This window comes from Mesoplodon bidens (genome assembly GCF_964165515.1).
Source record: "Mesoplodon bidens genome assembly, chromosome: 15".
Taxonomy (NCBI): Eukaryota; Metazoa; Chordata; class Mammalia; order Artiodactyla; family Ziphiidae; genus Mesoplodon; species Mesoplodon bidens.
Window position 1 is genome coordinate 87,148,067 of NC_138171.1, and position 60,948 is coordinate 87,209,014.

At 61.0% G+C, this 60,948-nt stretch overlaps 4 protein-coding genes and 1 long non-coding RNA gene across 12 annotated transcripts; 2 read left to right on the forward strand and 3 right to left on the reverse strand.

Moving 5' to 3' along the window:
- Positions 1–4,023: 4,023 nt before the first annotated feature.
- LOC308629242 (uncharacterized protein) lies at positions 4,024–42,251 on the reverse strand. Of its 3 annotated transcripts, XM_081256849.1 has the most exons (5): positions 42,120–42,251; positions 41,644–41,826; positions 25,158–25,233; positions 22,483–22,548; positions 10,938–11,973 (listed from the first exon to the last, which is right to left on the reverse strand). In XM_081256849.1, exons 2-5 carry the CDS (start codon positions 41,769–41,771, stop codon positions 11,800–11,802), a joined length of 444 nt encoding a protein of 147 aa, XP_081112975.1. In that variant the 5' UTR covers positions 41,772–41,826; positions 42,120–42,251; the 3' UTR covers positions 10,938–11,799. The 3 variants fall into 3 exon arrangements, 1 of the variants encoding a protein (XP_081112975.1); XR_014017640.1 differs by lacking the exons at positions 10,938–11,973; positions 25,158–25,233; positions 41,644–41,826; positions 42,120–42,251 and adding an exon at positions 4,024–4,208 and having other exon boundaries at positions 22,483–22,552; XR_014017641.1 differs by lacking the exons at positions 10,938–11,973; positions 22,483–22,548; positions 41,644–41,826; positions 42,120–42,251 and adding an exon at positions 28,375–28,870 and having other exon boundaries at positions 25,156–25,233.
- Positions 29,059–31,327, forward strand: PSMG3 (proteasome assembly chaperone 3). Of its 3 annotated transcripts, none has more exons than XM_081256847.1 (3): positions 29,059–29,077; positions 29,693–29,930; positions 30,718–31,327. In XM_081256847.1, the coding sequence occupies exons 2-3, from the start codon at positions 29,715–29,717 to the stop codon at positions 30,868–30,870; spliced, it is 369 nt and encodes a 122-aa protein (XP_081112973.1). In that variant the 5' UTR covers positions 29,059–29,077; positions 29,693–29,714; the 3' UTR covers positions 30,871–31,327. The 3 variants fall into 3 exon arrangements, with proteins under 3 accessions (XP_081112973.1, XP_081112974.1, XP_081112972.1); XM_081256848.1 differs by lacking the exon at positions 29,059–29,077 and adding an exon at positions 29,093–29,184; XM_081256846.1 differs by lacking the exon at positions 29,059–29,077 and adding an exon at positions 29,213–29,386.
- Positions 33,545–38,066, reverse strand: LOC308629243. The gene is made up of 3 exons (XR_014017642.1): positions 36,815–38,066; positions 35,991–36,062; positions 33,545–34,702 (listed from the first exon to the last, which is right to left on the reverse strand). It is a non-coding gene; the product is annotated as an uncharacterized lncRNA (long non-coding RNA).
- TMEM184A (transmembrane protein 184A) lies at positions 38,204–46,722 on the forward strand. 3 transcript variants are annotated; one of them, XM_081256843.1, is made up of 10 exons: positions 38,204–38,750; positions 39,053–39,213; positions 39,380–39,553; positions 42,114–42,279; positions 42,782–42,872; positions 42,983–43,058; positions 43,165–43,256; positions 44,015–44,184; positions 44,657–44,854; positions 45,669–46,722. In XM_081256843.1, the coding sequence occupies exons 1-10, from the start codon at positions 38,684–38,686 to the stop codon at positions 45,926–45,928; spliced, it is 1,455 nt and encodes a 484-aa protein (XP_081112969.1). In that variant the 5' UTR covers positions 38,204–38,683; the 3' UTR covers positions 45,929–46,722. The 3 variants fall into 3 exon arrangements, with proteins under 3 accessions (XP_081112969.1, XP_081112970.1, XP_081112971.1); XM_081256844.1 differs by having other exon boundaries at positions 39,132–39,213; XM_081256845.1 differs by lacking the exon at positions 39,053–39,213.
- A 2,280-nt stretch (positions 46,723–49,002) lies between these two features.
- Positions 49,003–60,454, reverse strand: MAFK (MAF bZIP transcription factor K). Of its 2 annotated transcripts, XM_081257722.1 has the most exons (5): positions 60,323–60,454; positions 55,285–56,331; positions 53,114–54,920; positions 52,390–52,469; positions 49,003–51,611 (listed from the first exon to the last, which is right to left on the reverse strand). In XM_081257722.1, exons 4-5 carry the CDS (start codon positions 52,423–52,425, stop codon positions 51,177–51,179), a joined length of 471 nt encoding a protein of 156 aa, XP_081113848.1. In that variant the 5' UTR covers positions 52,426–52,469; positions 53,114–54,920; positions 55,285–56,331; positions 60,323–60,454; the 3' UTR covers positions 49,003–51,176. The 2 variants fall into 2 exon arrangements, with proteins under 2 accessions (XP_081113848.1, XP_081113847.1); XM_081257721.1 differs by lacking the exons at positions 53,114–54,920; positions 55,285–56,331.
- Positions 60,455–60,948: the final 494 nt, after the last annotated feature.

Genomic DNA, 60,948 nt, shown 5'->3' on the forward strand with positions numbered 1-60,948 from the left:
TGACCAGCACCGTCAGGGAGGCTCCAGCCTGGGGCCACCTGAGCTGCCTGGCGACCCTGCTCAGAACCCATGAGGTTCAACTGGCCTGCTGCCCACTCAGGCCAGGCCCCTCTCTTCTCCCAGGGGCCCTCCTCCTCACCCTCATCCTCAGACAGGGGCGTGAGTGGGCAGGGGTCCCCACTGTCCGGAAGATACAACCCGAACTCCCTGGCACGGCTTCCAAGCCACATCTCTCCCCACCCCCGCCCCAGCCACACTTGTCCCCGCTGTCCCTTCATGCCAGAGGCTCAGTTGGGAAGGAATGACTTGCAGCTCTCCAAGGACACCTGGCTTTGAACCTGCTGTTTCATCGGCTTGGAGCATTTCCGCCATATCGCACACCCCTGGCTCGGCTAAAGCTCCGGCCATTCTTCTTGATCACCCAGGACAGGGTGGGTTTCAAGGACCTTCCATGCACCCCTGTAGCCCCTGGGTTCACCCCAGCAGAGGACTCATCACATGCAGCATCACTACCTGTTGGCTCATTCTTCTCGGCCTCTGGGCCGCACCACCTGGGGGCAGGAACCGTGCCCGCCCCGCACCCTCGGTTCCGGTTCCATGCATAGCAGGCATTCCACACCGTTGCTGAACAGCCGGGAGAACTGTGGGATCCAGACTCCAGCAGCTCTGGGCCCTGGCTCTGCCACATCCTGGCTGTGTGACCTCGGGCAAGTTGCTGACCTTCTCCGAGCCTGGCTACTCACCCACAAACTAGGAGTGAGCACCCACAAACCTGACTTACACAGTCATCACAGCACTTCCTGAATACGGCACACAGTGAGTGCTCAACAAATGTACTTTAAAGTGTTCCAGCCCCTGCCTGGCACACAGTAGGTGCTCAGTACATGTAAAGATGCTGCTGGGGCTTCAAGGGCCACTCATCTGGCTGGGTCTCTGGTCTCTCCTGGGAACTGGAGCTCTGTGACAGGCCCCAGCCCCTGGCCAGTGCCACCAGCTGCCAGAGCAGACCAAGAGGCTGCCCTCTTGCCTCGCAGAGCCGGGCAGGATGGCTCAGCCGAAGCCCCTGGGCTGCTCTGGGCTCCCCGGGGCGATGGGGAGAGGGGGTCATTACCATGATTAACATGTCATTTCTCATCAGACACCATCTCCCAGTACTTCTCCGTGGTTATTAACACTGTTCCAAACTCCTGCCTTTTCTATTTCTGACTCTTTCTCTTGTTGGATTGCTCTGGATTTGCCCTTAATAAATCTCATTTTACCCTCCTAATTAACTCAGACAAAGTTGGATGGTTTTAATATCATGTAAATTATTAGCCATTCTGTCAGTTTACTGGTATTTGCAAAAGTTCACACATGGATTTGCCAGCCTGTCCTCTGGGTCAGAAATCCACGAGCTTCGTGGAGGCGGCCCCCAGCCCGGGTCCCGGGAGCCAAACCCAGCGCCAGCCTCGAGGGCACCTGTCTGTCCAAATTACCTCTCCGGGAGCAAGCAAAGCATGTGGGTGAGCCTGCGAGCGTGTGAGCGCATGTGTGGCAGGCTGCTGGCCTCGAAGGAAGGGGCGCTGGGGTCTGGGACGAGTGAGTGGGGGAGCACAGGGAGGGGGCCACCCCCAAAGAGGTCACATAACCCGAGAGTCTGGGTCCTGTGGGGCGGCGGGGAAGGTGGGGAGGGGGGAGGCCATGCCAGGGTCCCTCAAAGGCGATACTACAACCACGGACAGGGGCTTCCCTGGTGGCGCAGTGGTTAAGAATCCGCCTGCCAATGCAGGGGACACGGGCTCGAGCCCTGGTCCGGGAAGATCCCACGTGCCGCGGAGCAACAAAGCACGTACGCCACAGCTGCTGAGCCTGCACTCTAGAGCCTGTGCTCCGCAACACGAGAAGCCACCGCAATGAGAAGCCCGCACACTGCAGCAAAGAGCAGCCCCCGCTCACGGCAACTAGACAAAGCCCACGTGCAGCAACAAAGACCCAAGGCAGCCAAAAATAAAATAAATAATTTTTTTAAAAAAATAGAACTTCATTAAAAAAAAACACGGGCAGAGGAGCCAGTTATGAAACCCAGATGTTCAAAGAAATCACAGGGGAGAGTGTCTCTGATGGACAGCAGGAGGCAAGGCACGGCACCAGCGCCCGGGGTTTCGAGTGCTTAAAAGGAATTTACTATTTTTAAATAGCTAACATTTACTGAGCATTTAGTACGTGCCAGGCACTATTTTAAATACTTTACAGAGAATAATTAATACCCTTAACACCCCTGTGAAGGTAGGCATGGTGATTTTCCAACAGCCTTACTGAGATATAACTCACGCACAAATCACCCACTCGGAGCGCATAATTCGAAGGTTTTTAGTACCTGCCTAGAGGTGTGCACCCACCACCAACAATCAATTTTAGAACATTTTCATCACCCCAGAAAGCACTCCTGCACTCCTCGGCCATCACCCCATTCCCCCACCCCTCCCAGCCCTGCTCACCACGTTTCACATAAATGGAATCACACACTCTGGGGCCTTGTGTGGAGGGCTTTTTTCACTGAGCACCACGTTTTCAGATTCATCCAGGCTGAAGCACGTATCAGGACCTCAGTCCCTTTTTAGTTGCTGAATAATATTCCTCTGTGTGAACAGACCACATTTTATCATCTGTTCATTGGCTGATGGACATTGGGGTTCTTTCCACCTTTTGGCTGTTGTGAATATGCTGCTGTGAACATGTGTTTCCCTTTCTTGTGGGCAAATATCAAGGAGTGGAATTGCTGGGTTGTAGGGTAATTCTGTGTTTAACCACTTGAACTGCTGGACTGCTTGAAAAGGAATCGATTTTGAAGATAAGAGAAAGGAAACAAGAGTGGTGCTTTAGGGCACGCGTCTGTGCTGTGTCTGGTCGGTGCCAGGAGACTGGGATTTTTTTGTCTCATTCATTTCTGCGTCCTCTGGCACCAAAGGGCTCTGTCATGGATGAGTGAGTGAATGAATGAATGAGGTGACCCAAGGGACCTGGGAGAAGAGGAAACAGACAAAAAAGGGGAGAAGTCTTGGTTTTCCAGTCCTCAAGGCGAGCTCGGTTTGGGCGTTGCCCGAGCCCATGTGCACTCAGGTGGGGCCTGAAGGAGACCCCGCCGAGGGGCTCTCAGCAGCTGTTTCCTGTCGCCCGCCCACCCCGGGGCCTCGGCTTTGCTCCGGGAAATCGCAGCCCAGAAGCCCCTCCTTCGCCTAAGTCACTGTCTTCCAGCCTCTCCCTTTGACAACACCTCCCCACGCTGTCTGAGAGGCTGTAACAGCCTGTTAAACAGCATAATGAGAGGAATAAAACCCACTGAGACGTGACCCAGCACGGCACACAAAACCTGAGGCTGCCACGGGCGGCCTAGAGGGGTTTCGTGGGGTCGGAAGTGCGTGGCAAAGACAGCACAGCCGGGGCGCGGGGCGGGGCGTGGCGGCAGCGGAGACGGCAGAGCCGGGGCGTGGTGGGGCCGGGCCGGGCCGGGGCCGGGGCCGGGGCCTGGGGGCGGGCCGGGCCGGGCAGTCCTCGGAGGGACCTCTCCGTCCTCCGCCTCGCTGAGTATGGGAAGCGCCGGCTCTCCAGCTGCACCTCCTGCCTCCGGGGCCGCGGGACTGTGCTGTCGGGTGTTACACGCTGGGCCCCGGGCCCCGCCGCCTCTTGTCAACCACCCTCGCAGCCGGCAGTTTAGGCGGCTTGGGGAGGCCCCGCTCGGCGCTGCGCCCCCTCGGCCCGCGTCTATGATGCAGCAGGCCTCCTCGCGGCTGCCCGCCCCTCCGCACTACCTGCCTGAGTCCTGCTCCTGGGCAATCCGTGTGCGTCAGTGTAGCACACGGTCTTTCCCACCATCGATATTCCCGGACCACCTGCCCTTCCAGAACCTTCCCATGAAGGGGTGGGGTCACCTGTGGCCCCTCTTTCAGCCTGGGCAGGCCTCCGATCGCCTTATGGATAGAGTGCAGCTGAGAGGTGCTCTTGGTCAGCGTGGCAGCTGTAACAAATACCACAGACCCGGCGGCGTAAACAGCAGACATTTATGTCCTCTCAGCTCTGGAGGCTGAAGATCCAGGTGTAGGCAGGGTGATTCCTCCTAAGGCCTCTCTCCTTGGCTTGCAGATGGCCGTCTTCTCCCGTGTCCTCACGTGGTCGTCCCTCCGTGTGTGTCTGTGTCCTAATCTCCCCTTCTTATTAGGACACCTGTCAGACTGGATTAGGACCCACACACATGACCTCATTTTACCTTAATTCTCTCTTTAAAGACCCCGTCTCCACCACAACTGCATCCTGAGCTACTAGGGGTTAGGACGCCGGCGCACGAATTTGGAGGGGGCACAATTCTGCTCATAACAGATGCTGTCTGATGTCTGAGGCTGGTATCATAAAAAGCAATGCGCCTGCCGCCGGAGCACAGGGGTGGTGCAGTGGGGGCCGGGCGGAGGCCCACGTGGAGGGGAAACCAAGGCCTCTGGCCCTCTGCCAGCACCCCTGCCAGCCACGTGAGTGCACCATCTTGCAAGGCATCCTCCTATCGTGGACCTGCCTTCCACGGGACTGGTTCTATGCCAGGCTCTCTACCTACACTGGCTCCTAGAGCTCCTAGAGCAGCCACAGCAGGCCTGTGAGGTGGGAGACATAACTGTCCCCGTTCTGCAGGGGACAGACTGGAGGCTCAGAGAGGGCAGGCCCCTTGCTCATGCCAGAGCAGGGCCCAGGAAAGGCTGAGCCCACGCTGGTCTTAACCACTCTTGGCCAAGCATTGAATCGTGCTGCCTCAGCCTGGACAATCCTCCCCTGGCCCCAACTGGCGGGTTCCACACCTGGGCAGGTACGGGGCCAGTAGCCAGTAAACATCCCCAAGGAGTGGTGGGAAAAAATTACAAAAGTTACAAGATGACACAGCCTCCAGGAGCCCCAGGCAATGGGCTGTCAGCCCCTCATTGGCTGTTGGCCTGTGTTACCCTGGGCAGCAAGGAGGGTGGGACCCTGAGAGGTGAGGCCTTTGGGTTGCCTTGGATCTTTCCGCAAGGTTGAGGTGGGTCCCAAGGACGCCGGAGAATCCTGGCACCAAGAAGGGCTCAGGGCCAGACCCCCAGCACCCCTCTCCCTCCCCGTGGGACCTTGTGGGTCTACGTGGCTGGGAGGGCGGGTGTCACAGGGGGGGTCTGGGGGTGCTCACCCACCCCCACCTCTCTGCATTTGCCTCACGTTTTACTCCTCTCTCCGCATGGCTTCCCCCACCCCATCTCTCTTCTTTCTCTGCACATGGACATCCGATTTCCCAGACCCCATGGGAATAAAGCTGCCCCGCAGCCACCTGCAGGGACGACCCCAACTGCTGATGTGATTGGTCTAGCTTAAGTCAGGTGACCGGCCCTGGTCCAATCATCAGGGCCCAGATGGGTCTGGGGCAGGATGGCAGGGAAGACATGACAGCTGGGTTCACCCTAAAGCCACAGCCCGCATCAGTGTCAGCTCGGTGCCTGGACTAGACCTACCGCTCCTGCAGCCACGTCCCCTGCCCAACCTCCCACCGCCATTGGCACAGAACCGGTCACACGTGGCTTCTCCCTGGATGTCAACCAGGTGGGCCAGGAGCGCACCTCGAAGGTCACGCTGAATATGATCTCTGGCCATCTGGCTGGAGGTGCGGTGTCCAGAAGCAGGAAAGCGATAGGACTCTTGGCCGGTTGGTCAGAAAAAGGAACATTCTGATTGGTTCTGAGTGCCTGACTTTAGGGACACTGGCAGATCAGAACACCCCCAGGGACAAGACGGGAGGCCCCGGACACCAGCTTAGGACACACGGTTAAGGAACTGGAGGTGGTCAGCAGAAGGGGAGGATGAGCTGGCCACCTTCAGACACCAGACAGGAGGGGGTGTGATTTGTACATCTTCAGAGGGCAGAGCACAATCAACGGAACAGATTGGACCCCACACTGGAGAGACTTTCCCACAGCCAACCCGACCAGCATTAGATGTGGCTGCCCTCAAGGTGGTGAGCTCTCCATCACTGGTAGTATTCAAGCAGCAAGAGGACAGCCGTGGGTCAGGGACACCGTACAGGGTGAGCAGTGGGCCCCCCACGCTCCCGCAGCTCTTCTCATCTGATGGCCGCCATCCAGGGCTGGCTCTGGGGAGAGAGCATCTCTTTCTCTCTAAAAATGAATCCTCACTTCTCATCATTTCTGTCATGTTGAGTCCTTCAGGAACAGCTGTTAAAAAATCACATTTGTACCTTCTCAGGAGCTCTCTTGAACTTGGAGTGCAAATTAACTTCATGTGATCTGAAATATAAAAGGTCGCTTCTCCCACAGATTAAACGCTGGGGGCTGCTTGCCAAGCTGGTGAGCGTATCAGGTCCTGCAGGGACGTCTGCGGGGACGGCTGGGCATCCACGCTGCTGCCACGTTCACGAGGACGGCTCCGCATCGTCCTCTCTCAAGGCCGTCTGCCCCGGTCACAACGTCCGCCCAGGCTGTGGCCTCTCCATCCCTGATGGCCCTTCCCTGCTGATCTGCAGCCTCCGGGACTTCCAAGTGTACTGAACACCCACACAGGGCACGCGGAGCCAGGACCCTGTCCTGCCCATCTTCCTGGCTTCTTCCTGCCTATGTTGTGTCAGAAGTGGGCAGGGCACAGCCGAGGGGCCTTCAGTCTCCCCACGCTGCACGAGGGCGGAAGCCCCCAAGTTCTCGTGTGTCCCCACACCCAAAGCCCCTTGGATGCCAGAGATCCTGGCTACTCCCCCCGACCCCATCCCCACCTCCCTGCCTCTCCACCGTCACCAGGACCGGAACTCCCCTTTACTGCACCCCATCCAGGATTCTCTCGCCCTCACTCATCAGCAAGACTCAAGGACATCACTGCCAGCCCTGGCCATTGAAATGCTAAATTGGAGTCCAGGGAACCGAGAGGATGTTCTCACTCACAGAGCCTGGCTGTCCCAACCATTCCCCTCGCTGTGAGCTGGCTCTGCACCCTGGGCTGACCTTTCTTTCACCTGTCTGTCCTGGATGGGATCCTCCCTCCTCCCCACCCAGGGGCCTTGAGGCAGCTCAGGGCTCAGCCTCAGAGATGGGAGGCATCAGGGAACACGAAAGGATGATTGTTTTGCTAGTGTCAGAATGTTGTGCCACTACACAAGAGCAGGACTGAGGGGGGGCTCATGTGGCTGGAACACAGTGGGAGGCGGGGGTGAGCTGGGCCCGTGGCCTCGTGGCTAAGCGTTCGGGCTCAGAGGTTGGAGAGGTCTGCCTCGTGGGCCTAAGGTGAGCATAGCCCCATGCCTGGCACCCACTGAGTGCCTGATGCAGGGTGTGGTGTGAGGGGGGAGGCCAGGGCGGGGCATGGACGCCTTTGGAGGGTCTGGAGGAGACTAGAAAGCATGGGGAGAACAACCAGGCCACAGCTCTGGAAGGGCCTGCGTCCTGTGCAGCTCCTTGTCCCAGGTGGAAGGGGAGCATGGGCTCCCCAACCAGTACCCACGTGGGCTGGGGGCCAGTTAGGGGCAGAAGCTCACAGACTGGTTCGTTTCCAATAGAAACGGCACCATGGCCACATGGGGTCCCTACAGGATTTCTAGAACCTCCAAATTGATCTCCATTTCAAATCCCAATTACGTGCTCTTAAGGAAGAAGTTGGGAAGATGCTGCTGGGTCCAGGAGGATGGGTCTAGGGGAGAGTCAGAGGGCTCAGTCCTGCCTGACTGCAGCCAGCCTTGGAAACAGCGGCCCAGCAGCCGCCAGCTATCGCCTGATTGTAGGGGCTGCTCTGGTGAGGGGACGAGGGAGAGGTGGCCTGCCCTTCCAAGATGGAAACTCACCCCCCCCAACTGACCAACTGGGAGTGGCCATCCGTGGAGGACTTGGGATACAGCTGAGGGACATTGAAGCCTGGGTGGTCCTCATCCCTGGGATGGGACATAGCATAAACCAAAGCCCTGTCTAAGGACAGACAGGAGGAGCCCAGGGGGTATAGTCTGCACGGGACCATGGAAAAGGCGGAGGGATCAGAGAGCAAAGGAGCATGGGAAAAGTCAGCCAAGTCCCTAACTAGCCAGCACTCTTGTCCTGGTCCCCTCAGCTGACCTGGACCCCTGACCAGGGGTGGAGGAGGCTGCGGCCACTGCTGTCTCAGCATCACTGCCGTCATCACCATCGTCACCATCGTCATCACGGTCACCATTACCTCCATCATCACCGTCATCACCATCATCACCACAAACATCATCATTATCATCTCCACCACCATCACTATTACCTCTATCATCACCATCACCATCACTATTATCATCACCATCATCATCTCCACAATCAACATCACCATTATCCCCATCCCCATCATCATCATCACCGTCACAGTCACCACCATTATCAGCTCCTGGTCTGCGCGTACTCTTTCTCCCTAGGCCTATGCACACGCCGCCTCCTCCTTCCATAACTCTCTACACAGCTTCACCTGGAGAAGAGCTACTCACTCATTAGGTCTGAGCTGAGAGAGCTCTTCGTGGCACTTTCCCCTGAGAACCCCACCCCCGTTCTGGGCACCCACGGCCCCTCTTTCCCCATCACAGCACTGAGCGCACTAGATTGGAGCTGTTTGTCGAACGTCTGTCCGTTCAGCGCGGAGGTAAGTCCTTGGAGGCAGCCGTGCGCATTCACGCTCCCCAGCCCTGGAGAAGGCCCGCTCCATAAACAGGTCAACGATCAGCCACTAAGTACCCCGATGGGCTGTGTTCCTCCTCGGACCAGGCGGGCCCTGGGCTAGTGTTTTACATGCACGATTTCTACCTCTTAGAGCACCTCAGAGTTCAGGCCTTGCCTACAAGGACGCTGCCATTCAGAGACAGGGACTGACTCACCGGGGGTGCGCAGCGCCTCAGAGGCCACGCCAGGATGGGAGGCCAGGCGACCCTCACCCCAGACGCAGCACTGCGGCTCCTTCTGCAAGGCTCTGGTTCCCAGTTCCTGACTGGGGTCTGGTTCGCGTGGCCTTGCCAGCGTCACTCCAGAGCCTCCCCTGCTGATCGCTACTCCGCAGAATCCCACCCCGCACACCCACAAGCTTGACACAAGCAGCTGTCAGTCACTGCCAGCGTGGTGGCACCATCATCAGAGCCCTTCTCTGGAGTCCTGAATCAGCACGCCCCACCCTGGTCTCCGATGGGAGACCCTCAGCCATGGCCGCCTGCTCACCAGATGTCCACTCCAGTCCTGCCACCAGCCCAGGTGTGGGACCAACCTGAGGCCTGGTTGAGAGTTCCCTGACCCCCTGCACTCTGCTAACTCAGGACTAACCAGGACTGTCCCCTGCCCCCCTGGGGCCTGCAAAACCGTGCTTCATCAGCATCCTCCCAATAGTCCCAAGACTAGGCCTAACCCCTTCTCCATGTGTTTGGGGCACGTGGCTGGGCATGCCCATCCCCAAGCACGCATCAGGCCCTGAAGGCCTGGACAGCCCTGGCTTTCTGAATCTTGGGTGGTAGGGGCCACACACACCATGCACACACACGTCCACACGCCAGGCACACAGCACCCAGGCAGAAGGCCCCCGGGCCTTTGCATCCGACACCTACTGAGCCTGCCCTGGTCCACCCTGAGGACGGCCCGCCGCCTGGCCACTCTGCTTCCCCAAATCTGCTCATCTGACATCAAGGGCTCCCAAGGGGAGAGAAACCCGGGGAACATAATGAATCCGGAGAACCTGCATTATTAGTTCAACCTTCTGGCTGAATTGGAGTTTACACCAGAGAGTCAGCCTGGCAAGGCAGCAGGGTGCCAGAAGCTTCTCTCAGATTTGGGGGAATCAGGACGGGAAGGGGTCCCAGAGACCAAGTGACTGATGAGAAATGGGGGTCTGGGGTGGGAGGTCGTCCAGCATCACGCAGCCTCTCCTCCTCAAATCCACCCGGGGATGTAGCAGAAGCAGAGGGACACAGCCCCTCAAGGCTGGCAAACGGCTTCCCTGCGGGGGGGCACGAGACCTCAGCATAGAACTGGGCTCCACCCCCAGTACAGCATGGCCGGAGGGACGGGCCGGAGGGACAGGGGCCGGAGGGACGGGCTGGAGGGACAGGGCCGCTCACCCCTTCTCCCCCCGTCTGACTTCTGCCCCACTGCCTTGTGAACGATGCCCCCACCAGGAGCTTCCCGTAACCAGGGCTGTGTTTCCAGGGCTGTGTTTCTCTCAGCCGACACAGGAAGGGGATATTGCAGCCTAGAGGCATTTGGAGATTAGAATGCTTTAATTAATTTTTAGTGATCAATGTTCGCAAGGCCTTTTGGAGATGAAAGTCCCGCGGCCCCCACTGTGTGACTCCACTAATGGAATAATAATCTGTATAATGGGTTAAAAACACACAGCCCAACCCCTCAGGGTCTGTGGGAAGCGCAGAGCCGCTTCCTGTCAGTGACGCGCGATACTGTCATCTGAGGAGAGAGGCTTGTCTGTGTCCTCACAGCCCTCCCCCAGGACTCAGGCCTGTTCCAGCCGGGCGGGCAGGCATCGTGGATGAGGAGCTGCCTGTGGGGGCCGGGGGAGGGGACAGTGCAGTGCGGGGCCCTGCCCCTGCCCCACCCCACCTGCTGGCCCAGGACACAGCTGCTCAGTGAATGGCAGCCTCCCATCTCACCTGTGTCCCCACCCCCCATCGTCAGGCCCTCACACAGCTGATTCCTCGTCTCCGTCCCCATGGCCTGCTCGCCTCCCCGCTGGCCCAGCCCAAATGTCCCTTCATCTCCCTTCATCAGAGACTCCCCAGGCCTGCAGCCCAGGCCGGCGGCCCCGTTACCCCTCCCACAGGCTCAGCCCCGGAGCACACATTACGGACCTGTTGTTCCCGGTTTGTTCCCTCTCCTGCTAAACGGTGGCCTTTGTGATCGTGTCACCACCATATCCCCACGCCCAGCAGAGCTCCCTCCCTGTCCTGATGGGCGCTGGCTGCTTGGGTGGGAGGGAGGGAGGGAGGAAACAGCACCCTTGGCCTGGGGCTCCGGCCCTCTTGCTGTGGGGCGGGAGGGGGGCCCTGGACCATCTCAGAAAGGCAGGAACTGGGGGAATAGCAGCGGGGGTGCCTCTGGGCTTGGGGTCTGCAGTCAATCAGGCCTCTTCTCCTGTGCGGCTCCCTGCCAGCCCTGCTAGGTGACAGCTTCCCCAGGCCCCGAGGTGCCCAGTCCGCCTGGGCTCTGGCCTTGTTCCCAGTCTCTGGAGGGCTCCTGCCTCCGCCCCGCCAGCACTCGGCCTGACCGACAGGCCCTGCCGCCCCCCTGACAACCTCCCCGGGCGCCGCTGCAGGTGAGCAGAGTCCCCCGAGGCCGAGGGCTCTGACGGGCTGCAGGGAGGACGGGACCCAGCCCCAGCCTTGGCTTCTGCTCCTTCACGGGACATCGAGCTTCCCTACCGCCTGCTCTGCCTGTGCTGGGCCCCTGCCGGGGGTGCCACCCCAAGGCCACGAGCCCTCTGTGCCATAGCTTCCTAGCCACTGGTCTCCTCTTCCCAACCAAGCTGGAATCCCACTCTGTTTGTCACCGTCCAGTTGACCTGGGGCCAGTCACACGCCTTCCTGAGCCTGGTTCTCTGGGGACAAAATGGGGACCGCAGGGGGTGTGGTCTTCAGTGTTCAACAATATCACCAGGGCACGAAGAGAGCTCCTGGCACGTGGAAGGTGCTGGAAAATGTTGGTCAGGCCTGACTAATCTTTCTAGTCCACGGTGCCTGGAAAGGGTGGACAGACAGACCGGGCTGCCTTCTCTCCAGCTGGGAGCGTGGCTTTAGCCCCACCGTTTCCAGGCAAAGTCCTACAGGTGGCACCGGCAGCTGCCACCCTCCCCACGCAGCCCCCACACCGCCGCCGTGGCCAGGTTCCTCCTCCAGAAGAAGAAGGAAGGAGGCAGAGGAGGACGAGACATTGGAGAAGTTGGCAAGTTGCAAGGGAGTGAGTGGATTTCTGAGAACCCCAGGTGCAGCTTAACCTACAAATGAAGAATTATGGTGATGAGAAAGAAGGAATATTTGGTGAGGCAGCCTTGGGGGAATCGGAACTGGCTGACGTGCAAGGAAAGGCAGGTTCGGGGAGACGGTGCGGGCGGGATTCTGCTCGGGGAGCGGGTGGGAGGGAGCGACCCGAGGAAGGTGCTTCCCCCACCCAGCCTCAGCCCTCCAGGTGCCAGGGCAGGACACCCACTCCTGGCCGGCGGGTCCAGCCTGGCTGACTTGGTCACCCCTCGTACATCACGGGCTGAGCGCCGCGGCCGCTCCAGTGCTGTTTTCTCAGGCCCCAGCGTCCCCACCCCCGCCAGAGTCAGGGGCTCCCGGCCCCAGCCCATGGTGGGGGGGCATCACGCCCAGCACTCTCGTGGCCGGGACTCTGGGGGAACTGCCTGCAGGTACGGCCACAGTGGTTCTCTCCACCAAGATGCAGTCTGTTTCCCCTCCCTTTGCCACTGGCATGGCGTGGGATGGATGTTACCCATTCCCAAGTTTGACGCGAGAAGGCCCTGGAAGGCTCCCCCGATCGGCCCTGTCCCAGTAAGGAAGCTGGTCCAGCCTTCCGAGGGCAGGGGCCCCGGGAAGGGAGCCGGCCCAGCACCACGGCCTTGAGAAGGAGGCTCCCAGGACGCTGCCACAGGTGGGTGAGCCCTGCTACACCAGAGGGAACCACCAGCCCTTCTCTGCCTGGTCCTCTGGGAAGCCGCCTGCCCCCAGCCCCCAGCCCTGCCGACTTTGATCCGTGTGGGCATAACCTCGGGCCCTTGGAGGTGAGTCTACGGCCCCTCTCGTCACCCGGCTGACTGACAGCCAGGCGAGAGGCCTGCAGGAGTTCCCGCTGAATCCTCTCTACATCCTGGGGGGGCAGCTGTGCTAGTTCCCCCCACCTCCCAAGGGAGGGCATTTGAGAGCTCAGGTCACAGAGCTCCTGGACGGCAGAGCCCAGACTCACACCCAGGCCGCCTGTGTCCTCTGAAACCACACCCCCCTTGGCCAGACCTGAGGACCACAGCCCCGCCCTCTCCAGAGGCTTCCAGCCCCTGCTTTCACTTCTCAGGCCCCTTTTGCTTCCCACCCGTCCTCCCAGACCCCAGACCCCGGGCCCCCAGCTCCCCTCTCCTCCACCACCTGCCATCTCTTCTGCTGGCTCCCCATTTGCTACGCGACCCAAGGTGTCCAGGCAACCTCTCTCTGCACAGCACGGCGGGGCGGACCAAAGATGCTGCGAGTCCTTGCCCTCCTCCTGTTGATGTGGAGCCTGCACCCCCTCCCCTTAATCTGTGGGCTCAAGAGTGTATGGCGGGGGACCTTCCCTGGTGGTCCAGTGGTTAGGACTCCACATTTCCACTTCAGGGGGCATGGATTGGCTCCTTGACCAGGGAACTAAGATCCCACATGCCATGTGGCACGGCCAAAAAAAAAAAAAAGAGCGTACGGGGACTCAGACTCAGATACGTGTACACCCATGGTCACAGCGCCATTATTCACCGTAGCCAAAAAGTGAAACAACCCCAAGTGACCATCAGTGGATGAATGGATAATAAAATGTGGTCCATCCACACCAGCCTTAAAAAGGAAGGAACTTCTGACACCTGCTACAGCATGGATGAACCTGGAAGACATGAGGCTCAGTGAAATAAGCCAGTCACAGAAGGACAAACACTGCCCCAGGTGGCCTCTCATCAATGCCACGTGGAGCAGAACCGCCCACCTGAGCCCAGCCCGGATTCCTGACCCACAAAGTCATGAGCTATAGTAAAATCGTTGTTGTATGGTTTGTCATATAGCAAACTGGAACACACAGCGACAGACCATCCAGATACCAACCCACGACACGACTGACCCTTTCCTGGGGCCCAGAGCATGCGGGCAGCTGGGGGCATTCAGGTGAGTTAGAAACAAACCCTTCCCTGGGGGGCTCACGGCCTGGTGGGACAGGAGCCTAATGAAGGGTGGGACCCAGCTGGAGAAAAGGATGGAAGGCTTCTTGGTGTGGCTGCTTTGGGCTCTGACCCAGTCAAGACTCTCTGAGCCTCAGTTTTTCCATCTGGTGTCTCCTCCTGGTGACATGAGGACCATGAGACATCCCAGGAGGAGATGGTCCAGGACACAGATACTCACCAGCGCCTGATGGAGCTGGTGTAGAAATACCTCCAGTACCTGGAGGGGGATGGCTTTGAGGGATGCTCCACAGTGTCGCCCCGGGCCCTGAGCAGGGGGGGGCCGCAGCCGTCCACTTACTGCCCCCTGCCCTGAGAGCAGCTTCCAGTGACAGCACTCCTTCTCAGACCCTCCTCTCAGGGCTGGCTTCCAGGGAGACCCCCAAGTCTCTCCCAGGACAGCCCTGCTGCCTGTCTTGCTCAGGGAGGTACAGGGTTGGGTGCAGAAGCAGACAGGTCTGCAGTCAGTCCTTCAGCGGAGCAGCTGTGCAGCCCCGGACAACCGCTCTAGAAAGGTCACCTAACCTCTCTGAGCCTTAACAAATCGATGTCTATAGACGGAGGGCTTGGCTCCTGGGTCACTACCAGTGTCTTCCTCGTGTGGCCCTCAACGGTGGTCCCTGCTCTGCCCCTGGTGCGCTGTGTGACCTTGGGGGCACTCCTTCCCCTCTCTGGGCCTCAGATTCCCCCAGGTTCAGGTAAGGGATCAGCCTAAGCTGCTGAGACCCACTGAGCTCTTAGAGCACAGGGTATTCGCTTAGGAAATACCACCCAGGGGGACGCTTGTCTATGGCTCTGGTTCCTCTCCTGGAAGAGATGGAAGGACAAGCCCGCTGGTTCTGGGGTGCCCCTGGGTGGGGAGCATGGAGAGGATCTTTGCCCCGGGACCCTTTGCCCACCCTCCCCTGCTCTGGGCTCCTACATCAGCGATGGGGAAGGACGGCCAGCACTCCAGCCCTCTTGGCAATCTCGGGGCACGGCGGGTACTCCTTGGCGGGCACCCCCACCCCTTGCTCGCCTCCGCTGACCTCGGTCGCTCTAGCCTGTGGCCCGGGCCCTCCAGCTCCACCCAGAACTCTCTTATCCTCGGTGCCTGCTCTGTGCCAGAGAGCCTGCTGGCTGGGAGGGGGGCACCCGGGGAGCAGCCCTGTGCCCGCCCACGGCCCCAGGCACAAGCCCCAGAGTCGATGCCCAGGACGGGCTAGGAGGACACAGGACGGGGGAGAGGAACCAGCCGGGCGTCTGACCCCAGGGCAGGAGAGCGGCAAACTGCCAGGTCTGCTCATCCAGGGCGGCCCCGCAGCACCATCCATCATTCCCAGCTGCCTGGAGAGAGAGCCTAGCTCTGGGCAGTGCGCTCTGCCAGCCCGCGGACCCCACCTGCCCTCCCTGTGACCTTGGCGCCCAAGTGCACAAGTCACAGGGCCTCGCAGACTATGCAGCCCACCCCGGAGGCGGCAAGAGGGAAGGTGGGTGTTCCCAGTTTGTGGATGGGAAAACTGAGGCATGGGGAGGTGGATGCCTTTAGGGTCCTTCCAGGGGGATGACTGCAGGAGAGCAGGTCACCCAAACTCATTTAGGAGTGACCATTTCCTGAGCAGAACCACAGGTGGTCAACATAGAGCATGGATCAGAACCTGGGTCTCTGGACCCTCAACGCAGTGCTCACCCCCCAAGCCACGCTGCACCAGGGAACCAGCCCCCCAAGGCTGCCATGCCCTCCCTAGGCGGGAGGGGGCCTGGGTGCTCGGAGAAGGGCGGGGGGGTGGAGGGCAGGAGTGGCCGTCACCCTAATGAAGCCATCTCGCCACCGTAATGAAGACCTCATGTACCTCCAATGACACTTAGCAAATCCGGGCACAAATAAATAACCCTAGTCCAATTGAATCAACCTTCAACTGATCGGCACAGCTAAACAAATTATCCCGAGGCCCGGACGAGATTAAAAGACCAGGCAGGCGCAGGCTGGGATCATTCGGCAGGCGGGTTCATGGGGTTTAATGAGTTTACGCCAAATCCCCCGGTGTTCATGTCTCTGGTTTCAGGCCACTCCGCTCCCAGAGTGCAGGCTTTCGGGGGCCTCGGCCCTGGGGGCTGCGGAGGGAAACCAGACACACGGCGGCGGGAGAGAAGCGGGTAGAGGACTGGCCGGGAGCAGGGACGCCCTTCCGGTACAGGAGAGAAGGTGCAGGAGGCTGTTGCTGGACTGCCCCCTGGTGATGGAGCCAAGTCTGACGTGCAGGGGGGTGGGCAGGAGCTGGCGGCAGACCCACCCCTCTCCTCACCCTGCAGTGCCACGGCCCACACACCCACATCCAGACCCGGGCCCCCCAGGAGGGGCCTGCCCTGCAGGGCCTCGTCCCAGAGGGAGTCCCCCTGCCCCCAGCCCTGTGCAGGGGCGCTGGAGCCTCCCCGGACACGTGGTGGATGGAGAAGCCCCTCTAAGGCCCCAAGGCGACGCGAGGCCCAGTGTGTGGACAACCTTAACAGTCTGGGGCGGACCACTGCCAGCATCCTCGCCAGCGTCCCAGCTGCGCGCTGCAAAGCCTGCTGTCCTCCCAGGACCAGGACACAGCCAGCCTGACACTCGCTGTGGGGAGGGAAAGGCTTGGGCCTCAGCTCCGCCAGCGGCGGCAGCGGGGCTCAGGGCTCCTGGCCAGCCGTGGCGGCGGGAGCGGGGAAGGTGAGCTGAGCAGGAACGCAGAGAGCTTGCCTCCCAGGGCGGGTGCCCGGGACGTCGTCGGGGGATCGCTGGTGGCAGCTGACTGGCCGCCCAGGAGGGTGCAGCAGAACCGCAGCCTGGATGAATTAAAAAGCCCCCACTGTCCGCCAGGACAGCCGGATGCCAAGAGCCGGGACAGAGGTACCTGCATGGCCCCACTCGCCCCCAGCGTCCAGAGGGGAGGACGGACGTGAGGCGCAGCAGAACAAGGGTCCCTCCAGGGGCTGTGCCCACGGGGTCCCCGCGCCACAGCCTCACTTTCCGATGTCACTCGTGTGTCTTTACGAAAGAGCCAGCAGTGCCCAGGAGGTGGAGTGGGGGCCGTGCCCTTCGTGGGGGGCTGGCGGTTAGGAACCACTTGAAAACAAGGGGGCAGGACTGTCAGCTGACGAGTGATGGCGGTTCATTCCCAAGGGAGCTCATCCCTAGCGGAGGTGGCAAGTCAGGCAGAGAGGGTGGTGGGCGGACGGGGCCACCGGCGCACGAGGAGGGACCGGAAACACACACGCGCACAGGTACACGCACATGCAAACACTTACACACGCATGCCTGCGCAGCTCACCCCCTCAGCAGCCCTGCCAGCACATACCACAGGGTTCTGTTCAGATGACATTTTGGAAAAGGCAAAACTACGGGGACAGAGAAGAGACCAGGGGTCACAGGGGCTGGGGGACAGGAGGGAACTGGGCAGGTGGGGCACCGCGGTCATGGCTATACGATCACACGCGTTTGTCGAAACTCAGGACGGCACACCAAGTGCATCTACTGCATGTACTTCAGGCCTCAAGTTTTTTAAGTTATAAAAATATAAACCTAACCTGGCCTAGAGCCCTGCTATTTATTCAGAGAATGTCAAGGCCCTCAATTCCTCAAGGACCCGGGGGAGGCTGGGTCCTTGCTTTCCATCCCCCCAACCCTCCTGTCCTGTCTGAGTGATGCTTTGGGGTTACATCCCAGCAAGGGGCAGTGAGAGTGCCCAGGTGTCGCCCTGACACCTCAGTGGCCCCTTCAGAAAGCCTGGGAGAGGACAGTCCTCCCGGTGGAGTCTGGACAGCCTAGCGCTTCTGACCATGAGCAGGGAGGTAGGTACCTGGGTGCCTGATCTTGTTTCCCTTTTCTCTGTGGCTACCAGGAAGCTCAAAGCTAAACCTGAGGCCCAATCATAGCGACGGTGGAGGACCCAGTGGCCAGCATGCACCCACTTTGTGTTTCATTATGGCCTTGACAGTCTAGTCCAGCTTATATTGCCTAGTCCTGATCTGTAACGCTCATGCTGTGGTCTGATTTATAATCCTGTTAACTGTGAGTGTCCTACGGCCTCCCCAGGGGTTGGGGTTGGACTTGGACTTCCTGCTAGCCCTACAGTGCATAGCTCAGGGTCCGGCCCTCAGGACAAGCTCTGCAAGTGCCTGTGACATAAACGACAGATGTCAACACCTTTGAAGGACAAAGAGGTTTGTCATTAGATGACTCTTTGGATGGGGAGAGGGAGACACCCAGAGAAGCAGGTGGGAGTGGGGGTGAGGAGAGAGACAGAGACAGAGGGGTGGGCAGGGGAGAGAGAGACAGAGAGGGAGAGAGACCGAGAATAGAACTGGCTCCGGGCCTCTGGGAAAGAGGCAGGGGGCCAGTCCTGCCCTAGTGTGGATGGGGGTGGGAAGGCTCGAGGGAAGGAGGACGCCCGCCTCCCCGGCACAGAGGAGGACAGGGCTCCTCCGTTCCTCCGCCCACACTGGGTTCAGCCCTGTCCCTGCTCCGCACGCTGAGAGTGTTCTGTGGCCTCTGCTGCCCCCCAGAGGTGTTCTCTGGTAACGCAGGCACTCCCCACCCAGCTCTCCCTGGGGCCGGGGGCCACCCTGCAGCTCATTCCTGCCAGACCCAACTCAGATCCAGGCCTGGGTTCGCCTGGGGGCTCTGGGTGCGTCTACACAGTGCAAAATCCCCTGCTACAACGGCCAGGAGTACATTTCCTTCTTTCCCCTTTTTATTTCTTTTCTGAAATATGCTAAAAGTTCAAATAGTACAGAAATGTGTGACCATGGAAACTGATAAAAGTCCCAACTAATTCTTCACCCTCACCATGCCAAAATGTCACGTCTGTGACAAAGTGTCATGACTGACCTTTTCACCAGGCAGTAGATCCTGTGTTTCTAGGACCTCTTTGCTTATAGGTCCATCTTATTTTTCAAAGTTGTCTTCCTAGGGGAGTATTTCCACCGTGCTTTCAACCTCCTTTGAAATTCTTGCCTGTCCCGTTTGTTGGGGTGGAGTTATTCCTGTTTCTACCTGACTCTGCCTTGACCTTCAGCTGTTTGCTCATCATTGGTCTCTTCTCTGCAGTGAGGTGGTGGGCATCTGGGGGTCCCGTCAGACCAGCTCCTAACAGAAAATGTTCATTGACTGAGTGACCAAGCAAACATTTCACCCCTGGAAGGATAGAAGAATGGATGGACGGATGGATGGATGGATGAGCGACCTCAGCACTTTCAGAGAAAGCCCCCAGCAATGCAGTGCAGGCCCAGGCAGTGGAAAGCAGACCTGTGAGCACTGAGGAGCAGAGGTGACAGTGCCTGGGCAGGACACCGGCCACACCTGCTGTGCACAGAGGCTGGCTTCACTCTGGATCCCTCTGTGCACTGGGATATTGTAGGGTATGAACATGTTAGCTATTCTAACAACAACAACAGCGCTATCAGTAAATTTCAGGAAAGACGAAAAGAGGTAAGACTCCATCTACTGGGACTTAGGTGTGAAAAAGTGAATCCAAAACCTCCGAGCGCCAGACACTTGCCCACCTGTTCCATCACTCAGCTGCCCACTCCCCAGACCTCACTTGGGGCCCGGCTGAGCTGCAGCTTCCTGAGGACGGCTTGGCAGCACCCAGCTGCGAAGAGCCCTGCCCCACACTGCTCCCCTGGTGCTCACCACACCTGTAAGTCCTGGTTCCATGTCTGCCCCCCGCCCCACCATGGGCTACAGGACAGGGCCCTTGGAACCCTCAGCACCTACACAGGCTTAGGTCACTGAGCACAATGTTCTAAAGGCTCATCCAGGCTTCTCTGGTGGCGCAGTGGTTAGGAATCTGCCTGCCGATGCAGGGGACACGGGTTCGAGCCCTGGTCCAGGAAGATCCCACATGCCGCGGAGCAACTAAGCCCGTGCGCCACAACTACTGAGCCTGCGCTCTAGAGCCCGTGCGCCACAACTGCTGAGCCCACATGCCACAACTACTGAAGCCCGTGCGCCTAGAGCCCGTGCTCCGCAACAAGAGAAGCCATTGCAATGAGAAGCCCGCACACTGCGAGAGTAGCCCCTGCTCTCAGCAACTAGAGAAAGCCCGCCTGCAGCAACGAAGACCCAACACAGCCAAAAATAAATAAATAAAATTTTAAAAATTGCCACCTCTCAAACCACTAAAAAAAAAGTTTAAAATAAAAAGGCTCATCCACGTTGTAGCAGGTGTCAAGATTTCCTTCCTTTTTTTTTTTTTTTTTGTGGTACGCGGGCCTCTCACTGTTGTGGCCTCTCCCGTTGTGGAGCACAGGCTCCGGACGCGCAGGCTCAGCGGCCATGGCTCACGGGCCCAGCCGCTCCGCGGCATGTGGGATCTTCCCAGACCGGGGCACGAACCCGCGTCCCCTGCATCGGCAGGCGGACTCTCAACCACTGCGCCACCAGGGAAGCCCAAGATTTCCTTCCTTTTTAAGGCTGAATGATTTCCCACTGTGGGGACAGACCACACTGTTTGTCCATCTGTCTGTGCATGGACACCTGGGTTGCTTCCACTTTCTGGCTACAGTGAATAATGCTGCTGTGAACGTGGGTGTGCATGTTGACATATCGCTTCAAGACCCAGCTTTCAATTCTTTTGGGCAAACCCAGAAGTGGAATTGCTGGATCACATCATGATTCTATGCTCAGTGTTTTGAGGAACTGCCACGCGGCTTTCACGCCACAGCTGCGCCATTTTACAGCCCGTGAACAGTGCCCGAGGGCGCCAATTCCTCCACATCCCAGCCAACACGTGCTTCCTCTCCATCTGTGTGTGCACATTAGCCATCCTAATGGGTATAACAGGCCTGCATTCCAAGGCAGCGCCTGCTTGGGGTTGGGGTGAGAATTTCCTATCGTTTGTCTGCTCTTCGCTTGGATCGTTTACTTGCCCTTCTTCAACTTACGCAGCTTAGGATTCACTCAGGACACACAGTTCCAAGAGCGTAGACAAATACACAGCCCCAAAAACACCATCACAGCCAAGACACAGCCGACCCCTCACCCCCTGGTGCCCCCCATTTGCGTTCAAACCTGCCCCTCACCCCCCGTCTGCAACCCCTGATAGGTAATCTTGCCTCTTCCAGAACATCCCATGAATGGACTCACAGGGCACCCTGCCTTCTGTGCTTGGCTTCCCTCCTTCCTTGTACTGTTTTGGGGTCCATCCACACTGTCACATGCCCAGAGTAATGACCCATCACGTGGATGGACCCCACTTTGTTATCCGTTCACCTGCTGGAAACATTTGGGCTGTGCTCCGTTTCTGGTCACTATGAAGGAAGCCACTAGGAACATAACTGTTGGTGTGGACATAATTTTCATTTCTCCTGGGTAAATACCCAGGAATGGGATTGCTGAGTCATATGGTAGGTGTATATTCCCCTTTATGAGAAGCAGCTACACTGCTTTTCACACTGCCTGCCCTGATTGGCCCTCCCAGCAGCAAGGCAGCGACGCTCCAGTTGCTCCCAGTTCCTGCCAGCACTTGGCGTGGCCGGACCCTGTTGAGTTTAGTTGTGTGTTTTGCTGGGGACACTCTAGTGGGATTTAGCCACATCTCCTGTGGCCATCAGTCCACCTCGACGCACAGAACCACAGACGTTGGGATTTGGAAAGGCCTTCAAAACACTTTGAGTCCAGGGCTTCCCTGGTGGCACAGTGGTTAAGAATCTGCCTGTCAATGCAGGGGACACAGGTTCGAGCCCTGGTCCAGAAAGATCCCACATGCCGCGGAGCAACTAAGCCCGTGCGCCACAACTACTGAGCCTGCGCTCTAGAGCCCGTGAGCCACAACTACTGAGCCCGTGAGCCACAACTACTGAAGCCCATGTGCCTCGAGCCCATGTTCCGCAACAAAGAAAAGCCACTGCAATGAGAAGCCCGCGCACCACAACGAAGAGTAGCCCTGGCTCGGTGCAACCAGAGAAAGGCCATGCGCAGCAATGAAGACCCAATACCAAAAAATAATAAATACATACTTAAATTTAAAAAAAAAAAAAAACACTTTGAGTCCAGTATCTGCAGTGCAGACATCCTGGTACCGTCCTTAGGCCCAATGACCACCTGGTCCCAACGCCTCTACAGAGAGGGCAATCACCGCCTCCTACAGAAGGCCCTGGCATTCCTGGAAAGTTCTGTTGGTCAGAAAGTCCATGTGCTGTGCCCAATCTACCTTCTCAGAACCTCCATGTGGTACAGGCCCTGGGCCCAGCCTACAGACACAGAATGGGCCTTCAGGAAGGTGGGCCCGCCCCGACCTCCCAGCCCACTCCGTTCCCTCCCTGCTCAGACAAAACCAACTCCAGTCCATCCCCCAGGGCCCTGTCCCCATCAGAGGGCAGGAGCACAGAGGAATGGATCAGAGGCACCTGGAGGCCACCCAGCCAATCTGCCCATTTTACAGATGAGGAAACAGAGGCCCGGAGCAGGGAAGGGAATTGTCCAAGGTCATCAGCAAGTTAGTGCCAGGGCCTGGGGGCAGAGCTTGGGTTTCTTTCCACTTCATCCTGCCCCCTCCCTAGCCCCACCCACCACTCTGGACCCACTGCTTTACACACCAACTTGAATGCGATCCAATTGGGCAAACGTTTATCAAAGCCGCACGCTGGCTTTCCGTCCTCTCCCTGTAAAAGAAAAGAGTACGAACGATAACCAGCCTGGCAGGCTTTGTCATTTGGCTGACAGGGGGCAACAAGACGGCCTCTTATCGGGGGAAATAACTTCTTAAAATATTGAAAGAAAGGCTTTCAGAAATTGTACATGGATTAAGGTTTCATTTATTAAAGAACTAAACAAATAGTGCAGGATGTGGGTACAAGGCAGTTTTCAGTATTTCTAAAGAGGGCAGAAAGCCTCACTCTAGGAAAAAAAGATTGTAATATCTGGGCTTGACTAAGTTCGGTGGAAAACACAGTGACAAAAGCTAAACTCTCAATTCCGTGCCCTGCTGGAGTTAGGTCCAAAAATAGAGGCTTTTCTTTGTGTTGACCGTGTGACGTTAAACAAAAATACTCCTGCTGACATGAAACTCCAAAGCTCAGGGCACCCCTAGGCCACACAGCAAGCGCCTGCCCCAGAGGGCACCACCGGCCTCCACGGGAATGAGATGCTTTCACTCCTGACCCTGGGCAGCAGGCATCTCAGAAATGATCTTTAAATGCTCCCTGGGAAGAGGATTTATGCCCTTTCCGGGTGAACCGCTCCCTGGACCTTTATAAACTGGGCTCGGTTTTAATGGTATTCATTCACTTCCCTCGGGAAAAATTCGAATTTCACGTAGTCTCAGGGTTTTGTTTCTGTAATAAAATATATGTGATTTTCAATGGGTTGCCTTTAATCTTTATATCCTATCCCTTCCCTCAACTTGGATAAACCTGGTTTATGAAAAATTAATTGTTCACTATCTCTTTCTAGGTAACTGGGCGCAGTAAAAGGTCGTTTCTGTGTCCCGGAGCCCCCTGGTTAGAACTGTCTTATTTCCGTGCTGCTGCTTATTCAAAGGTTCCTTGCGACCACTGAGCGCACAGACACTGTGCCACACAGGCGACTGCCGGGCATGCAGCCGTGCCACAAGACCAGGTCGCACCTGCTGGGGGCAGAGAAAGGCCAGTGGCGAGGCTGGGGGTAACAACCAGGGTCCACAAGCACCAAGACTCTCTGTCCTTGGCTGCAGGGCTGCCGAGCTGAGGGAGATCTGCAGACAGCCCTGAGGCTGGCCCCGTCGCCGTGCTGGGCCTCGCTGCCTCTGCAGCTCTTGTGCCGCTTAGGAATTTACGTTCTGTTACAGAAAGACCCAGTTCGGTATCATCACAGCCTTTCTCCAGAGACGGGATGGTGGCATTCAGGACCTCATAGCCCTAACGGTTAGGGGACCGGGCAGGTCGGTTTACATCGCCCCTCCTGGTCTTTCTGCTCCTTGCAAAAGCCTGGGTGTGGAGAGGCTGGAGCCACCGATCACACGAGGGCCTGTGCGTGGGGCACTGCCAGCGGATTCCAATGACCCATGAACGGAAGGAGACTCTATCAAGCGCCCTGTATGTGCCAGGCCCTAAACGAGGCCCTTTTGCAAATGGGATGTCATTTAATCCTCCCCGTTACTGAACAAGCAAGAATGGGTTTCTCCAAAAGGAACGAAGCACTGACATAGGCTACAACACAGATGAACCCCGAAGGCTGAGGGAGAGAAGCCGACATGAAAGGCCACAGAATGTGAGCCCGTTTATAGGAAATGCCCAGGACAGGCAAAGCCGTAGGAACAGAAAGTAGATGAGTGGTTTCCAGGGGGGAGGCCTAAATATTTTGTACCTTCCACTTACGATTTCTTCTCTGACATACATTATTTAGAATTATTTTTTAAACTCCCAGATGCATGGGAAGTTGCTTTTACATTAACTTTTTTTTTTGGCCGCATTGCATGGCTTGCAGGAGGATCTTAGTTCTCTGACCAGCGACTGAACCCACAGCAGTGAAAGCGTTGAGTCTTAGCCACTGGACGGCCAGGGAATTCCCAACATTAACTTTTTTTTAAAACAGTGATTGGTTCAAGGACAGGCACGTGACCAGGCTGGTCTAAGGAGATTCAATCCTGGGACTTTCACTGGGAATATGGGGAAAGCTCCTGAGGTGTGGAGGCTGTTGATTCTACCACAGCATGGGGGACAGCCCGTCTGAGAGTAGGGCCCACACGCCCGCAGAGCTAAGAGGCGGAGAAAGACATCATGCGACGCTCTGGGTCTTTTCAGCCCAGAGAAAAGCCAGACTGTTCTCCTTTTGGGGCAGAAGATGGTTTCACATCTGTGTCTGTCACCTACACTCGAAAAAGTCCTACGGATACAGCTTCCCTCACTCATTCCAAAATATCTATAATCTAAATGTCATAAAATATCTGATGGCTGTGTCTCAGGCCTGCATCACGAATGTAATCTCCGACACCCGCTACCCAGCGCCTCTTAAAATACCGGCCAGGAGAATTGACAGTGATTATTTAATTTATATAAATAAAGTGGTTCTGGGACTTCCCTGGCAGTCCACTGGTTAGGACTTGGAGCTTTCACTGCCGTGGCCCTGGGTTCAGTCCCTGGTTGGGGAACTAAGATCCCGCAAGCCTCAAGGCGCGGCTAAAAAATTATTTTAAATTTAAAAAATAAAGTGGTTCCACCTATCACCATGTCTCACAAAAACTCAGAAGGATGTTGCCTCTATGAGACCCAGGCAAACCCTGGCAAAGGCTTACCCGTTCCAAGGCTTGTGATACCCAGGAGGTCCTTTTGGTCCAAGTGTTGTCTACCTGGGTACCTGCAGTCAGGAGGCTGCAGGGGAAAATAGATATTCTCATAGCACAGACAGTTTCATGAATGAATTGACCATTTACGTAACTGGGCTCTACTCAAACACCCCTCCCTGTGTAGCTCCAGAATCTCTCTCTCTCTCACACACACACACACACGCACCCAACATTGAAAGGCCTGGGGATCACGTTGTGAGGCTGTGGAAGTACAGTGCAAATCAAATCAAATTGTAAATCTTATGAAAGATGCAAGATTTCAGAAAGTCCATAAATGTAATAATACTGAGGGATGTTCAGATCTAGCCCAAAGCAATTGGCAAGAGTAGGAGGGCCTGGCCGCGCAACTGAGGACCACGAATCTGACAAGGTAATGACAGGCTGGTGCTCCCACAAGAAGGGATTCGAGCATCAGAGAGAGGCTCTTGGGGAAATGGAGGGTGCGCTTGTAATGTTTTAGCGCAACGGATCCTGTTTATAACGGAGCTGAGAAAATCACACATGATGTGAAGGAGAATGCGGAGGGCTATCACACAATTTGTCGGAAAAACTATGAGGCTGCCAAATCAACACTTGATTAATTCTTTGTTGGTTCTACAAATTAACTTATAATTGCATTCAGAACCTAAGTTTCCTTGAATACAAGACAAATTCAAGATATCCCCCCCTTTTTTTCTTTCTCACGATAAATTCTCAAAATCTTTTGCCCCACCATTGACATCATTACTATTTGATTCCCACTTTAAGTGAACTCACTTAAGGGATCTTTCTTTCCAGTTCGATTTCCATCTTGCACTGGAGAATGCTCAGTGGCAGGCAGTGAGCACCTCCTCCACTATTGTAAGTGTGTAAGTTCTGCCCACACATCCACTTAGGCCACCAAGAAGCCTCCTCCCTGACTGCCCCCACCTCACCCGAGGACAGCCTTCGCACCTCGTTTCCTCCAAACTTAGTCTTTATCGAAGATCTAGACCAAAAAACAGCCAGTGTCATCAAAACATCATCCACTTTGTTCTTCCAACATCTCTTTTATAAAAGTGATAAGCTTATTTCAGACTTAGGGGTTTTTTTTTTGGTTTTGGTTTTGGTTTTGGTGTGGGGAGGGTCAGATTTCTTGTACCAGTCTGCCTACAGAGAGAGGATGCATGAATTGGTGAATAAAAGTCAATGAACCTTTTAGAGGTTTCACATGGCTATACATTGGCAATTGGCTTTTGGGGTGTGTGGGGGGTGGATGTGTGTTTAAATTTAGAACCAACAAAAAATTAGACTCTCCTGAGAAATTGATATGATTCTTTCTTTTTGAGTACTGGAACCATGAAACTCATAACCTTTCCCACTGTGAACTGGCTGCAAGAAAGCTCAAAAACAAGTTTCCTCTTGATTTTTAGGTCTATTTTGATAATGTTTTGTAGACTTGCCTTTTTCTTTTAGGCCACCAGAAATCATCGTGGAATGAGCATGCTTCATTTGACTTAACTTGGACTGTACAAGGAGCCATTACATCATGAGAAAAGGCGGTAAGGACATGAGGGGTCCCAAAGCTTCCTAAGGGGTTAAGTGATGTGGACAGACCAGGCTGGGGGTGGGGCAGAATGTGCCCTGACAGGCCTGTCAGGGAGCCGGAGAGGAAGCCTTCTGAGTGTGTGGCTTTGAAGGGTGTTCATCCCCTCAGGAAGAGTCTCAAGGCTCAAATTACTGCAGTACCAGACAAGACTCCCCACCCTGCCAATACCACTTCCAGCGTGGAGAAAGGGAAGATACGCGGGGGGCTGGGGGGCGCTCAGAATCCCTGGGAGGAACCAGAACTCATCCTGCTACAGGGCAGCACTGTCCCTCATCTTCCCCTTTACCCGGGAATGCGAGTTGCGTTGCGAGACCAGTAATTAAGGGTAAAGGTCCGAAGCCCAGATCCAGCCCTTATCAGCTTTGTGACCTTGGGCAAGTTCTTTGAACCTGAACATCTTGTCTATAAAACCGGGATAATAATAACTCTACTTAATGGGGATGTTAAGATTAAATGAGTTACTATAGAGAAAGCACTTAGGGGCTTCCCTGGTGGCGCAGTGGTTAAGAATCCGCCTGCCAGTGCAGGGGACACAGGTTCAAGCCCTGGTCCGGGAAGATCCCACATGCCGCGGAACAACTAAGCCCGTGTGCCACAGCTACTGAGCCTGTACTCTAGAGCCCGCGAGCCACAACTACTGAAGCCCACACGTCTAGAGCCCGGGTTCCGCAACAAGAGGAGGCCACGCACCGCAACGAAGCGTAGCCCCTGCTCGCCGCAACTAGAGAAAGCCCGCGTGCAGCAACGAGAGACCCAACGCAGCCCCAAATAAATAAAATAAATACTTTTTAAAAAGAAAGCACTTAGAACAACGCCTGGCACATACTAAGTGCCAAACAAATGTTAGCTATTCTTATTATGCCCTTGGACATGGGAGGATATCCCAGATGGGCTTCTGAGGGCAGAGGCCCCGGCACTGCCCAGAGTGGTTAAAAAGCCTTTGTTCGACGCTGACAAAGATTCTCTCCTACACCAACCTCTACTCCCTGAACTTTTTCAACCAGGCCTCCACGTTTTGGACTTCTGCATTTTCCAGTTTTAGCAAGAACTGCCCCCGCCATCCTCCATATCTGATACCCTCCCCCCCAGGTCTGATCAGTTCCTCATCCCCCACCGACCCCCAGGTGGTCTGATACCGCCCAGGCCTGCCTTCAGCGAGAATCCTGCTAGGTTTCCTTGGCTAGAAACCCCCAACCCCCTGATGTTTCCTCTTAGTAATTTCCCACCCACTGACCTAACGCCGCTCCTTGGCTGTAAATTCCCACTGGCCCCTGCGGTTTTAAGTGAAAAATGTCACCTGCCATAACAGTAAACAAAGGATGTTGCAATCTACAGGCCATCCCCTTACAGCCCTCGGACGCTGCACCCTGAGGGGACTCCTCAGGATGGAAAGCAAAGGATACTGGCCCCAGAGAGCTGAGGTGCACATCAAAGGAATGATTTCAGTGAGCCCAGACTCTGGCATCTTCCCATACATAGAGAAGCACTAAATTCCTTAACTCGAGGTGCCTGGTTTTCTTTAATGAACAGTATCTTCGGACGTTCCGACTACCCGGTGTTGGTTGTAAAAGCCGCTTTGTATCCTGGATCCTCCCTTACCTCTTCAGAACAGTCCCTGAGTTATCTGAGATGCTGTGTCCGGGCTTAAGTCCTCAGTTTTGTCCACCGAATAAAACATAACGCTCAACTTTTAGGTCGTGCATTGTTTTTTCAGTCCACACGGTATTTGGGGCTGAGCCCGCTGGGTCCCACACTGAGGTCTCTTGTGCCCTATGCCAACGGTCCTGAGTGGAATGTTTTCAGCCCTTTAACTGCCCTCCGGCCCTGCTTTTCTCTCTCAGCTCCCTGGGCTTCTGTGAGGGTACTGGAGCCCACGGCCATGGGGCCCGAGACACCATTCCTGGAGTTCCCCAACCAAAAAGCTGCAGGGTCCCCGGCAGGAAGGCCCGAGGACCCCCTTCTGGAAAAGCCACAGGCCCCTCCACTGAGGGCCTGGAACCGAGGGGCCGAGGCCTGCAGGTTGGGGGCGGGGTGCAGCTCCTTCCCGCTGACACGGCGCCGAGCCCGTCAGCTCGGCAGCAGCGAAGCCCTCAGCCCAGGGCCCGGAAGTCGCTGATGGGACCGGAAGCCGCCGATGGGCCCGGAAGCCGCCGGCGGGACCGGAAGCCCTGGAGGCTGCACTTCCGGGGGGCGGAGCGAGCGCGCAGGCCTGTGGCTCGAAGGGCGGGGTTTGTCGGGAGGCGGGCCCGCATTGCCCACGTGCGTCACTTCCGGGCGCGGCGCGGTGAGCTTGGGCAGCATGGTGGGCGGCGGGGCTGCTGGGGATCCGGCAGGGCCGGACGGGGGCGGAGGGGGTGGGCGTCCCCACGGGCCCCGGGCGGCTCCAGCCGCCCTCTGCCCTCCGCCTTGGTGGGGGTGCTGCTTCTCCCGTGGGACCAATGGTTTCCCCAAACGCAGAAAACGAAACCTCAGTGGGCGGACTAGAGGGGCGACGCGGGCGCCGCCACCCGCTCCGCCGGGTTTCTGCACCTGCGGCGCTTACTTCCCCCCGACCCCCGCGCGATGGCACGACTGAGGCCCCCAAGACTCAAATGAGAGCCGTTGGGATGCGGTGGGGGTCACAGTGATGCAGGACGGCGGGGGCCGACGCGTGGGGGAGGGGAGTTCTCACCTGCCTCTAGAGGCGAAAGTGTATTTTGACATCCCGCCTGTCTGTATATGCCTATGTGTCTAGTCAAGGGATCCAGAAAGTTCCGGGCGAATGAAGCCTGTATGGATGAACAGGCACAGGCTTTTGAATGGGCCTTCTTGTGTTTCTGTTTTAATGCCCAATAATGCTTATTCTTGGAGCCTCAAGGCTACCTGCCATTTATCGATTGACTCTTTTTTTTTTCTATCTTTTTAACGTAAACTGAAGGTGCCATCGAGCAGTCCCAGCTATGGAAGGTAAGCCATTGGTGATATCGAAAGAGAAGACTGCAGTGGTGTGTGGGGTCCCCACCCAGGTGGTCTGTACAGCCTTCAGCACTCACATCCTGGTGGTGGTGACCCAGTTCGGGAAGATGGGTACCCTGGTCTCCCTGGAACCCAGCAATGTGACCAGTGACGTTGGCAAGCCCGTGCTGAACACTAAAGTCCTTCTCGGGCAGGACGAGGTAAAGTGGTTGGGAAGGGCTCCCCGTGCCTGTAACTTGTCTGTACGGATGTGGAGCATCTGGTAGGCGAGACCCGCCTCCAGCCCAAGACAGCATTTTCCGCAGCCTCCGTGCACTTGAGGGCATCCGCCTGCCCTTGGTGGCTGCTGCTCCCGGACGAGTTGATTCTGTAATGTAGGCCTCCCCTCATTTTGACCCTGTCATAGCACGTTATGGTGATGAGCGCCTACTCCACTCAGGAAAGATCACCTGTGACATTTGACAGGGTTTCCCTCTGCAGACCCACATGGGTCCTTCCAGAGTAAAGATGGCTGGAAGAGGCAGGAGCCAGAAAGCACTGAGGAGACAAATCTAATGATGCTCCTTAGCAGTGTGTTTATGACTGGAGTGTCTGGAGAGTCTCATTGAATCTGAATCACTGTCACGCTGGACTTAACGGGTGGTGCTTTAATGGTGGTGTGGGAAGCCCTTCTGGATCCCTCGGGTACTCAGTGAAGGCATTAAGAAAACAGGTTTCTTGGGCCTCCCTGGTGGCGCAGTGGTTGAGAGTCCGCCTGCCGATGCAGGGGATACGGGTTCGTGCCCCGGTCTGGGAGGATCCCATATGCCGCGGAGCGGCTGGGCCCGTGAGCCATGGCCGCTGGGCCTGCGCGTCCGGAGCCTGTGCTCCGCAACGGGAGAGGCCACAAGAGTGAGAGGCCCGCATACCGCAAAAAGAAAAAAAAAAAAAAAAAGAAAAGAAAACAGGTTTCTTGCAGTTAAAGTGGTCTCTCCTTGCCTTCGCCAGCCCCTCATCCACGTCTTCGCAAAGAATCTGGTGGCGTTTGTGTCTCAGGAAGCTGGAAACAGAGCAGTCCTCCTCGCCCTAGCCGTGAAGGACAAGAGCATGGAGGGGGTGACGGCCTTGAAAGAGGAGATCCGGACGTGCCAGGTGTGGTGACCGCGGAGTAACCACCCCTGCTGTCCAGCAGGGCCACATGGCAACTCAGACACCCTCTCAAGGATTTGAAGACCCTCCCTCAGTCAGAAGGGGTGCCTTTATCTGGTGTTGGTCCTTGAAGCTGGAAGAAACATGCACGTCTCGGGCCGACTTTGGTTTGGGGGCTGACATCACCTGTGGAGGGAAGACGTGGAATGTGTCCTGGGGCGTTGTGAGCGGTCCTCCCTGGGTCCACACAGTTGCACATGTTTGAGAGTTGATGGAACGAGTCATGGCCCTCAGTGTGCAGATGAATTGTTGGGGAATATTTTTTTTTATTAAAAATAAATGCGTATCCCAAAATACTTCACTGTCCTTCTTAACAATGCTGCCAGACTTGAGGCACACAGTGTATGTTCACTAGTGAACCATAGGGGGGAAGAAAACCTGTTCGGTAAAAACTCGGCCTGAGGTTCACACGGTGGGACGGCTCCCAGGAGCCGGCTTTGCTGGCACCCTCATCCTGACCCTCTTCCCGTGACTTCTCTGAGCCTTCTGTTCCACAAACACTGCTTGAGGTCTCACTGTGTGCTGGTACCCTACCCTCCGGAGCCACGTCCTTGAAGGCTGGGGGCAGATGTGCATCACCCCACGGGCACAGGGTCAGCCGGGGAGGGCCCGCATGGGGCAGACCAGGCAGCGCCCCGCTGCCCAGGGAAGGCTCTGTAGTGAGGGGATCCTGACGCTGGAGGAGAGTGTTTATAGCAAAGGCCAGGAGGCGGGAGAAGCACAGATTGTAGGCTGTTGGGGGCCAGCTGAACGTGAAGCCCGAGGGCTGGGGACAGGTGGCCAAGGCCTTCTGTGTTTGCTGAGCCCTTGGGACTTGATCCTGAGCTCTGCGAGGAGCCACTGAAGGCTTTCAGGTCAGGCTGGGTTTGCCCTTTGGAGATATCCCAAGGGTTGGTGGAAGCGCGAGGCGAGGCTTGGCTTCAGGACGGTGTCTGCCGCAGAAGACGGCCTGTAGGTCCCCAGGCCTGGGACCACCTGGCTCCCTCATCCCTCAAGGTGTGGTGACCTGAGTCACTGATCGTACTAGAGACCAGACAGGTAAATCTTTGTGCTCTTAGTCTCGTGAGAAAATAGGGGCAGCAGGAGAGTTGAGGTGAGAGCCGGTGTCTGGAAGCAGAGACCAACTGGGATCCTGAAACGGGAGTGGGCAGCCAGGATGCCCTTCCGGGGAACACCGGGGGTGGATCCGAGTGTTTATGAGATTAGAAAGGGATGTTTTAATTTGGTTTTCTTGGAACCAAAAGCCTCTGGAATCCTGAGTCTGATTTTAGAAACCCCTGCTGAGAACAGGTGATGGGAGAGGCTGCACTGCTGGTCCAACTTGAAAAGAACGTAGTGAGTTTGTTGAAGTTGGGACGGAGGAAAGCTGTATTCAAGGGCTCATTCCTTCAGCAGACTCCCAGGGGGGAACCATCAGCCTGCAGAGCTCACGTCCCCTCTGGGGACAGTCGGGTAAACCCACAGGTGCACACCAGGCTCACGGGATGACGAGGTGACCTCAGCGTCAGAAGGGCCAGGGAGTCACACGTGGGGATCCGCCAGACTTCCCAGAGCGGGTACTGATGCTCGAGTAGGCTCGGCACCTTGCAGGCTCCTGTGGGAGGAGCCTGAGGGGCCCAGGACCCCACCCCCGACCAGGGAAAACAGGCAGACCCCCCCCCCGGGAGACACAGGGCTCCTTGGTGGCCAAATCTGGCTCAGGGACTGCGGTGTGACGTCTCCACAGCCTTGCACCTCCCTCCCTGCTTGCTATCAGTCCAGTCTTTCTCCTGAGAAGATCCCACCTGGTGTCTGCACTGGGAGGGCCTGGACGGACACTAGTTTTAAAGTCCAGAAAGCAGCTGACCAACTGGAGAAGAAGGGAAGGCCCTGTCCATCCACGTGTGAGGACCCCAAAGGTGACACAGTTCATGGCAGGTGTGGGGACACAGGCACTGTGGAGTAAAGGAGATGTGCGGGGCGTCAGCAGGTCCGGGGGGCAGGCAGCCCCTGGAGAACCGGCGCCTGGGCCGGGGGAAGGGCAGGGCACCGTCCGATGACACTGGAGCCCAACCGGGCAGGAGCCTCCTCACTCAGAATCAGCCTGTAATTATGCACGCCCCTCATCTAACAATCCGATGTGTTTGTGGAAACATGCTTCTCTCGCTTGACCAGCGGGGAACCTGAACCGTGGGTCAGGCTCCAACTTGGGGCTAAGTTCAGATTTGCAGCTCTAGTTTTCTGATTTGGCCCGTAAGTGCACAACGACAGGACTGGCCCACGCTGCCTATTGGTGAGGTCTGAGGTCAGCCCTTCATGCAGTTGTGGTAACGCGTTTAATCCTCACGACGACCCCGTGAGGCCACTGCTCTCATCTACATGTCAGATGAGGAGACTGAGGCGTGGCTGCCACCGAGCAGCAGGGCTGGGATTTCAAGTGGGCAGAGAGCCTGGAGTCCACGCTGGTCACCCGTCACCCAGGCCCTCACTGACACTCATTTTTGGACCCCTTTCTCTCTAAGGAGTGGGCCAACCGCCTTGTCCACACTGAAGGCAGACTTGCCTCCGTGCTTCTGCCTGGCTCTGATTCAGCCTCTGTGTGGGGGCCTCCCGCGAGCCAGGCCCTGGCAGTGCACACACCATCTGAGTCCTTATGACTGCCCTTAAGAGGCAGGTAGGCAGTGGAGAAAATTGAGGCTTAGCAGGACAGGGCGGGTCGCTCAGACCCCCAGGTGACCAGTGGTGACCCCAGGATGTAAACACACCTGAGCCCCTGTCATTGGCACAGACCCACGGTTGCCCGCCCAGAACATGGTGGGGCAACTGACGTATAATTGAAACCAGGGCCCCAGCGCCTTCCCGAGTGGCACTTATCCACAGCTGCCCGAGGCTGTCTGGTAGCTATTAAAGAATACAGGCTGAGACCAAAGGCTTCCGTCATCGAAGCCAGTGCCTCACTGCTCTGCTCTGCCTTATAAGTCAAGACGTGTGACTCGTATGAAGAGGCATTTGGCCCTTTGCTTTCCACGTTGCCCTGCTCCCAGCTGCTATAATTCCAGAGGAGAGATACAGTCTCCAGTAAAGAGGTCTATACAACCGCAGTCTCCACAGGCAGAGCTGTCGGCTTTGTGGAAATTGTTATTCCTTTAGATGGAAAGGCTGCATATGGTGCTTACCCAGCGATCAAACTGTAATTACAACTTCCAGGAATTTATGGCCAAATGTAAATAATGAACGTGGGGCTGATTTGCCAGCCCCTGCGGCATGGACTGGTGGATGAGTTTCCCTTTTTCAAGGCCATGCCCTTGGACCAACGCGGTATGATTCATCCGACACGGTGTCCTGCTGAGCTACAAGTACAGAACCCCAAGTTCCCCTCCCTCTAGCTCCCTTTTCCTAAGTGGACATGGGCTTGTGGCTACAGTTCAGAGTCAAGGGCCAGTGGGTACCCTTGGCGGTCAAGAGAGGCCAGGAGGGCAGCCGTCCATGGTTACCAGTCTGAGCAGCTTATCCAGGGTTTGACAGAGCCCTGGATCCACCTGAACCAATTATGACAAATAACCTGCGGAATAAGGCAGTGATCGCGGGGCCCAGCTGGATAAACTGGCGTAGGCTGCTTTGTTTAGCGCCTTGGAATGAAATCGGACGTCAGGAGCGGGTGCCGGGTAGCTGACGAGAGTGATGGCCTGATGGATCAGAACGAATTCAGAGCAGGCAGAGGCATTGTCGTCGAGGTTTCGTTAATCACAGCCAGAAGCAGAGGGCAACGCCGGTCTTGTGTGGGGACTCGTAAATTCCAGAAGGACTGTGGGAAGACGGTGGGGGGGGTGTGTGCCGGAGCACGGGGGAGGTGGGGGAGCGAATGGGCAGGAGGGTGCTCCCCGATGTGGGGCATCAAGGGGCGAAGGGACCAGAGAAAGGAAAACGGAGCGGCGTGAATGGGGCGGGGTTGGGGGTGGACATCCCAGCTCCGTGCGCGGCGGATGCTGCATCACCCTGTTTAACCCTCGTTGCACCTCTGAAGCGGGTGTGGGAACCCCCCCACCTACACAGATGGGGCAGGGAGAGGAAGCACCCAGAGCCTGGTCAGTGGTCCAGACAAGATCCACGCCTGGATGTTGGAGACTCGACAGCCAGCTGGACGGTGGGTGGGAGGGACGGCTGGTCCCAAATCTGGGCAGGGCATGGCAGTGGGTGTGGCCGGGCTACCTGGGCAGGTAGGGCCGGCCTGGCAGGGCGGGTGGTGGGGGCGGCAGGGAGGGGTTTTCTGGGTCTGGGGCAAGGCCAGTGCTTTGCCAGTAGCAATCGTACCAGAGTGACCCAGGCTGCTGTGAGGAGGGACGGCAGAGACCTGGAGGCCCGGCGGCGGGGCCGGACAACCCTGGTTGCCCCCTCAGGCCTGGAGACCTGCGACACACCTGCCCCAGGGGCCTGGCCAGATGGCCGAGGGAGCCACCAGGGAGGTGAGCTGTGCATGTGTATGCCTGTGTGTACACGTGTGTGTGTGTGTGCATGCGCAGCCACAAGAGAGGTGTGGTGTCCAGCCTGGGGCCCCGTGCACCCCTGGAAAGAAGCGCCCACACCCTGAAATTCTGAGACTCACAGCTGCTCCGTCCCCACCCCATCTCTACCCCAGAGGCCGTGCCCCCTGCCAGACCCCAGGATGCCACCTGGTGACCAAAAAGGGTCTCAGACCAGCCCAGCCGGGCCAGGGCCAGGTCGGCACCCCTGCCCCAGGTCCTCACAGAAGGGTGCCCCCCAGGGCTGGGGCAGCTCGCTCTGGGGCAGCGGGCAGGTACAGACAGGCCCTGGGCAGTCACAGGCTCTCCCTGGGGACCGAGGCAACAGGCCTGGGGAGGGGCTCGGCCTGGCATGGGCAGGACAGAGGACGGGAGGCCTACGGGGTGAAGAGGGAAAGCCTCCGAGGCCCCAGTGGGTTCCGCTGGGCTGCAGGGCAGGGCTGGTCGGCCCGGCAGCCCAGAAGTAGAGGAAGACCACTCATGTGCCCGAGGCTGGCGGGACCCCACGCCCAGCCCCCAGCGCCAGCAGCCTGTGGGAGGAGTGGGCAAAGCCTCCCGAGTCCCCGCTCTTACCAGGGCTGACCTGCTGCACACAGCCGTCCATCACCCGCGGAAACTGACGCTCAGAGAGGTCCACAGTTGGCCCTAAGTCACAGACACGGTGAGAGGCCAGGCCAGGGTCCCAGCCCTCGTGTTGGACCCAGGGTCCTGTTCCTGCCCGGCTTTGGTGCCCAGTGCCCTGCCCAGAGGGGCCAGCACCTTGGACACGGGGAGGCACAGCTTGCCAAATTGCCCCCAAACTAGAGCTGGAAGGACCCTCAGCCTCCCAGCCCCAGAGGCCCAGAGAAAGGGGAGGAGTGGCTGCAGGGTCCCCAGGCTGGTGGGTGGCCCGGCCGGGGCTCATCACCCACAGGCTACAGGGGTGTGCTGGGGGCCTCTGCAGTCACCCCGGCCCAGGCTGTGGTGGCATTAGCTGAGTCAGTGGCCATTGTGTGGGCCGCCACCAAAGCCCAGGGCCAAATCCCATCTGCCACTCCCTGGTGGGCCGGCCTGGGGAAGGGGGCGTGTCAGGACACCTCCCACCACCCTGTCCTCCAGCCCCGTCTCTGCCAGCCCAGAGTGGGCAGCTCAGAGCTGGAAGGGCCTGGCTCAGGGAAGGCGGGAGGGGAGAGCCTGTCCCCCGTGGGAGAGAGCCGTGTGCCACCGGAAATGGCAGGCTGGCCTAGAAGGGGGGCTGGCACAGCGGGGGAGCCTGGAAGGAGGTTCGGTGCCACACTGAGGCACTAGGTCCCTGGGGTGAAGGGCGGGTGTCGGGAGGGGGCCGTTGAGGCCTGTGACTGCCCGAGGCTCCTCGGCCACCCCACAGCTGGGCCGGGAGCTGCCCAGGGCCCAGTCACCTGGTCACAGTAAACAGCGGTCAGAGGCGCCGGCAGCCCGCATCTGGGCGAACAGGTCTGTCCTGCGAGAGGCTTGGTCAGCATCCAGCCCCGGGCAGGGAAATCAGGCCCGGCCGGCCAGGCCGCCTCTCCCGAGTGGGTGCCAGCTGTGAGAGCAGCCGCCAGGGGTGGGGCCTCGTTCGGCCAGAGAGCCCCATGGGTGGCTGCAGGGTCAGCCTCTCCCCGGCCCCTCCCCGGACCGGGGAGCTGAGTCCCTTGCTCCCCCAGACCCAGTACCCGTGTCAGTCGCGCCCTCTAAGCCGGTGAAGCACGCCTTACCCACCCCGGGCCCCTGCGGTTCCCGGCCGCGCCTGGCATGTGGTCCTGCTCGGGGTCTGGGGTCTAGGGCTAGGGGGAAGGCAAGGGGGTGCTGTCCCAGGTCCCCAGGGATTGCAGGGACCTTCATGCTGTACCCCAGGCAGGGGCTGGCAGACCCTAAACTCACCTTTGCTGACGAGAAAGCAGAGGCCCAGCGAGGTGGAGGGGCGTGCCCAGGTGGCCAGAGAACAGGGGCAGGTGAAGGCCTGAGTGTCGGGGCTGCCTCTGGAGCGACCTGGTCAGGAAGCCAGAGAAGGAGGGGGAGCCCCAGGTTTATAAAATGCAGCCGAGCAGACAGAGCCGCAGGTCCGGGCGCCGCAGGCACGCGGGGCTCGGGGGCGGGCGCGGGGCTCGCAGGAACGCATGTCGGCTGGAGAAGGGCCAGACCACACCGGCCAGCCCTGCTGGGCCAAGTGGGAGCCCACGCGGGACAGCGGTGCCCTGGGCGTGGGCTGGGCAAGGCGCGAGGTTCCCGAGGCGCCTCTGGAAGTTAAAGAGGTGAAGAGAGAGAGGAGGTGACATCCGAGACGGCAGGAGGAGAGTCGGCACCGGAGGCGGCCGTGCAGGGAGCCGGGCCAGGTCCCGGGGCTCTACCTGAGCCAGGGTGGGGGCCTCCCCAGGGGGGCGGTGTGGGCGGAGGGGTGGGGGAACGGGGCAGTGTGTCCGAGGGGCTGGCAACCTCCCCCTGGACCCTCCTGTACCCTTGGGGGACCCTGGACACGTGGGAGCCCCCGACTCCCACCCCTTGACCCCACAACCCAGGGCCGCAGGGAGGGTTGGGTGGCACCAAGGGCGGCACCATGTGGGCACTTAGTCCCCGTACCCAGGGTGGCAGACAGCTGAGGCCCCCCACCCTGCCGGCGCCTCCAGGAGCCCGGGGGGGTGAGCCCTTCCCACTGGCCCAGGGCTGACCACGGGGCAGGCCCAGTGGCCTGTCTGTGACTCACCCACACCCCCTCCTCCCCTTCCCCCACCCCCTGGCAGAAAAAAACAGAAATGTCTCCAGTGCACCTCTTGGGGACGGGGGCCTTTTTAACCAAGGTGAAATTCTCATAATAAATTTACCCGTTTTAAAGTGGCACTTAATACACCCTCAGTGTCACGCAACTGCCACCTCTATCTCCTCCCAGAACTTTCATCACCCCAACTGGAAGCCCGTACCCATTACGCACACAGCCCACCCTGGCCCACCGCAGACCCCTCCCCCATCTCAGGCCCGGGCAGCAGCTGCCTGGCCTTCTGGCGCAGGCAGGTGAGGGCACCTGGCGCAGGCAGGTTCCTGGGAGCCAGCTGCCTCGAGCAAACAGCCGGGGAGGGATAGAGTGTCAAAGGGGGAGGGAACAGCCCTCCGCTCCTCCCCTCTGCCTGGGCACCTCCCTGCAGCCAGAGGCTCCGGTGGGCCACCCGGGAGTTGAGTGCTGGCCACCTGTCCCCAGGCCTGGCCCAGCCTCCAGAAGGTAGCCTGGTCCCACCCCAGCTGGGGCCGCCCGTGGGGGCCATGTGGCCACACAAATGACCAGCCAGGCTTCCCTGGAGGCCGGGCTTCCCAGGACTGGCCCAGGAGCTTCCTGCTTGAGAGGTAGGTGCCGGACCCTGTGACCAGGTCTGGAGGGAGGCGGGAGGCGCCCGGCACCCCAGTGGGTTACGAGCAGCTGAAGAACAGGGCACCCAGGGCTAGCAAGTGGGCTTGGGGTGGCCAGGGGCCCTGGCCAAGCTGGGCGCCAGACGGTCAGGCAGGCCCGGTGGGTGCAGGGCGCCTCCCCACCCCGTCTGCTGCTGCGGGCTGTGCCAGTCTGGCCTGCTTCCCGGACTCCACCCCTGGTAGGCAGGGCACCAGGGGCTCCCCGACTTTCTCAGATGTCTTTGGCCCCTGAAAAGCAGGCTCCCCGCAAGCCCGGGACACCAGAGGTGGGGACCGATCACCCCAGGACACAGTCAGGCAGCTGGTGTCTGCACCCAGGTGGCTGACCCCGGGGAAGAAGGCACCCAGGCCCGGGCCTTGGACCTGGGTCCCTGCACACAGACGGCTGCGCAGAGCCCAGGCAAGTGGGCAGGAGGGTCGGGCTGGAACGCCCACAGGAGGGACGGTGGCCCCGCTCAGCACAGCCTCCCGCCCTTGCCCCACTCTCCCCCGCCACAGGCACTGGGCTGCTCCCAGCGTCTGGGCACCTCTGCCCGCCCCATCTGTGTCCTCCCTCGCCTCTGCAGATGCCTAACGCCTCAGGGCTCCTGGGAGCCCCCCTGGTGTGGGCAACCGGGCCGCAGGTGGACGGTGTGGGGAACAGCTCCCAGGGCACCTCCCAGCTCTTCCTCACCACGGCGCTGGCCCGCGGCATCTCGGGCATCTTCGTGTGGACCGCCCTGGTGCTCACCGGCCACCAGGTGAGCCCTCCCCTGCGCGCTCCCTTGGGACCCACTCTCCGTGAGCCACAGCTCAGCCTGGCCCTGGCCGGCCCTACTGGGGCTGTGGGTCCACGAGCGATGGCCTGGGTGCAGGCCTCGGAGGTCTTCGGGCCAGAGGAGCAGCGCCCAGGGGCTCGTGGAGGCAGCGTCGGGCCAGGGGAGGGGGCAGGGGAGGGAGAGGTCCAGGCCCGAAGGCGGGAGGCCTCTTCCAGGCAGAGGGAAGAGCTCCAGCCGGGCGCCAGGCCCTTCCCCCGGGGCATTTCGTCGGCCCCTCAGCCTGTTCACTGAGGTCAGCAGTACTGTCCCCTTTCACGGATGAGAAGACTGAGGCTGGGAGAGGCCGGGGTCTTTCCCAGGCTCACGTAGCCGGGAGCAGAAAGGTCCTTCCCCTCCAGAGGTGCAGCATCCCCGGGAAAGCTGGTGAGGCTGGGACGTGGCTCTGTAAGGAGTGAGACCAGGCTCCGGGAGTGGAAGCAGGGTCAGAGCTCGGCTGGAGGGGCCCAGAGCTGGGGAGACAGGCAGCCCCCCAATGTAGTGGCGCCAGGCCTGGCAGCAAGAGCCAGGGAGCGGGTGACAGGAGGTGGTGCCCGAGTGCAGGGCTGGGCAGTGGGGTCCCGAGCATCTCAGGCAACGGAGGGTCTCAGGAGCCCAGGACTGCGCCAGAGAGACACGAGCAGAGCTGGGAGGGAGAGGGCTGCCTGGGCCGGAGGCACCCTGGACCTGTAGGAGGGGCCTCCAACATCCTGTGGGAGTTTGGCCTTCAGCCCGGGGGTGCTGGGGAGCCAGGGGAGGCTGTCGTTGGGGGGAGCTGAGAGCAGAGCTGCTGGCATGACTTGCCTGGCATTGTCGTAGGGACTGGGTTGGCGGGGTGAGCCAGGGGCGGGGGCAGTCAGGAGACAGGCTGGCAGGGAAGCAGGTGGCCAGAGGCCTCCGAGGCAGGGCGGTACCCTCTCAGTGAGAGCTGTCTGCTGTGTGGTGCGTGTCCAGGTGTGGCCTCAAATAACCAAAATATAAGGGGGACACGGCAAATGTATCAGTGGGCCAGGTGCAGCTGAGAGTGGCAGGAAGAGGAGGTCCCTTCCTGTTGGGGCCATCCGGGAGGCCTTCCTGGAGGAGGCAGCATTTGCCCTGAGTCTTACCAAGCTGCCCTGGAGCATCTGGACAGGTAGACCGGACAGCGGGGTGGTGTATCTGCATCTGCAGGGAAGCCATGCCTTCCTCCTTGGTGGCAGAATGGCTTTAGGTCTGGTGTCGGCTGTGATTTGTGGGACAAAGAGCAGCAAGGGGGACAGGCACCCAGCGCCCTGGGTCCAGGCCAGTTCCAGCCACAGTCTGGGCCTTGGCTTTGTCCTCTGTCTCCTGCCCTGACCTTTTGTAATTCTGGGTGCCAGCTGGGCACGTGTGTTTGGAGCCCAGCGTGCTGGGGCCCCACGGCCTGGACAGGGCTGATGGAGACCCCGTGGGTGGCACTTCCCAGGCCCCACCCTCCTCCCCGCCCCCACCCGCACTCCCATGGAGGAGTCCCACCCTCCGCACCCATTCAGAGCCCAATAGGACAGAGAGTCTGGACCCTCACTTTAAAGACGGGGAACCAAGGACAGAGAGAACGGCGGCTGCCAAGGCCCTCAGCCAGGCAGTGCCAGCCCAGGAGCAGAAGTCCACCTCCTGATAGCTGCTCAGGCCGTGCCCTCCTGCCGCACCAGCCGGGGAGGGAGTGGCTGATAAGGAGCCTGACTCTGACGCCAGGCTGCCCCCGCCACTCCCCGTGCTGGGCCCTAGAAGCTGGGTCTCTGCACGCAGCCTGCCCTCTGCCTGCCCTCTCTCCACTGCCTCTCATGGCACCTCTTCCGGGAAGCCTCCCAGAGTTGCTTGGGACTACAGCCAGCTACCTGTTTGGCTGGCTCCCCGGGGCCTCTTCCTTCCAAAGACCCTGTCACTGTTTATTTTTTTGTCCTCGTAGAAAATGTGGACCATCTAGGAAGGTATACAGATGAACATGAGAACCACCCATCTTTTCCTTTTGTCCAGGGATGTCTTTCCCTTCATTTTCACCCTGCTTTTTCACTCACCTGGGTCCCGCTCGGTTTGCCATCCTGCTGTGACCGGTTGCTTTCTGTCGGAGCGCCTCAGGGCTGCAGGGCAGCCCCATGCGCGGCTGCGTCTCGGCCGCGGGCCCCGCTGCCGTGCTCAGTCTCATGTGTGTCCCCACGATGAACGTCCTTGAACGCAAATCTGTTCCATGGGATAAATGCCTAGAAGGGTCAAAGGGTATCAGCCCTTTTAATGCCTCCATGTCAAAATGCCAAACTGCTCTCCAGACCAGTCGTGCCCACGAGGGGGCCGTGACTGCCGCCCATCCCCCTGCCCCTGGGGAAATTCTCGTTGAATGAATGAACGAATGAATGGGCACGAGAGTGAATGCATGTTCCCAGTGCAGAGTGTCCACTAAGGGCAGGGCCCAGGGAGGTTCGCTCTGCTTCCTCCCGCTTGGGTGGCGGGGGGCCACGTCCCCCAGGCCTGCCTTGCTCCGCCCGCCCAGATCTACCTGCACCTGCGCTCCTACACCGTGCCCAGCGAGCAGCGCTACATCATCCGCCTGCTCTTCATCGTCCCCGTCTACGCCGTCGACTCCTGGCTCAGCCTCCTCCTCCTGGGGGACCACCAGCACTACGTCTACTTTGACTCCGTGCGGGATTGCTACGAAGGTGAGCACAGCTAGCTCCCCGGGGCCCAGGGCGGCCCCAGGCTGGGCTGGCAGGGGGGGCCGAGTGAGGGGCTCCCAGGCGCCCGCACTCCCCCCGCCTGCCCCGGGGCACCCCACCCTCCAGGCCTGAGTCTGGCTTAGCGAGGCCCCTGCAGGACAGTCGGGATTAGTGGTGCTAACGATACAAGACTCCCAGGATCCCAAGCTGGGGGCGAGACTGCAGCTGGGCCTGCCCAGAGCCTGGGTGGGGAACAGGCCCTAGATGGGGTGGGGGGCATCAGAGCTGCCGTGACTGCTGCAGGCCCCACCCCCACCAGGGATGGCACCTGGTCCCAGAACCCGGCCACGAGCCCCCGTGAGGAGTGGTCCTGCTGAGTGAGCTGAACCCCAGCTGTCTTCCGGGAAATGGGCGCCAAGGAGTTCTGAGCGGTCAGGGAGGCTTCGTGCAGGCTGGGTGCGCTCGTGGACCACCCAGGCTCACTGCCGACTCCCCTGCTCTGCAGCCTTTGTCATTTACAGCTTCCTGAGCCTCTGTTTCCAGTACCTGGGGGGCGAGAGTGCCATCATGGCTGAGATTCGGGGAAAACCCATCCGGTGAGCTTCTCCCCAGAGCCCGCCGGGCACCCCTACGCCCAGGGTGGGCAGCCAGGCCAGTCTGGGGGTGTGTCCTCCAGGAACACACCTCAGGGGCTCCCTCACCCCAGGCCCAGCTGCTTCTACGGCACCTGCTGCCTTCGGGGCATGTCCTACTCCATCGGGTTTCTGCGCTTCTGCAAGCAGGTGAGTCCCGGCCCTTCCCAGCCACCCCGACCGCCCCTCACCGCCCAGTGTGCTGGGGGACCCTCGGCCCCTCCCCTGTCCCCTCACTCTCCTCCCCCACCCGCAGGCCACACTGCAGTTCTGCATTGTGAAGCCCATCATGGCCTTGGTCACCATCATCCTGCAGGCGTTCGGCAAATACCACGATGGGGACTTCAAGTGAGGCCAGGCTGGCGCGTGGGCAGGGAGGGGGTGGGCGGGCCCGGCCTGGGGGGCACAGGGGAGGTAGGCAGGGCTCAGCAGAGGGCTCAGCAGGGGCCAAACCCCCTCCCCCTCCTCCTCCTGGGAAAGGGCTGGGGGCAAGGCCATGGCAAACAGACCCTTGTCACACATGTGCCCTGGGGACTCCAGGGCTTCGCGGCCCAGGCAGCGATGGGCTCCTTCCCCAGCGCTACCCCACAGCAGGGCCACTGGTGGGCGAGCATGGATTTAAGGGCGCTCGGGCCCAGAGAGCCAAGCTCTGCGCTGGCCTGTGCCCTGGCCCTGGGTCCACGTGAAATCCTCACGTGTGCGCACGCGCACGCACCCTCACACACACATGTGCAGACACAAGTGCTCTCACATGGGAACACGCAATGAGCATGTGCACATGCTCATACCGTTGGCATGCACACGAAGCACCCATGCACGATTGTGGGTCCACGACGTAGGGGGCTGTTCCCGTGCCTGGGAGGGTAGAGAGGGGAGAGGCCGTAGGGCTCCTGCCTGGAAGCAGGCAGGGTCTGGAGACGACTCCCTGCAGCCAGCTCCTCTGCCGCTCCCCTAGGGTGCCATCTGCAGGCCCTGGAGGGAGGGTCCAGGTCTGAGCCACTGCCGGTGCCCAGGCTGGGGGCCCAGGCCAATGGCACAGCTGGCAGGGTGAGGAGGGCACGGGGGCGCGGGCCCGCCCTCACCGCCGGCCCCGGCTCTGGCCCCAGCATCCACAGCGGTCACCTCTACGTCACCCTCGTCTACAACGCCTCCGTGAGCCTGGCCCTCTACGCCCTGTGCCTTTTCTACTTCGCCACCAGGGAGCTCCTGCAGCCCTTTGAGCCTGTCCTCAAGTTCCTCACCATCAAGGCCGTCATCTTCCTCTCTTTCTGGCAGGGTGGGTGGGGCTCCTGAGGCAGGGGCTGGAGCCCAGAGAGATGCCCCAGCTGTAGCCGGGTCAGCAGGCGGCCCTCTCAGCGGGAGGCCATCAAGCCCCTGGCATGGGGGAGATGGTGGGCTCCCCACTTGGCAGGTCTGGCCCAATGTGTTGGGGAGAGGCCATGCGGGGGACGGTGGAGACCTGTCCTCAGCGGGCCCTGGGCCAGGATCTGGGCACTGCCAGACCCCACTTCTCAGGGGACGGTGAGGGGTGGGGCCAGGGAGAGGTCAGGACAGGCGCTCGGGGAGTTCTTGGATGTCCGCTGTGCCAAGGCCCCGGCTTTGGAGGCTCCCAGCCCCCCTGGACCTCAGACCCTGCAGACCCCCGCCAAGCCCAGGAGGCCGGCCTCAGGGGGACTCTTGGCTGGGGTTGGCTGCAGTCCAGCCTCCTGTCCGGGGCAGGCACCTGAGTGGCCATCCCCATCCCCCAGGGATGCTGCTGGCCATCCTGGAGAGGTGTGGGCTCATCCCTGAGGCCCAGGTCATCGACGGGAGCAGGGTGGGGGCTGGCACGGTGGCCGCTGGCTACCAGAACCTCATCATCTGCATCGAGATGCTCTTTGCCTCCATCGCCCTGCGCTACGCCTTCACCTGCCAGGTGTACTCGGAGAAGAAAGAGCGCTCGCCAGGTATTCGGGGCCCCGCCAGCCCCGGGCGGGGGTGGGGAAGGTGGCTGTGGTGCACCCGGACCATCACAGGGTGGGCCTGAGGTGGGCCTGAGCAGCGCCCCCCTCCCAGGGCCCCCTAGCACCATGTCTCTGTCCCCCGTCTTGCCCACGGGCCCTGGGAATGTCGACTTGATGGGCAGGGAGATGGCCCCACGGAGGACCCAAGCTCCAGACAGGTGCCTCACCTGCACGTGGTCCAGGGGAAGAGACCAGGCAGGCCGGCAGGCAGGCGGGCTGAACTCTGAGTGAGATGGGCTGGACCTGATGCTTGGGCCCCCAGGGCCCCTCAGTGATAGGGGGTTGGCGCAGCGCCTGAGCCTGGGGGCCCCAGCAACCATACGCAGGTGCCTGGACCAGCCTGATCAGAGAGGCCAAGGGCTGGCTGGTGCTGGTGTCCCTAAAGAATGGCCCATTTGGGTAGGGGTGGCCTGAGCCTGGACCGGTCAGCCTGGAGTGGCCGAGGGTGTGAAGGGTTCACACCAGGGCGGAGAGGAGATGGGGGCCAGCTCACGGCGGTCTCTCTCTGCCACCCCTGGCAGGGGGTCTGGGCTGGGACAGCCCCAGTGCTGGGCTGGGGTGGAGAAGTTGGGCTGGGATTCTGGGGTCCTAGGAGTCACCCTTTGCTAGCCGAAGCCAGGGCCTGGAGATGCAGGAGCCCCGGCCCCGGGCAGCCCCGAGGTTGGTGGGGAGCAGGGTCAGGTCCTGGGGTCCGGGTGCACGGGGGGAGACGATGGGGCACAGGGAGCACCACAGCCCACCCACTGCCTGTCACCAGCCCCCACGGCGCCCATGCAGAGCATCTCCAGCGGCCTCAAGGAGACCGTGAGCCCGCAGGACATTGTGCAGGACGCCATCCACAACTTCTCACCCGCCTACCAGCAGTACATGCAGCAGGCCACACACGAGGCCCAGGGGCCTGGCGAGGGCAGGGACTCCTTGCCCAGCACCCACCCTGGCATGGGTGGTGGCTCCGGTGGGGGCAGGAAGAGCCGCAACATGGAGAAGAGGATGCTGATCCCCACGGAGGAGCTGTAGAGGGGCCCCGGGGTCAGCGGCCGCCTGGCTGGGGTCAGTGGTCCAGGCCGCTGGGAAAGGACAGGGACCCTCACCCACCGACCGTCTTGCCAAAGGTCAGGCCTCTCCTGGGAACTTCCTGCTAGGCCCGTGGAGCCCACTGCCCATCCCACCTCTGGCCAGTGGAGTGGGTCGCTTGGCAGCCCTGTCAGGCGCCCTGGGGCCACACCATCGCCTGGTGGGCCCTCGGCCTCAGAAGAGGGCACCTGAGCCTACCTGACAAGCCCAGGGACCTGCCGGGCTCACCTGGCCATCGGCTCAGGTGGCCTCCCTGGATGGACAGCTCCTGGGCGGGGCTGGGCAGCCTGGAGCTGCGGGCCTTACAGGCAGGAGGGCTCCACACTGAGTGCAGGACAGGAGGCGGGGTGGCCCCGTGGAGGAAGGGTGGGTGTGGCTGCTGGGAGTCTGGGAGGGGCTGGGGCCACCGGTGGAGGGTGAACTGCATTTATTTATGCATAAACAGCCTGGGTTTTCTAGTGACTCTAGTGGCCTGTGTTCCTGCAGGGTCAGTGCTCTAATGAATGGACCACAGTGAGGCGGACAGATGAGACCCATCGTGCGTAGGCTGGGTGCAGCGGGGAGGGTCCCCGTCCACTCTGGGGCTGCGGGCCACAGTAGCAGCTCAGAGCAAGCAGGCAACGAGCTCGGACTAAAGCCGAGATGACCTGTCCTGCCATGAGCACGTCTGTGCGGTCCGGAGCCTTGGCTTCCCCAGTTCAAGGCCCCATGCCAGCCCCGCCCGAGGAGGGGGCTGGTGCCCGGGAGCCTGGGACCCAGGAGGCGGAACAGGACAGGGGGAGTGAGGGTGGGCCCTGGACATCGGGGGGGCCCTGCGTGGGGAGGGGGCGGCAGCGGGTTGTGAGCCTTGGTCCGTCCAGTGTGTCTGGGGTGCTCAGTAGGGTGGGGCAGGAGCCGGGAAAAGGTGCCGGGTGGTGCGCCCGCGGGCAGGCGTGCGGAGCTGGCAGCGCTGCGGCAGGAAGGCCCGGGCACCACCCAGCCACGACCTCCCACGCCTCCCGGCCGCCGGCTCCCACATCACCCAGGGAGAGAGGGAAAGGCACTGAGGGTCTCAGAGAGACTCAGCAAGGCAGGAACGAGCCTACGGTTTCCAGGGCAGAGTGGGGTCACCCCTGTCCCCTTGTTCCCTGGGCCTGGGGCACGGAACTCAAGGCCAGCGGCCTCTCCCAGGGCCCAGCCTGGCTGCCTGATAAAGATAGACCGGCCTCCTCCCTGCCGCCAGCTGGGAGGCCCCCCATCTGCCTTACCGCGCCCTCTGTGGCTGGCAGGCCCAGCTCGGGCCCCCACGTCTGTCAGCTGGTTTGCGAGCGGCCACGGGGCCCCCAGAGACCCGCTGACCCAGGAGGGAGGTTTTCTGAAGGCTGCGGGGCAGAGGCCCTGCGGTGAGCCAGGGGAGGCGGTGCTGCCCCAGGGCCCCCGTCTGGAGGGGCCCTGCTTTGGGCCCTGAGTTGCCCAAGGCTGTGTACCCAGAGGGCATGTGGGCCAGGGCCGCCTTCTGGAGACCCCGACACAGCATGTGGTCCTGGGGTGCTCTCAGGCAGGCCTGGCGCTCTGTGCCAAGGACCGGGCCAGCAATGTCACACACGCGCAGTCCTCACGACGGCCTCGGGCGGGTGGCCGAGGCCCAGGGAGGTTGAGCTACTTGCTTGAGGTCACGGAGCTGGCGAGAGGGGCTACTTGCCCACTGGTCCCAGCCCCACAGGCCCCTCTGCCTGTGGCCAGGCTCTTCTGACATAACAAAGTCAAGCAGTGAGGACGACACACCTGCAGGTGGGACAGAGCCTCGGAGCAGGTCAGAGGGGCTGCCAGCCTCCCGGGCCTGGCCCTGCTGATGGGGAAGCATGGGTGCTCCGAGGAGGGGACCGCGGGCCACCTCTCCAACTCTGACGAAAACCCGGCTCCTGATTCCAGGCTGCACTGTGTGGGGCCAGAGGTGGCCACGGAGGCCAGTTGTCTCACTCACATGCTCTGGCCTCGGTGTTCTCACCTGTGAAATGGCCCCAGCGGTCCACCCCCCAGAGCAGCTGGGCAGCCTGCGGGCAGGAACCCTTTAACAACCTCCCTGGAGCCCAGCACCGGGCGGGGTCTGGGCCTCCCCAGCCTGCACCCAGAGGCTGCTGCCAGCTCTGGTCTCAGGGACACACCCAGGGGGCTCCCAGGAGCAGCAGGCCGGGGTGCGGGCTCTCCCGGGGCTGCTGCAGGGGTCTGCTCAGCTGGGGGAAGACAGCGACCGCACCTTGCCGGGTGCGTCCGTCCCCACACCTGATTCCACCGAAGGGAGCTCGGGAGCTGGGGGGGAAGGAGCCGGCGGAGGCCACATGGAAGCTGGGGGTGGGGCTCAAGCCCAGTGGCTGGCGCTGAAGCACAGTCCCTTGGTTACGAGGTGCCACCCTGGTCGGCCCGGCAGAGGTGGGGCAGGAGGGCTGCCAGTGTTCAGAAACCCCAACGAGCAGCAGACCTCCTTGCAAGCTTGACCCTCCTTCAGAGGCCAAGGCCAAGTGTTGACCCACCTGACCCTCCAAGGTCAGGGGGGTAAGGAAGGGGGCAGCATCCGGAGGACAGGTGCCCGCTCCCCCGCCAGCAGGCCCAGGTTGGCCGGGCGCCCAGCTCTGGCTTTCAGGGGAGTCTGCTTACTGGCTTTGCCCCCCGCCCCAGGCAGACCCCATCTCTCCCACCCACTGCGAGCTCACCTTAGAGCCCCAGCCAAGAGAGCCGCCCGGGGGAGGGGGGCCACATCCACCGACAGGGGGCTCCTCATCAGGGCAGTAGGGGCCTCGGGAACTCCACCCACCACGCAGAAAGGGAGCCCGCCTGCCTCCACCTGCCTGAGCCCTCCGCGCGCAGCCCTGGAGACCCACTCACAAGCAGCATCCGACGATGACCCCGCCCCTGGGGGGGCTACAGCCACGGGGGCTGGGATGGGGGGGCGGCGCAGGCAGTGGCCCACAGCGCCCCCCCGGGCCGGGGAAGGAGGGAGGGTTGGCCCAAAGCACCAACCGTGCAGCAAGACAACGCGAAACCAGAAAACTCTTTATTGAAAGGTACAAAAGCGTCACGGCAGAGATGTACAGCAATAAATTAGGTGTGGCCGGGAGGGGACGGGCGGGCACGGGCCGCGCGTCACACCACGGGGGCCACGACATAGGGTCTCTTCTCAATAATTTATATCATGATAAAAGCAGCACAAAAATAAATATTGAAATGAAACTGCTGAGTGGCCAGAGGTGCGGGAAACGGGAGCGGGGCCTACGCAGGGCCCTGTCACCTGGGGCGGCGAGTGAGCCGGAAGCACAGGGGACGGGAAACCAGCCCCCCCAGCCAGGGGGTTGTGCCTGTTTTCTTAAATTAAAACATCCATATATTAAAACTGTGACAATGAAATTTCAACGCTCTGAGAGGAGGGGAAGGGATCACGCTGGTCTCCCAGGCCTGGTCCCGGGGAGTGGAGGCTGCGGATCGGGCTGCTCGGAGAGCCCAGGCCGCCCGCCCTCCCCGCGGGGCACCTGGCTGGGGGGCGGGCCCAAGGGCGGCGAGCGGCTGACTTGAGAAGCCAGTCGAGGGTGATGGTCCCGCTCCTACCCACACTCCCAGGCAGCTCTGCCCTAGAGAGGCTTTTACAGTATCAAATAGGAAGGAAAGGTATGAAAATCTGTAGGATAAAATGTGCATATAATTTTATATATATATATACTCTTCTCTCTTTTAAATATCCCCGTGGTCCTTACTGATATCCAATGTGGATTACCTACCACGGCTATAGTATCAACAGCTTCTTTACACACCGACCGTGGCTCCGGAAGGACCCAGACGCCCCAGACCCTGCGCCTTCTCCCAGGACAGGGGGACGCTTTCTGACTGTAGCCCTTGGGGCCCTCCCCCCTCCCCCCACTCCTCCCGGGACGGCTGGCACCCTGCGTGGGCGCTTTGCAGCTTGCTGGGGGGCTTACTAAACGGTGGGAGGCAAGCCAAGAGGAAACCGCGAGCTGGAGCCCAGGGCTTCTGGCCCGTGGTGGGCTCCGGGCTCGCTGCCCACCCCTCGGTCCCAGCATCTTCCCAGGTGGGGGAGGAAGGGGCGGCCCCTGCCTAGCCACGCGGGAAGCCCCGCAGCGGCTCTGGGAAAGGACACCCCAGCAAAGTCCCCCCAGTCATCAGTGGCTCCGAGTGCCAGAAAGGAAGAGCGGGTGAAGGGTCCAGGCGATGATTAAGCACCAAGGTTGCAGAGTCCCCGTGTCCTCTGCCGACTGACCGTCCAAGCACTCCTGGCAGCTGGTCCTTGCCACCTTTCCAGCCCAGTGCCGCCCCCATCATCACCTCCCCCCACCATCCTCACTCCTCTTTCTCCAACCCCACCCTTCTCCCTGCTCTCATCTCCTCCAGCAGCAGGACCCACAGGCGGGACCACGGGCGCCGCTGCCCAGCTCCGTGGTCCGTGCCCGAGGCTGCCGCCGCCACCTTCACACCTGTTCCACACGGAACACAGGGCTCCCCCTCCCCGGCCAGGCGGCTGCTGCTCCTCCATGGGGACCTGCCCTAGGTCACCCAACACAGCGGGGAAAGCCCAAGGCTCACCCGAGCCCCATTAACAAGCCGCTCCCCAAGGCCCCCAGCGCTACTGGCACACGGACGGGAGGACAGGTACACGTGCACACGTGCTTGCACGCACTCGTGTGTACAGGCTCGCACACGCTCTCATGCACATGCAGCCCTTCCTCCACCCGCTCACGGGGCACAGGCCTCTGGCTGAGGCTGAAGCAGGATCCCAGGGTGTTCGGACCCCTTGGGGCATGGTTCATCCGGGGGCACCCAGGGGCGGTCAGGGCGGTGAGGGGGTCCTGCCCCGGCCGGGGGGCCGAGCAGGGGACGGACGCGCTGCTTGTGGGAGGGGCGGAAGACATCTGGGCCGGGAACCTCCCAAGGACCTTCCCTCCACACGTCCCAACTCCCCCAGCGCAAGACGGAGCCTGGAAACGGCCCTGAGCGAGGCGGCAGGGCCCGGGGGAAGGCGGGGCGCGTGGGCGCGTGGGCGCGTGCGGGTGCAGAGCAGGTGGCACTCGGGCCCCCGGGAACCCCCCTCTTTTCCAGCCCCGGCCCGAGCCCGGCACGGGTCCGCAATCTGACTCCGGCATGAAGGGGTCCGCTTCCTGTGGGGCCCTCGACCAGCACCCCGCGCCCCCCGCCCCTCCGCCGGGCACTAGGAGGCGGCCGAGAAGGGCACGGAGGCGGAGGAGAGCTCGGCGGACTTGACGATGGTGATGACGCTGGTGGTGGCCACCCTGGTGGGCGTGACGGGGCCGCGGGCCACGGTGCGAGCGAAGGTCTGCAGGGCCTCGTACTTGGAGCGCAGGGCGTCCAGCTCGAGCCTCATGCTGCTGTTCTCCCGGGCCAGCTTCTCCACCTCCCGCTGCAGCTCCAGCCGCTGCCGCTCCAGCTCCTCCTTCTGGGTCACGCGCTTGATGCGGCAGCTGGCCGCGTAGCCGCGGTTCTTGAGCGTGCGGCGCCGCTGCTTCAGGCGGACCACCTCCTCCTTAGTGAGGCCGCGCAGGTGCTGGTTCAGCTCCCGCACCGACATGGACACCAGCTCATCGTCGCCGAGCACCGGGGCGTTCTCGCCCGCCTCCTTCTTGACCTGTGGGGCCGCAGCGCGTGGTCGGGGCGGGGACCAGAACACACGCCGCGGGCGCCAGGGCTCGGCCCCTTTCCCCCCTGCGCCCCAGGCCGGCCCGCCCTCCACCCCGGGAACGGGGACAGGCGCCGCGGGGTCGCCCGGCATCGTGCACGCGGTACGGGGCAGGGTGTCCCCTGAGGGGGGCCGTTGGCCATGCCCGGCCGAGAGCTGGTCGCCCTCCGTCGCCCAAACCTCACGAGGCTGCGGCCCGGCTGCACTGCCCCCAGGACTCTCCAGTGCCTGGTGCGGGGCTGACGGCAACCCCTCCCTCTGCACCCCTCAGGCCCGTTAGGTCCCGCCAAGTCTGGTGGGACAAGGCTACGTGGACCCAGCGGGACCCCAGGAAGCGCCTGGAAGCGCACAGCCCACAGACGCACAGAGAGCCAACGCCGGCCAGACCCACGGCGCCAGGCCCTGAGCTGCAGCACCCGCTCACGGGCGCCCCACCAGGGGCTCCGCGGGACCAGACGCCACCCTGCCCACGTCCGGGGCTGGGCTGACAAGTACATCCTGGCCGGCAGGCACCCACCCCTCCACCCCCAGACGCCAGAGCCGGCGTCTCCCGAAGCCACAGCCCCCGACTCTGGCATCACTTCTCCCAAAGGTACTTCCTCCAGCCCACGGCCCCTCCCCACGCCCAGTGACAGGCTTCCTTCCTCAACTCTAGGGCGGTCCTGGGACAGGAGCTTCGGGGGCCGCGAGGGACCTTCCCGGGCCTGTGCCCATCCCACCCCCTTACCTTCAACGCCTTGTTCGCTTTGGGATTAGTCGTCATAACCTGGGTACAGTCACCCGGACAGAACCGCTTGGAAATGGTAACTGAAAATCACAGAGCACAGAAGCGAGTGTGATGAGTTCCTGGCTGGGCACAGGGCAAGCTGCGGTCACAGGTGACCCAAAGCAGGGACGACCCCCTGCAGGGATGCCCAGTCACAGCACCCTGAAAGCAGGGGCATTCTGGTGGGCCTGAGCCGCTGCCCAGGGGGCCCGGGAGAACACCTGGCCACACCCCCAACTCCAGCAGCGGCCCGCAGAGTGGCCTGCATGCACCTTGTCTGGGGCCTGGCAGCCACACGGCTGTCCCACGCTGCCCCTGCCCACTGGGCCTGGGCCATGAGCGCCAGCGCCGTGGGCTGGCACCGGGCAGAAGCAGCTGCTGCTTCCTGCACTGCCTCCGGCCCCCGGCCCCGAGCTAGACGTCTGCACCTGTGGCAGGACGCCATGTTCAGGGGTCCAAGTGCGCAGTAGCAAAGCCCCCTCCCGAAAGGCCTCACCTAGCCCCTGTGAATCGCCACTGGCCCCTGGGACAACCCCTGCCCTGGCAAGACCCCATCACTCTGGGCCCACCTGGCCCCCCGAGAGGCCAGGTGGGGAGCCCCTGATTTGCTGAGCTCATCCCAATTACGGGTGGGGGGAGCACCGTGCACGCCCTGGCCAGGCCCCACCCTCCCCAACAGACCTACCTCCGCCAAGGGCACTGCAGCTGTGACATCACCACCTTCACCTAGGCTGCCCCACAGCCATGACCTGAGGCCCAGAGCGTGGGCGGGGGCTCCCTACGCCAGCCAGCCCGCGACCAGGGGAGGTGGGAGCCACCACCTCCAGAGCTCACTGACCGTCTGGCGGGAGCCTTCTCTGCCGCCCGCCAGCCCCGGCCGCCAGCCCCGCCCTTCTCGCTTCGCGTCTGCATTGTGTCACACATTCTAATCATTCATGAAAAAGCCAGCCAAAGCATCCCAAGCATGATTCCCCTCTGATAGTTGCCATGGCGACCTTGGGAAGTAGCCAACCCCCCATGGTCGTCATGGAAACAGAGAAGCCCACAGCAACAATGGCTTGGGGCAGGCCGAGCAGACAGCGCAGGTTGTGGGGCAGCAAGAAGGCCCCTCGTGCCTGCAGCTGGGGAAGGCATGGGGAGGACCCGGCCCTACTCGCTGGTGCGCCGTGTCTCCAGCTTACAGGGTCGGGGTCTGCCCCCCAAGTTCCGAATGCCGGACGAGGTGAACTGAGCAGAGAGGACGTCAGAGAAACACCCAAGGAGGGTCTTGGGGCCAGAGATGGAGCCACAGCAAAGCCTCCATCTCAAAGTGAGGGAGACCTGGGTGGACGGCCTTCCCAAGCAGCCCTGAGACCCTCGCTGTGGCACTGCCTGGACCCTCCAGCCACCCACCCTGCCTCCGCGGCCCGCCACCCTTCACCACCAGAGGGTCTCATCAGCACCCAGGCCTGTGGACCCCTGGTTGCCCCTGGCAACACAGCCACTCTCCTAGGTGCTGGTGTGGGAGAGCAGGACGGCAGCAGGGCCAGGTATGGCCTCGGGGGGAGCCGTGCCCCTCTGTTCTCCTTGCAGCTACGTGTGTGCTCGAGACAGACATGCAGCCGCTCCTGGGGCAATCCTAGTAGGGAAGTAAGAGCTGCTTCCTGACTGTGGCTTGACGCCTGGCATCGGGGGGGACCCAACAGTGCCCCACGGGCCGCCCCTCCCTCCGGTGCAGGGGTCAACGCTGGGCTGGAGAAGCCACCGGGAGGGCTGGTGGGCCAGGCGGCTGGGAGGCCATGAGAAACTTCTCCAGGACAAGCGAGGAGGAGCCGCTATCATTCCAGCGCTCCCAGCACGCCAGGGCATAGCTGGGCGGTGAGTCACCAGCTGTTTACAGAGCTGGGCTCACATTCCCACAGACTGAGGCCCCGCCCACCCACCCAGACCAGCTCCCACCCGGTGGGAAAAGGAAGGGCGGGGGGCGGGGGGGGCCTCCGCTCGACCCCGAGCAGACCCTCAGTAACGTACCGGCCTGGCCGGGACCCGGGCACCTTCAGGGCAGGGACACCTCCCCTGGGGACCTGCCCACCGTGACATTGCCTGGTGGGTCGCCCATTCCCAGGATGTACATAGGCCTGGGCCTCAGCACCCCGTGGGCTCAGCCCCCTGCCCTCTGCACAGGTCCCACAAGCGTTAGGCGCCCCTGTCCACCAGGCCAAGGTCTCCCAGGCAGACCCTCAGGCTACGTCCACCGGCTCTGAGCCCACCTCGTCCACCACCTGGGCTACTGGGGCCCAGAAGCACGGGCAAGGAGCCCCGGCAGAGACGGGAGAGAGCGGTCCAGCCGGGGTCCCAGCTGGGGCCTGACCTCAGGGAGCTCTCCTCGGTTCTCAGGGCTTCTGTGTCCGAGCAGGTGGCGCGAATGCGTGTAAATATGGAGCCGGGGGCTGGCCACCAGCTGGGGGTGATGAAGCAGACCCCCATCTCTCTGTGGGTCCCGATCTTCCCTTCTGAAAAACGAGGGGATCAGAACCAAGGGCCCCAGTGGCAAACGTCCTCAGCTGGGCCACGCAGGTGACGCCACGAGAGACACTCCGGCCGAGGGCCACGCTCTCACCCCCACCGGGCTGCAGGGCCTGTACCAGCACCCCGGCCCTGCGGAAAGGTGGCAAGCCCGGGGCGGGAGCACACACCCACCGCCCCGCTCAGCATCACGACCCCCACTGCCTTGGTTTCTGCCCCCTCCGCAGGGACCTGCTCCTCCCGGCCCGGTGCCCTCCCGAGGGGCTCACGCCAAAGTCAGGGCTGCAGGACCAGGGGCAGAGCACCCTTCTGCGGGCTCGGTGCAGGGACAGGAGCGGCACGGTTACTCACCTCTCGCCCAAAACACACAAAGTATTGACCTCACATCCCTTCTGACTTCAGAAAAACAACAGCTCGCTCTTGGAAAGAGGTTCGGAGAAGAGTTTTGTAGGTGTGAAGAAGAGTTTATAAAACAACTGATTTTGAAACAACTGCTCCCAAAAGGGTATTTGTGAAGCACGGAACATCAGGCAACCTCATGGGCCCGCAGAGCTCACACAGGACGAACTGCTTTCTGGGACTCGGCTGGGGTGGGAGACAACAGCCGGGCGTGGGGAGCGGTGCTCAGCGCCAGCGCCGCCGCGTCGGAGCCTGGTCACCCCACACGCCTTTCCAACGGCCCCGCACAAGGACGGACGCCCCGGCACTGCGTCCCGGCTGCCGAGTAACAGAACCCGGCGACACCACGTGCAGAGAGCCCTTGGGCTCGTCCTGGAGGGGTCACCCCAGAAGCTCAGTGGCCAGCGCTAGGCTGGGAGCCTGGATGGCGGGGCTGCCCTCCGCTCGCCCCCTCCCCAAGCCCTGAAGGAGCTGCTGGGCCAGACAGCGTGCAGCCAGCACTTCTACCCTAGAACACCTTCCAGGCGACCGTCAGCCTAACTAAGGCTGGTTTTCAACCCAAAGCCGGAAATTCCATTCTCACGTACAGCTGAACACGGAAGAGGGCTTCCTCTCTAGGAAAAGGGAACCCCAGCAGACTAGATGGAGGCAATTCAGGTGACCGCATAGTCTGGAGGGCCTTCGGGAGCTGGGGCGTCCTCCCCTTCCGGGCCCATTAGGAACAGGGCAGGGCAGGTAGGCCAGGTCCGACAGTTCAGGACTGATCTTCCAGAAGGCAGGCGAACCTGGGCCAGGATCACTTCTTACCTTCCCTCTCACAAATCCCTTCCTCGGTTGTGACCTAGCTCCTGAGGTGACTCACGGCCTGGCCATCCCCCGTGTGCTCCGGCCCTCGTGGGGCTGGGTCGGGGTCCAGGGCCCGGGGGACATTTTCTCCATCGGGGAGCCAGTGGCTGACAGGAGCACTGACCCACCCGAACAGCCCCGGGTTTAGATTACCTAGGAGCAAAGGAGGTTTTCGAGTTGCAGATTCTCGCCTAGACTGAACGACTAGCCTGCCTGCCCCGATCGTGAGCTTGAGCATGAGAAGCCGCGTCTCTGATACCGAGCGGGGTGGGCCCTCGAAACACTGCTCCCATCCGGCCCATGCCCGTGCGCCTCAGCCCAAGACAAGCAGACGGAGCAGCCCTTCCATTCCCAGGCCTCGAGGGTGTCAGGTCAGAGGAGGGGGAGGAGGGGGAGGAGGGGGAGGGAGGGCAGGTTCCCACCCCCGCAGCCGAGAGCAAACCCCAAAGCCAGAAGCCGCCGTGATGCGGCTGCCCCCACTCTGGGCGCCGGGGACCTTCTCACGAGAGACCCCAGGCCGAACGCCCCTCTGGCTGGCCGCACAGCGGGCACGTATCTGCCAAACAAGCACACATCGACTCATCCCACGAACGAACGAGCCGAAGACAGGTCCCGGAACCAGAAGGGCTCCCACCACCCAGTCCCAGCTCCCCAAGATGGGGTGTGTGCCCTGCCGCACCTCTACGAGCACCCCACCAGCCCGGCCCGCACCCAGCCTCCAGGCTGGCCCTGGCTGGCCGCCCTCCGGCAAGACGTGACTGTCTGCCTGCCTCGGGGGACGTCTGGTCACCTTGCCTTTGCAGCCCGAGGAAGCTGTGTCATCCTGGCTACGTCCAGAGGTGACTCAGGCAGCTGCCGGGCTGACAGCAGGCTGAACGCCGCCCCGCACCCGCCACGCCCCGTGCCCCTCTGCTCCTGCCACGAGCTTCAGGCCACGCCCTGATCCCCTCAAGCCCCCGGGGGGTCCCCCTCTGGCTTCCGTTCTCCCCCCCCCGCCCAGCTGTGCCATGCAGGGCTCCAACCAGCCCAACCTCCAAGTCCAGCCAGGGATGACCCTGGAGAACCCACAGCCTGCACGGGCCCCGGAGGCTCACCCTCTCTCCACACCTGCCCTCCTCCTGGGTCTCCAGCTCAGGTGATGGTGGCCCCCAGGCCTCACCTCTCCTTCCATGCCCACCTGCTAGGCTTGGCCTGCATCACCCTGTAGATGCTCCGGCCCTACAGCACCGCCTGGGCTCAGGCCCCCTGCGTCTCATCTGTATTCCTATCTCGGCCCCTCGAATGCAGCCCCTCCAAGCAGGCAGCGGGAGCCCCCCTGGTCAGAGTCCCTCCTGAGCCCACCTCTCTCCTGACCACCTGTTGCCATGCCAGCCCCCCACCCCAATCTGTGCTGGGTACCCTCCCACTTCTGAGCCCCCTGCCCTCCCCTCCCCCAACCCTGGCATCACCAGAAAGACTCCGCTGCCCTCCCTGTGGTAGGTGGGTGCCCCCTCCTGAGCACACATCGAGGGCTGAGCCCAAGACCTGGTCCTTCTGTCCAAGCCCTGCCTCCCTCGCTGGATGGAGAGCAGGGGACCCTCTTACCTACTTGCTCCCCCCAACTCCTGGCAGGTGAAAGGTCTGCTGCATAAGCAGGTGTGTTAGCACTGCACTGAAGGGAGGGGGGCTGGGGCGGTTTCCACCCCGTCTCCTCTCTGCCCCCTGGCCCAGGGCACCCAGACAGGCGGCGCAGAAAAACAGGCAGGTGCTGCACAGACCCCGGACACAGGACCCCGCCCCACAGGTAGGCGAGGAGGCTCGGGGCTCAGTTTCCTCACATAAAATGAAGTGTGTGTGTGTGTGTGTGTGCGTGTGCGTGCGTGCGTGTGTGCGTGTGTGTGTACTGAGACCACACAGGTTCATTTCTACCTGCTCTAAAATCCTACAATTTTAACATCATGCCACTTTTAATTTCCTGAAACTGTAAGAAAGAGGAAACGTGACGAGTCTGTGACTTATAAAAAGCAAAAGTAAATAGCGGAGCAATGCATCTTCCATTAGCAGAGAACAGGGGGGCGGAGAGCAGAGGGGAGGTGAGTCACTGTTTACTGCTCTGAAGAGCGGCTACACAGAGGACGCTCCCAGCTGGCCAGGGCTCCATTTCCCGTGTGGACTGGACCCGACATCCAGAAAGTCCGTCCAGAAACCTTTAGACTCGGGAACAGCCAGGACACGGGCAGGAATTCTAGGTTGCCCGAGATTGTAAACAAACTCTGCAGCTATGGCAGAGCCTGAGAGTGAAAGAATGCACCGCGGTGGACAAAGAATGGTCCGGAGAACGACCTGGCTCGGAGGCAGCCTCAGCTGCAGGGCTGGAGAAAGGGCTGGAACGCAGCAAGCCCCGGAGCCGACTTCCCCAGTAGCCTCGATTCAACTCCCATTTTTAGCAACCACCTTGAAAGTGAGCGATGCTGAACTTGGAAGCCAGCCCTTAAAGGCCAGCTATGCTTGAGCACAAGAGGCAACCGCGCTCTGGGGAGAAGCCTCACTTGTGGTTCTGAGTTAATAAATGTTTTCTTTTGGAATAGCAAGAGATCTAGCTTTAAGTCATAAAAGCAGACACCCTCTACCGAGCTCAGACTCAAACATTCCTACTGGACCCAGGGAGAGTTCTCAGAAAGGTGTCAACCATCCAGGATGCAACAAGCTGCAGGTGTGCCCCACCCATGGCACAGCCCACCTTCAGCTTCCCAGGCCCTCCCACCCGCTTAGACAAATGCTTTCCTTTAAAAAGCGCCATCCCCCTGAAGACATCAGGCTTGGAGACCGGGCTCCAGAGACAGCACACATGGCACAGAGCAGTACTTCATTAAGACACCTGTGCAGCAACCGCTGTGCGGGCAAAACCTCGCCAATGCCAATGAAGGGGCAAGGGGAGGGCAGTGGGGCCGCCAAGCCACACTGCGGGTGAGCCACTAATCTGTTACCATGGGCTGGGTGTGGGCACACGAGTCGCGGGAGCTCCCCGAGTGAGGCCAGGCACCTGGCAAGGGGGTGGAGTGCTGGTCAACTCTGAATGAACTGTTAGGGGGAAGATCTCACTTCTGCCTGGGCTACCAGGGCCATGGGGAAGGTAAACAAGAGCGTAATCATTAACACACGTAAGAGATCAGGGGACTTCCAGCAACCCGAACACCCAGTGCTCCGGGAATGTGGGCAGAATGTGGGCAAGTGCCGCCTGGGTGAAGACTCCAGGACACGTGGCGCGTGAGGGTACTACAACGGGAGACAGGGGACGGAGGGCAAGGCGATGTGCTTTTCCAACGCAGAGCCGGGGCCAGAGCCCAGCACTTCCTTCCCTCCCGGGTTCTGGAGAAGGTGTGTGGAAGCAGGCAGACTACTGACATATCATCTGTGTCCTGAACTCGGAAAAGGCACCGAAGGACCCGCATTTCCAGTGAGAAGGGATGCAGACCCCCATTCACAGAGGAGAAAAATGAGCCGCGAGCCATGGGGTTCGGGAAGTGACGCGTTCGCCGTCCCCCTCCCCACCCCAAGCTCCCACACCGAGGCCTCCCTCCGTGAACTCCGGCAGGTCGGCTGCTCGGACCGCAACCGGGTCGGCGAGGCCCCTTCTCTTCGCCCTGACCACCCTCGGCGCAGCGGGGACCCAGGCGCGGGCAGCGCAGGCCGGGCCTGAGCGCCGCCGGGGCGGGACCGCGCGGCCGAGCCGGGCAGCGCCCAGGTGCGCGAGGCCCGAGTCGCCCCGGTCGCCACGCGCTCCCCGGCACGTGGCCCCCGCTTCCCCCGGAGCTTATCTCCGGGGCCTGAAAGCAAAACAGGTGGGGCGAGCCGGGAGGGGGCACGGGGCCCGCCGAAACGCCACGCTCCCCACCCGGTCCTCTCCCGGCCCGCCCTGCGCCCGCCGCCTCCGGACACGGGGTGGGGGTCCGGGGTCGAGGGCGCGCTCCCCTCCCCAGAAGAAAGGCCCCCAGCCCGCGCGGCGCGCTCGGGACGGGACACCTGACGGCAGGTGAGCCGGCCAGGTCGGGGTCCCGGGGTCCGGCCCAATTTGGTCACGGGTCCGAGGGGGCCGTGACTCAGCGGCTGGCGCCCCCCGCCCGGACCCCGGCCCCTGGCCCAGCCCTGCCCGGCAGCTCCTCACCTGGCGTCGCGCGGGGGGCGCGGGCGCGCGGCGGCTCCTCGCGGGCACGCGCTCTCCTCGCGCTCGCGCTCACTCTCGCGCTCCCCGTCGGCCACCGCCTCCGCCGCGCGCTCCGGCTCGGACTTCGCGAAGAACAACAAGTCCCCCCCGCCGCCCACCGCCCGCCGCCAGCCCGCCCGCCCGGCTCCCCAGCATCTGACACCGCTTCCGGGATCGGCGTCGGCGCGCGTCACGCCGCACCGCCCACCGCGCGCACCGCCCCCGCCCACCCTCCGCGCGCGCGCGCGCCAGCGCCCCGCCCACCCGAGGCACCGCCCGCCGACGCGCGCCGACGCCCCGCCCCAAGGTTCCTACCACCCAGAGGCTCCGCCCCCGCGCCCACCTGTGCAAGGCGGGCAAGGCGGTACCTATGACCGCAGGTGCTGTGCGCGCTGAGTGGTGGCGGCCCCGGCGTGCGCTGCGCCCCACACGTGGCGGCAGTCGTCCCCATACGTCGAACCGAGCCGGGAGCACCCCCATTCTCCCTCGAGCTCGCCCTCTCTCAGCTCGGGGGAAGGGCAGGCTCATGTTTGGACTCCACATTCGTATTCTCCAGTTGGCCTCCCCTAACCCTAACCCTAAACACC

Coding starts and splice junctions, on each gene's coding strand:
- PSMG3 (XM_081256846.1), top strand. CDS start 29,214: ATGGTTTCCCCAAACGCAGAAAACGAAACCTCAGTGGGCGGACTAGAG. Junction 29,387..29,692: donor ATGAGAGCCGTTGGGATGCG/GTGGGGGTCACA, acceptor CGTAAACTGAAG/GTGCCATCGAGCAGTCCCAG. Junction 29,931..30,717: donor TCCTTCTCGGGCAGGACGAG/GTAAAGTGGTTG, acceptor TGCCTTCGCCAG/CCCCTCATCCACGTCTTCGC.
- TMEM184A (XM_081256843.1), top strand. CDS start 38,684: ATGACCAGCCAGGCTTCCCTGGAGGCCGGGCTTCCCAGGACTGGCCCA. Junction 38,751..39,052: donor AGGAGCTTCCTGCTTGAGAG/GTAGGTGCCGGA, acceptor CCTGAAAAGCAG/GCTCCCCGCAAGCCCGGGAC. Junction 44,185..44,656: donor CTTCCTCTCTTTCTGGCAGG/GTGGGTGGGGCT, acceptor CCCATCCCCCAG/GGATGCTGCTGGCCATCCTG.
- LOC308629242 (XM_081256849.1), bottom strand. CDS start 41,771: ATGAGACTGAGCACGGCAGCGGGGCCCGCGGCCGAGACGCAGCCGCGC. Junction 25,234..41,643: donor GCAAACCGAGCGGGACCCAG/GTGAGTGAAAAA, acceptor TTTCCCCTGCAG/CCTCCTGACTGCAGGTACCC. Junction 11,974..22,482: donor ATTGGATCGCATTCAAGTTG/GTGTGTAAAGCA, acceptor CTTCATTTGTAG/GTTAAGCTGCACCTGGGGTT.
- MAFK (XM_081257721.1), bottom strand. CDS start 52,425: ATGACGACTAATCCCAAAGCGAACAAGGCGTTGAAG. Junction 51,612..52,389: donor AAGCGAACAAGGCGTTGAAG/GTAAGGGGGTGG, acceptor GCGGCCCCACAG/GTCAAGAAGGAGGCGGGCGA.